This window comes from Cucumis melo, chromosome 3 (genome assembly GCF_025177605.1).
Source record: "Cucumis melo cultivar AY chromosome 3, USDA_Cmelo_AY_1.0, whole genome shotgun sequence".
NCBI classification, from domain to species: domain Eukaryota; kingdom Viridiplantae; phylum Streptophyta; class Magnoliopsida; order Cucurbitales; family Cucurbitaceae; genus Cucumis; species Cucumis melo.
This window is the reverse complement of record NC_066859.1, coordinates 12,589,286-12,661,374: the sequence shown is the minus strand read 5'-3', so window position 1 is coordinate 12,661,374 and position 72,089 is coordinate 12,589,286. Positions and strand designations below refer to the sequence as shown.

Genomic DNA, 72,089 nt, shown 5'->3' with positions numbered 1-72,089 from the left:
CCCTTCAATTGGTATCAGAGCCATCTCAATTTTAATTGAGAATTTTAAAATATTTGCATTGGTTAGGTGGGATCTCTACATTATGAATGTGGTTTTTGCAATTGAATGTTGCTGTAATTTTGGCCATAGATTTACTGTTTTGATAAGATCAAAATGTAAAGGCCCCGCATTTTTGGGTATTTTAATTTGTAAATCTGTAATTTAGAGTCCAATTTTTTGATTTAGGGTGTTTTTTCTTAGTTTTTTGATACCAAATTTTCCCAAAACGGACAATCGGAAGGCCAGCAACGGGGAGTTTTTTGATTATGTACGAAAAAAAAGAAAAAAAACCGCGTTTAGAGGTTGAAGAAGGACTGGCGTCATGATGACGTCATCGTGATATCATCATAACGTCAGCATGACGCCAAGGTTGCTTCAACAGACACTGTTGGGATCGGCTCGACGTGACTCGATTGCTTTGCGGCTTGGCTCGGCGGCTAGGCTCGGCGCGATTCAGTGGCAGTCATCTTTGGTTGGCTCGATTCGGCTCTAGTCTGTGTCGATTCTTCATCTAGCATCGGTTCAGGCTGATTTTGAGCCGGTTCTTCATCTTTGGCCGGTTCAAGCATTTTTTTGGTCGGTTTGGAGCGGTTTTTTACTGGTTCAAGGTTTTTGGGCTCGATTTGAAACTTTTTGAAGGTTTTGAGATCGGTTTTGGACCTTTAGAAGCAGTTTTAGGATAAATTTAAGGCTTTATTATTGTAATTTTTGCTTTATTTTATCATAGGGGCCAATTTTACAGGTTCAATTGTTATTTAAATGCTTTATGGATGTCATTTAGATAAATCTCACGTTAGGTTAAGCATGTTCATGCATTTTTATATATTATAAATGTTATAATGTATGGTTTTAATGCATGATTGTGAATTTCATGAGTAATTTAAAATATGTTGATATTTTAAATATATGAAATTGGATAAGCATGATGTATGACATTACTTAGTTAAATATAATTTGTTATATTTAAATTAATGTCTTGTGTATGCTTGATTGATTTTCATATTTTTTTAATATAATTGTTATATTAATAAAAGACGAAAATTAATTTGCATTGTGCATATTACATCCATAATTTAATATAATTGTTATATTAATGTAATGTATTTATGTAATATGGTTTTATTTAATTATAATTTAATTTTAATTACTTAAACCATAGTATGCATGATTATAGGGCTAATTAACTAATTTTATAATAGTTATAAAATTTAATAACTAGAAACCGTCAACCTATAATAAAGAGTTGCATGCAAACATAAGATCTTAGGATTAATTTGGTTTAATTTTAAATTGTTTAAAATTAAATAAACCTAAGATCACATTAATTCTAATAGGATTAGAATTAAGTCTTATTTTAGTTTAATGAAACTAAGTAGGACAAATAGGATTTAAGATTATAAGGGAACTACACTGGTAAAGTTCTGTCTAAGGCTGGGGGTACTTAAGTTGACGATTTACGGAACACTTCCTACCTGGAAACTGACCCGAAACCGGCGTTGAATTAACCTTATTCCTATTAGCATAAAATGTCACTAGGTAAATTAAATGGTTTAATACACCTAGAAACTTTAGTGTAAAGTTTTATTATAAGTGCTATAATAAGGATAGACTTAGTTAGATTCATTTAGCCAGAATTTAGCTAAGTACAACTAAACCCTAAATTAATAGAACATTTTAGTGGGAGAAAAATGGTATATATGATATATAAATTTTGAGCTCTCACGTCCCTAAGAGTTCACACATGAGATCCATACTCAGCTTTGTGTCGCCCTGGGTGCGACCTCCCTTCGGAAAGTGTTTGTATGGGTCAATAACAAGGTGAATAGGAAAAACGTTCATAGTAAGTGGGAGAAGGACGCGTGTCAACGTATCCTACGGTCTCCTCCATTAGATTGCACTGTGAGATTTCTAGGATCCGCCTGCGTGTCATCTTGGACCAACCACCCCTTCAGAGGGCTTGATCATATAAGTCGGAACATCACAAACTCCAGAAATGGATAGGATTTCTTAGGTTAATCTTCAACAGTTGTCTTTCCTAACGATAGCCTGTTGAACCATACCTCTGGGATCTGAAAATGGTAGGGTCACACTTACGGGATGAATTATGTTAGCTAATGAATCCTTGACCGAACAACAATAGCGAAGAACTATAGGAATAAGAGTTATTCTGGTATTAGTAATTACCTGAGATTGTCTCAATTCAGAAGAGAAGTGGTTGATTACCCTTTGGTGACTGTTGCTCTAAACTTCTGAAGTATTGTTGCAAAAACTAAATCATTAGTTTTATTAGGGTTCTTTGACTGTTTCTTTTTGCTAAATTGATTGGATTGTTTTATGCAATGGGTTAAGACAAAGATAACTAATCCGTCAATTGTTTACTATTTCAGCATGTCTTCCTCAATTATTACATTGCTTAAAAAAGATTAATTAACTGGTGAAAATTATGCGACGTGGAAATCGAAATTGAATATGGTTCTAGTTATCACTGATCTACGCTTATTCTTAATGGAGGAATGTCCTCCTTTCCCCACTAAAAATGCATCCCAAAGTGTTAGGGATGTATATGACCGCTGGACAAAGGCCAATGACAAGGCTCACTTCTACGTTTTGGCTAGTATGTCTGACATACTAAGCAAGAAACATGAGATCATGCTCACTGCACGTCAGATCATGGACTCTCTTAGAGAGATGTTTGGACAACCGTCTATTCAGATCAAACAAGAGGCTATTAAATACGTTTGTCATGCACGTATGAAAGAGGGCCAATCTGTTAGAGAACATGTTCTCAACATGATAGTCAACTCCAACGTAGCACGAAAGAACGGAGCGGTCTTTGATGAGAAAAGTCAAGTGTCCTATATCTTGAAATCTCTTCCGAAGAGCTTTCTTCAATTTCGCAACAATGTGGAAACGAACAAGATAGAGACAACATGACTACCCTTCTAAAAGAGTTGCAAATTTTTTTCAGTCTCTTAAGGGACAGAAAGAAGGAGAGGCAAATGTTGCTCTTTCCAGGAGGTTTGCATCTTCATCTTCTGGATCTAAGAAAATTCAGAAGAAGAAAGGAGGGAAGGGGAAAGGTCCTACTGTTGTTGCTGAGGGTAAAGGGAAGGCTAAGGTAGTCATCAAGAGAAATGTTTCCACTGCAATGTTGATGGACATTGGAAAAGAAACTGCCCCAAGTACCTTGCTAAGAAGAAAGAAAAGAAAGTTAAATATGATTTACTTGTTAGAAACATGCTTAGTAGAAAATGACCAAAATGCCTGGATTCTTGATTTAGGGGCCACCAACCATGTTTGTTCTTCTTTACAAGAAACTAGTTCCTTCAAGCAGCTTGAGGAGGATGAGATGACACTCAAGGTTGGAATGGGAGATGTTATTTCAACTCGCGCAGTGGGAGATGCTAAGTTGTTTTTCGAAAATAGATTCATGTTTTTGGAAAACTTGTACATAGTTCCTAAAATTAAAAGGAACTTAGTTTCCGTTTCTTGTCTTATTGAACATATGTACCCAATTAATTTTTCTATGAATAAAGCGTTCATTCTAAGAATTGTGTACATATTTGTTCGACTAAGCTCGAAAACAACTTGTATATATTAAGACCTAATGAAGCAGAAGCAGTTTTAAATCATGAGATGTTTAGAACTGCTAACACTCAAAATAAAAGGCAAAGAATTTCTCCAAATAACAATACCTATCTTTGGTATTTAAGATTAGGTCACATAAATCTCGATTAGATTGGGAGATTGGTAAAGAATGGACTTCTAAATGAGTTAGAAGATCATTCATTACCTCTATGTGAATCTTGTCTTGAAGGAAAAATGACAAAAAGATCTTTTACTGGAAAAGGTTATACAGCCAAAGAGCCTTTAGAACTTATACATTCAGACCTCTGTCGTCCGGTTAATGTAAAAGCTAAAGGTGGTTTTGAATACTTCATCTCTTTCATAGATGACTATTCAAGGTATGGTTATTTATACTTAATGGAGCATAAGTCTGAAGCTCTTGAAAAGTTAAAGGAGTATAAGGTTGAAGTTGAAAATATATTAAGTAAAAAGATTTAAAATACTTCGATCTGATCGAGGTGGAGAGTACATGGATTTGAGATTCTAGGACTATATGATAGAACATGGAATTCAATCCAAGCTCTCAGCACCTGGTACACCTAAAAAAAATGGTGTATCAGAAAGGAGAAATAAAACCTTGTTAGACATGGTTCGTTCAATGGTGATTTATGCTCAATTGCCTAGCTCGTTTTAGGGGTATGCAGTAGAGACTACAGTTCATATCTTGAACAATGTTCCCTCGAAGAGTGTTTCTGAAACACCTTTCGAGTTATGGAGAGGACGTAAACCTAGTTTAAGTCACTTCAGAATCTGGGGTTGTCCAACACACGTGTTAGTGACAAATCCCATGAACTTGAAACCTCGTTCAAGGTTATGCCAATTTGTTGGTTACCCAAAAGAGACGAGAAAATAGAGTGTTTGTATCGACAAATGCTACTTTCTTGGAAGAAAACCACATGAGAGATCAAAAACCACGAAGCAAATTAGTATTAAATGAAGCTACTGATGAATCAATAAGGGTTGTTGATGAAATTGGTCTCTCATCAAGAGTTGATGAAACCACCACATCAGGTCAGTATCATCCTTCTCAATCGTTGAGAATGCCTCGACGTAGTGGGAGGATTGTATCACTACCTAACCGTTACTTGGGTTTAACTAAAACTCAGGTTGTCATACCAGATGATGGTTGAGGATCCATTGTCCTATAAACAGGCAATGAATGATGTAGATAAAGACCAATGGGTCAAAGCCATGGACCTTCAAATGGAGTCTATGTACTTTAATTCAGTGTGGGAGCTTGTTGATCTACCTGAAGGGGTAAAACCTATAGGGTGTAAGTGGATCTATAAGAGAAAGAGAGATTCAACTGGGAAGGTACAGGCCTTCAAAGCTAGACTTGTAGCAAAAGGCTAAACCCAAAGGGAAGAGGTTGACTATGATGGAACAAAAATAAAGAAAGCATGCACAACGAAAGACTAGGATCATGCTTTACTCTATATGTATCTAAACGATTTAGAATTAACATGCTGTAACTAAATGACAGAGCTAAACGAATAATAGAGAAGGTAAAATAGAGAAGGTAAACAATGAGCTTACCTTTGTAGTTCTTAACTTCTTTTTCATTCCAAAACTTCTTCTTGCCTGAAGATCACGAACAAAGGACAACCACTATGTTGACCTATTAATCTCATGACTAAGAACCGAGTTGAGGGACTCATTTTTATGAAGGAGAACTTAGAGAGATGGATGGAGGAAGGTGTATCGTTTAGAGATTTTTCATGAAATTTTTGTCATCATCTTCTCATTTTGTAAATGGAAGTTTATAACAAAAATTACATGCAAAATGCATGCAATTTACTTCATGAAATCTCAAAACACCTAATTAATCCATTAACTATTAATGGAATTAGTGGCTTCTAATTGCATTATAAGCTGCCACATTTCCCACTAACATTTAGTAATAAATATATTAGTCAAAGGACAATTTGGTCATTTGACCAATTAAGTCAAAGTCAAACATTGACTTTTCTTAGTCAAAAGTCAACTTTTTTTACTCTTTGCTATTTTATCCATCTTGACTAATTTCAACCTCTCGAGTATGAATCTGCATTCATTTTTCTGAAATTCAAATCATATTTGAATATAAATTCGATCAAAGTTTTGTTTTTCAAAGTCAAAAGTCAACATGTTGACTTTTACAACTTTGACCGTTTCAAAACTTTCCAAGCTTCTAAATATGAATCCATATTCATATTTAAATCATATTTAAACATAAAGCTTAAAGTTTATACTTACCGACTTATATCATATATACTTGTCGATTTCTCTCTCTTTACCTAATTCGAACAATTCAAGTTATTTCAACATATTGTTTTAAGTTGAATCCATATGAGCTAGTAGGGGAACCTAATGGACCTATAGATCATGGGCTCAAACGATTCGAGATTAACTGGTTAAACTATTTTAGACCAATCTTAATCAACATTCGTTAACTAACGAGTCATTCCACTAAAGACTCGTAGTTGCACTCTCCTTACTATAGATATATTTTCGTCCATTTGATATAAACATGATGGGTAAGTTGATCCTTCACAGGTTGTTCGTAATCTTGGCTGGGTCAAAATACCGTTTTACCTCGAGATTACATCTTGCTCCTTAAGACCCACTGATCCATTATTGAACAATTTGTTTAAGGTCAAACCTATAAACCTGAAACCTTCTCAGGCCAAAGAGAAGATGGCGCCCCTTGTTCAAGACTTGCATTCAGTCATTAAGGGAACAACCTATCTACTATCCCAGAAGTGGGTAGGAGTGAATTCCCTCTTGCACCCTATGTCCCTAGTTATCCATTCGGTCTTATCCCTGAAATGAGAGACTTATTGGGCCAGCGATGATGAGCTACCCTCACCTATGCAAATCTAAGGATATTACTGAATGAACAGAAGTTCATAGTTAGTTCAGGATTAAGATCAAGTTACCTAAGTCATCATAATTGAAATAGTCAGTTTATATAGTTTACAACGTTATAACTAAAAGTGACTATTTTGTGGTTCCAGTCTTATGAAAACCATTTACATAGGATGCCCCCACTTCCATGTCTTCACATGAACGATTCAGGATTACATCGTTTGTACTAACTATGAAGCGGGCTGCATTCATTGTGTTTTTCCAGGATAAGGTGCCCAACCTTATTCATACACTATAGACTATTTAAGCTATTAACTTGAACTTAATCCATGTTTATGTCTCTACATAAAGTTCAAGTGTATTGAAAAACTTAGTAAAATAGCCTTGGGACCTTAATTTATTGGGTTTAAGATTATAGCATTCAATAACAAATTTATTGAATCAAATAACAAAGTACGAGTTTTAAGACATAAATTCCAACAAACTTCCACTTGGACTAAAACTCCTAGTAGGATAAACAAATTTAGAATTTTAACAATGAGAGAAGAATATATATGAGTACAATAAACATATATATTAAACTAGGGCACATTCCCAATAAGTCTCGCACTTGTCCTTGTTTACAAACAACGTAGACATACACCATGTAGGTGGCTCTCAAACACTTTAGCCGTGAGAGCTTTTGTAAATGGATCAACCATGTTTTGTTTAGAGGAGATTTTTGTTACTCTAACATCTCCTCGATGTATGATTTCCCTAATAAGATGGTACTTTCGTTCAATGTGCTTTCCTCGTTTATGATTTCTAGATTCTCGTGAATTTGCAACTGCCCTACTATTGTCACAGTATAAGGTGATTGGCAAATGCATATTTGGAACAACTTCCCAATCTGTTAAGAACTTTTTAAGTCATACTGCTTCCTTTGCTACTTCACAGGCTGCTACATATTCAACTTCCATATGGAGTCAGCAATACAGGATTGTTTTATGCTTCTCCATCCTACTGCTCCTACATTCAAAGTGAAAACTGATTCCGAGGTAGACTTTCTAGCATCTTTATCAGATTGAAAATCAGAGTCACTGTATCCAGTAAGGATCAGATCCTTAGAACCATACACAAGCATGTAGTATTTTGTTCTTCTAAGATATTTTATAATATTCTTAACGGCTGTCCAATAGTCACGTTCAGGCTTTGACTGATATTTACTAACCATCCCTACTGAATAGCAAATGTCAGCTCTAGTACATAAAATTGCATACATCAGGCTCCTAACAACAGAAGCATAGGGAATGTTACTCATATCCTCAACTTCTTGAGGTGTCTTTGGACATTGTTCTTTTGATAAATGAATTTCGTATCTGTACGGCAATAGACTCTTTTTGGAATTCTGCATCTTATATCTTGACAACATTTTGTCTATATAAGATGTTTAAGACATAACTAGGGTTATGTTCTTCCGGTTCCGAACTATTTGGATACCTAGAACGTATTGAGCATTTCCCAAATCTTTCATTTGGAATTGCATAGCTAGCCATTTCTTAATATCAGTTAGATGACTTACATCATTCCCAATGAGTAGAATGTCATCTACATACAGAACTAAGAATGCTATAGTGGTATTGATGATCCTTTTGTAAACACAAGGTTCATCAACATTTTGTTCAAAACCATAAAATTTAATCGCAGTATCAAACCTTATATTCCAGGATCTAGATGCTTGTTTTAATCCATATATGGATTTTCGAAGTTTACAAACCTTTTGTTCTTGACCCTTTTGTATAAACCCCTTTGGTTGGACCATATAGGTACTCCCCTCGAGATTTTCATTCAAAAAAGCTGTCTTGACATCCATATGCCAAATTTCATAATCATAAAAAGTGGTGATGGGTAAGAGTATTCTAATTGACTTTAGCATGGCAACAGGAGAGAAAGTTTCTTCATAATCCACTCCCTCCTTTTGTGTATAACCTTTTGCCACTAGTCGAGCTATGAATGTCTATACTTTACCAGCTTGGTCTCATTTTCTCTTGTAGATCCATTTACAACCAATAGGTTTTACATCATTTAGTTGATCTACTAGAGTCTAGACATAATTGGAATACATAGATTCCATTTCGAGGTCCATGGCTTTGACCCATTGGTCACAATCCACATCATTCATTGCCTGTTTATAGGTAAACGGATCCTCTATTCCACTATAGAGTATGACGATTTGAGCTTCACTTAAACCCAAATAGCGATCAGGCTGTCGTACAACCCTCCCTCTACGTCGAGGTTCTCCCAACTCTTGAGAAAGATATTTTTGACCAATATTCCTAGTTTTATCAACTACTTTAGTGGATGAACTAGGTCTATCTGTAGTATTCTTGGAAATTTCTTCTAATACTAGTTTACTGCGAGTTTGATGATTTCTTATGTGGTCTTCCTCTAAAAACATAAAATTTTTCGATATAAATACTTTATTTTCTTAAGGGTCATAAAATAAACCACCTTTAGATTCTTTTGGATAACCTACAAATAGGCATAATTTTGAACGACGTTCCAACTTTTTAGGGTTTTGCACCAATACGTGTGCTGGACATCCCCAAATTCTAAAGTGACATAAACTACCTTTACGCCCTTTTCATAGCTCATAAGGTGTTTCAAAAGCACTTTTAGAGGGAGCGTTGTTTAAAATATAGATAGCTGTTTCTAAAGCGTATCCCCAAAACGAATCTGACAACTGAGCAAAACTCATCATAGAGCGAACCATGTCCAAAAATGTTTGGTTTCTTCTTTTTTATACATCGTTCTGCTGAGGCGTACTAGGTGCAAAGAGTTATGATTGGATTCCATGTTCTATCAAATAGTCTTGGAATCGCAAGTCCATATACTCTCCACCTCGATCTGATCGAAGTGTCTTTATACTTTTACCTTATTCATTTTCAACATCAGCCTTATATTCTTTGAACTTTTCGAAAGAATGATGTCTTTCGAGGTTTGCTAGGTGTTTTTTCGGAGAGAAGGATTCCATAGAGGTTAGTTTAGCATGGGCATACGGTTGGGGGCTTACAGCCATGCCAAGTGAGGTTAGCAACGGATTTTGCTTGTTGTTTGGTACTTAGGCATTTTGAGTAAAGTTGGGCGAGATGGTGAGTCGGTTAAGTGGATTCCATGTGTCTTTTGTATGCATAGGTTAAAGTTCGACAAGTAGGAGGTGTTAAGAAATTTTCATGCAAGGCTCGGTATAAATAGATCACTTCAGATTGAAATTTCTCCCAATTTACTCATATGTTTTTGCTGAAATTTATCCCAATAGATAAAAAATTGAGTCTATTTTGTATGTTCGGGCTGCTGGTTAAATTTGAAGAGAGGAAGATTGAGTTTGAGTTGGTACAATGAAGAAATATCATTTTTCGAGAGATTCTGAGCAATTTTCACTTCCAGGAGGCTACAGAACTCAATATGTGGTGTCTTTAGCTGAAAGATTTAGCAAAGAAAGTTAAGACCTTTTTAGCAACTTAGTAGAACGAAATACTTTCATTTGAGATATGGAATTTTAGATATTAAATTCTAAAATGAGACTTGTGTTGTTTGGATTGGAGGTTGTTAGACAAGTGTTCTGTTATGTTAGGTGAGATATGTGTGGAATTTGGTTAAAAGAGGTTCATAACATGCATTTAGGCTTGTATTGGATGCACAACTATGTGCCGAAACAGCCATACAGAGGCCTTGTCACGTGCTAGCTTTGCTGCCCACCCCTTGCGCGTCACACATGCCAAATGGGTGTTTTCGAGCTATTTTTTGGTATTTTGGGATTTTTAAGTAAAGTTTCGATATTTTTATGACTCAAGGGAATTAAATGGAATTATTTTCCATTGTTTTAGGTCAAGAGGAGATCGAACAAATTTACCAACTAATTGTTTGAGCTACCATCTGTGAGTAATAAAATGAGTTGAAAGTTGATTTCTAAACATGATTTACTAAGAAATGTTTTAAGCATGCTTTGATGTGTGAATATTTACGTATACTGGTTTAGAGAGTGGTTCCAAAGCATGAGATTATAAATATTTTAACAAGCATTTATTTATTGATGAATTTGCTGGTGAGATGTACAAACAAGTATGTTTATGATAACTTTCCAAAGTATTAAAGTTCAAGAATGATTTTAGCATGTTTTAGACCATGCCTAAAATATTTTAAGTTATATATAGAAACCCTTCGGAGGATATTGCATGTGCATAGAGGTTCCTTTGATGGACGTATTTAGCAAATACCTAGTTTTCTATCACTGCGACAGATTCACGAGATGAGGGTTCTACAGATATGATCTTTAGTTTTTTCCATTTCTTAAGATGAAGGTCTGTAAGTTACCCACCTCATTGTAGCTATAACGAGATAGGACACTATTGATGCCTAGATTTCATCTCGTAAATATCATATCAGAGAATAAGGACCCAACAGAGTGTCTTAGATTCCATCATCGTGATTTATGTAGTATAACAATTGAAAGATAGAAAGAGTTTATCAAGAAAAAGGTTTTTAAAGATTTTATGCTCGAAGTGATGTTTTATGATTTATTTTTGCCAAGGAAAAAGTTTAAAGTTAAATTGTTTTAAAAGCATGTTAATTAAAATCGTCACTCACTGACTTTTAGTTCATCATTTTCAAATGTTTTTCCATTTTTCAGGAAGAGATTGTGATCCGAGAGCCTGACTGTTGTCTCCAAGTTTGTTGTGCAAGTTGCAGATAGTTTTGTTGCTATTGGTTAGTTCTAGATTAATCCATGCTATATACATAAGTTCCGTATAGGTTTAAGATAATTAAGATGTTTATCTTTCTTTTGGTTAGTGTTTTGTATGCAAATGTTGGCCTTAGGCTTTGCTTATTTTGAGTTGTGTAATAAAGTTTTTTAACATAAGTTGATCGTCATATTTTGCTGCGTAAGTTTTAATTTATTCAATTTATTTAGCATTGCAAAAGGACCAGTAGTTAGGGTCAACTGGTGTTGGGGTCAGTTCCAGGCCAATCCACGTCATGTACATAAGTATTGCGAGAATTAAAGCTAGTCAAGATGTTTATATCACTTTTGCTTTGTGTTTTGTCCGTAAATGATGGCATTTAGCCTTTGCTTATTTTGAGTTGTTTAATAAAGTCTGTTTAATGTTTGTTTCTTATGTGTTTCGCTGCGTAAGTTTTAATTTACTGAAGTTATTTAGTATTTTAAAAGGACTAGTAGTCAAGGTCAACTGGTGTTGTGAAAAAGAAAAGTGATATCGGTTGGCTTCACGCGACATCTCGGGCCAAGCAAAAAGGTGCTCGAGGTTGGGGTGTGATAGTTTAGTATCTGAGCAAAAGTTTAGTCTGTGGGAAAGAAAAGTCTAAAAGTTCGTTCCTAGGGAACAGAAAAGTAAGTGTCTAACATGAGTTTAATTGGTATGGTGTTAAGTAGATGTCAGTATGAGTATGGTTCCTTGAGTAAGGATGAGAATAGAGTTTAAGTTAAGTGAGTTATAGAAAAGAATAAGAGTTAAGTCTCATGCATTTAAATAGAAGTTATCTATAACATATCTGATGAGTTGATATGTTATAAGTGTCATGGTTTGCACAGCTGGCAGACATCGACGATAGGAAGAGGAAAGGACACGAGTCACTAACTAGAAATAGTTGGAAGGAGAGTGAAGTGCCCTATAAGGACAAGTAGAGAGAGAAGAAAGAATGTTGGCAAGTTTTGCTGAAATGATAACTGAAACTTTAGGATCGACATTAAAAGATATTAAAATGAAGTATGGAATAGAACGACCAAAAGCTCTAAGTGTAACAATGTTGTTTGAAGGTTTAACGGATGCTGTAAATGTTGAGGCATGGTTAAGCTTGATAGAGAAATGTTTCAAAGTGATGGGTTGTCTCAAGGAGAGGCAAGTAAGATTGGATTCATTTTTACTACAGAAAGAAGTTGAAAATTGATGGAAATCCATCGAGATCTGACGATGATACTGATACCATGGATTGGAAAACTTGTAGATATGTCTTTGAAGAGAAGTATTATCCTAAGACTTAGCGTGAGAAGAAACGAGAGGAATGTTTGAAGTTGGTTTAAGGTTCGATGTTAGTAGAGGAATATGAAAGAATGTTTACAAAATTATCAAAGTATTTTGGTTCAACGATAAGAACTGAAAAAGAAAGGTGTAAGAAGTTTGAAAAAGGTTTACATAAGGAGATTCGTACCCTACTAATGGCAGTAGTAGCAAGAGCAAACTTTTCTGAGTTGATTGATACAACTTTACGAGTTGAGCAGGGTCTGAAAGAGAATGAACCAAAGGAGGAGCAAAGGCAGGAAACTTCCTTTAAAAAACAACAGAGACAAGATCATTTGTTCTAGGAATATCAGGAAAGAAAGATTTCAAGACTTGTTATACTAGACCATTATTATAAGAAATAAGTATAGTGAGTGCTTACTCAAAATTAGGACAAAGAAGTTTTAGTCAACCAGCAAGGTCTGCTACAACAACGAGATCAAGACAAGAATATGTGGCAAGAATAAATAGGAGATCTTTATGTCATAGCTATGGGAGATTCCACTGAGGTCAATGTTTAATTGGAGCAGATGTTTGCTATCAATGCATATAACTCGGACATTTTAGAAGAAATTGTCGTCAATTAAACTTTGAAGGGCAAACAGACTCACATGTTTAATCACGGACTATTAATCAACCAAGAGTCACAATTGCTAGAGAAGGAATGAGTGATGTCAAGTAAAAAGGAGTTATGGGTAGTCAACGAAAACAAGGAATGATGTATACCCTAGATCAACAGGAAGTGGAAGTGACACCGGACATCATTACTGGTAAGTTCTTTATTTAATACTATTTATTTAAAGTTAGGTAGAATGATCCAAGCTACAATTTGAAATTTCGAGGGTGAAATTTAGTAAAGGAGAGAGAAATTGTAAACCCCGAACCTTAAGGAACTTAGTTTCTCCAAAGAGATTGAAAGGATGATTTTAAATGAAGTTAAGACGTGAAAGTATGCTTGAGAAGTATGATTGTAAGTGTGTCATTGTAGGTAGAAAGAAGGAAAGCTAACAAGGATTGTTTAAAAGTTAAGGAGATTAGTTTGAAAAGGTCAAAAGTTTGGATATTTGTTATACTTTCCATGGTCAATCTGTTTGATATGTCTAACAAAGAATTGGGTTTTTAATACTTGAAGAATTAGAATGGATGTACTATGAGTTTTGCTAAGTTAAACGTGAATATCTTAACATTGTGCATTCGAGAAAAGAATAGATTGTAATCGCCTAACAAGGGAGAACCAACTTTTAGCTAAGCGAGTGACGAGAAGATTGTAGCAATACAATCTTATCACCAAACTCATCCTTTGCATACATTACCGAGAGGATAATGTATGTGGTGATAGCACCTAACGATCGTCCACCTTAATTGAGGATAAGTTACTAATAGCGCACTTAAGATGATCCGATAAAATCATAGCTTAACTTTGTGTATTTGCATCCCGAAAGGCGAGCAAGTATAGAAAAATCATCGAGAGGTTGTTCAACCTAATTATGAGTGAATATATGCTTTATATCACCTTGAAGTATTAAAGCACAAATTATTGTGTTTAGACAATTAAACTTTTCATTCCTTGCCATATCTATAATGAGTTTATAATCCACTTTTCTATCATGCTATATCCACCTTGCACCACCAAGCACCGTAGTGCAAATAGTTAGAATAATTAGTATACTGTTACAATTATAGCTTATACCGGATAATTTAGTTGTGCGAGGATAAATTAGGAGCTAAAATTCTATGTGTTCGATGTTGGACTTACCAGGAAATCTCTCTTCGCTTACACTTGGGTGGTAGAGAGGAAACTTGCGCGATAATGTATCTCTTGAGGGATTTAGCAACACATGAATAGAAGTGCACCTTTTAACACATAACCCTATTTAGTCACCTATTAGTCGATCAATTAGAGCCCCTCATGACAAATCTATGAGCATAAACCTTGTAAAAATATAACACATAATCAAACAAGTAGCACGCCCCTATCTGGTCGCATGGAGTGACATTTGGGGCACGACGAGACAAGCATGCCAAGTACTCCCATCGTCTTTGTCGTAGTGGGCCGCGTTCGACACTCCCAACACAGCATCATTGTCATGGATTAAACTCAATATCAACAACGAAAATATCTTTGTGTACACATATAATAAACTACACGGGCCCAATATCTTAGTCATGCAACTAGTAAAAATTAGAAACTCATAAAAAACTTTCAAAACATGCTTTGCTATAAATATACGTGTTGAAATCTCAAGCTCAACTTAGCTTATGCTTAAATTCTAGAAATCTTTAGCTCAATGCTATTTAACATAAATCATGCTTGCTTGAATTATATCTCATTCTAAACACTTGATAACATTTCTAAAATGACAAGCAGTTCTCAAAATTCTATGTTAAACTCATGCTTTCAAAGTAATTTTCAAAGATCAGTGTACAAAGTAAACACTTAAATTCAAGGCATGCTTAAAACATTTAGCTATTAAAACAAATTTTGAAAATATCTTTTAAACACATTTTGTCATTTGCTAATTGAAGCTAGAACTCTTGGTTTATAGATTTGTCCAACTCTTCTTAGTCTGAAAATCATCCCACAATTGGGTAGTTAAACATCCTAATCTTCTTATGCAACGCTCCTCCCCAACAATCACTCCATGCGACCAGATAGAGGCGTGCCGCCTAGACATCTATCGCGTACTTCTCCATGAGATGATGTGTCGAACGCCTAGTAAGCGAAACAACTCCTTTCATTTGTCTCTTTGCAAATCTTTTTACTTGAACCTTGGAGACCTTCACAATTCTTTGCAGCGGAAACAATTCTTAAACTTAGCTCTGTCGCCTAATACTTGATACTTAACTCTAATAAACTTTAACTTCTAGGCGATAAGCACAAAAGAAAATGTAGTGGAATAAATAAACTCATTCTCTTTATTAACTTAACACTTTACATAAAGTTCATAAATTACAAATACATTCCTTTTCTTGCAACCATAAAAATAAAACTAGTTTTGATCTACACGCCTTTCTTCCACCAATGTGCTACTCTTTGCGCCAAGGTGTTCAGGAGTATAAGACTCCTTTTCTATCTTTATTGCCAAATGCCTTCTTGAGGTGGGGTACCTAATGGTGTAAAGACTTCATTTCATCCTTCACCTTGGTCGCCCAACAGCCCAACTTCGAAGATAACCTTCAGGGCTTCCTTTTCTTGACTCAGTTCTTTGACCGTCTTGCTCCCAAGCCTTGGCCTCACCGACCTAGGTGTAGCACTCACTTGCCTTCTAAACTGAGCCATCTATGTCAAGGAGCAATGTACTTACCAACCGTCTCCTTGAATGCGATATAAGATGACAACGCTTTCACGTTGCACAAGTTTCCACAACAACCCCCATTCTTCTCACTTACTCGGCTTCCACGGCTAACGTTCATCCTTTACTCGACTTCAGCGCCTGATAAGCAAATGAGAGGAAACTTAAAACGTAAGTCAAAAGGATTTAGTAAGTTTTGTGTTTAAGAAATACCTTTTGAGGAATACACAATTTCAAATACAATAACAAAGGTCAGTTCACAAACATATAGTTCTCATCGCATTAAACCACAATTAAACAAACCACCACCACTACAATTAATCAAACCACCACCACCACAAGCATAATAAGTTTTCGCGATTCACATCATCACGTATTCCAAACTCGTCACAAGGATTTGGGATTCTCCCTTCACCTGTATTTGGGATTCACATTCAACTAGTGTCAGGCAAGTTACCTGGGATTTCCACCGGCTTCTCGTAATGTTCAAAACTTTTCTTAGACCTGGCATTCAAAATCAACTAGCATCTTATACATCATTTATTGCCTAGATCTGGGATTCACATTCACTAGCATCTAATGTTAAGAATACATCCCAACTCATCCAGACATGGGATTCTCCCATCGTTGAGACCTGGGATTAATAATCAACAAGCATCACGCAAGTTACCTAGGATTTTCACTAGTGTCTCGAAATAGATCTCATCATCACACACTACACAATCATTACAGTCAGTAAATAGAAAAGTTAACTTCCTAGCATGCTTTCCTCACATACTATCACAATTGTAATAATATCATGCAATAAGCATCAACAAAAGAATACTTTCAAACAATCATCAATATAATACATCTTTCACTTACCAAGTTCACAAACCTAACATTAACTATTTATGAAAATCATTCATAAAACATTTCTTCCCTTGATGAAATATTCACAAATGTTTTCTTTATGAAAGTTATTCAAAAACAATCATTCGTTACAAAGATCTCTCACAAAAATACTCGTTTGATGTATGAAGAATCACTCATGAAAATACTTAGCTTCAACTTCTTCCTTCTCTGGTTTCAACTTTCTCTTTCCGTCTAGTGGTTCCATCGACCAAGCGTTCAACACTCAGAGCTTTCTATTGTAACCTAACGGAGTGTCACATCTAAGGGTCACTTCTACGTTTTACACATGTCATCTTATTGATTCACCACACCATGCAGCCTACCCAATCTAGACATGTAGGCTAAATGTCAGCAACAATTAGAAGTTCCCTTGAGACGCCAACCTTTTCTCCTTTAAATGCTAAACTCTTTAAGCTTTCTCGATCTCTCTTCTCGAGAAGCAACAAACATTTACTTTCCTCTGCGAATTGTGTAATCATCTCTACATGACACCTACTTCGCCATACTCTCTTAGGCGTAGGTGCTTCTCCCGCATTACTATGCTAAACACCTAGTTCTTAGCACCCAACACATGCTTCTTTCTCGCTAGCTATTCTCATCGCGTAGCTTACCTTAATGCAAAAGAACTTTGACTCAACCATTTCTCTTCTCGTCGCCTTTTCTCTTCTCGTGTCCTTCCTTGCAGGATGTACCATAATTACATTTATTCGAAATATCTATCCAGCAAGGCTCTTCTTCAACAAGACTCCCTTTTTCCAAATCAGGGCCTCACATCTTATTCCACTTTCATGGTAAGAAAATAGTAACATACAAGAGTCATCTTCAACCTCTAGCTTAAGAAAGTTCCTTATTTTGGTTAACTTTTCGATCACATTTCGATTATCCCAACATCTCCTTTCCAGCCAAAATCAAGTTAACCTATGTAAGCCTCTTACCCATAATTAGAATAAGTTTACCTCAAAAATAGGACATCTGAAACACTCTTTAACTCCACAAAGCAAACGAACTTCTCACACATAAAATTTGTGAATTTTAAAGTAACAAGCATTCACCAAAACAGGTTTATCTCTCTCATTCCTTACCCAAATTACCTCAAATTTATTTTATAAATCCTATTAAAAAAAAACCTCTGAACTAGCTAACCTTTTAATTTGGAGCTTTGGAATTTCTTGGATTGATAAAAATCAACCTAAAAAATAGCTTGTTCTGTTTTGCCTAAAATACTATGCAAACTTATATTCCTTATCTTTCTAGCCATTGCGAGCAAGAATTAGCTCTTACATTCTCCATAATCCCAAAAGGTTATCTCTTAACTCCTTTTCTACAGCTCAAACCGCTTCCAACATCAGAGGCTACTCCAGATTTGCGAATGAACCAGCCCACTATATTATAGCTACAATTTCATTTCACTTCCCTTCTTTTCAGCTCAATCATCCTTCATAGAAGCTGTTAGAAATTGAAGTAGCTTTCTAACCTGATCAATTTCAGCTTCTAACTCTTCTTCTACGGTTTAAAATTATTAAAACACCATATTGCTACCGAAGGATACGAAATTCTACTTTGCTTGCTAATTTCTTCAATTTGCTTTAGCTTCCCAAGCCAAATCTTCAAGGTAGCCCAGATTCACTTTCTGCAAGCTATCTTCTCAATATTTCTTGAAGAAATCAAGTTGAAAAATGATGAAGAAGTGTCTCCATCATTTGACAACACCACCTTTTCAACTTTAACATTTAACTTCGAACTCCTACCTTCAGTTTTATTGGCCACCCTCACTTTTCCACTGAAAATTTCAATTTACTTTTCTTGCCAACTTTAAGTTCAATTTAACTTAAATAATTAATCAAAAAATTGACCACTATTTTAAAAGAAAACAAAGCTTGGATTTACAAAAAGAAACCCAACTTACTCAAAGTGCCTTTTTAGTAGGGTTGTTTTAAAGAGTCTAAGATATACAGAGGTAGTAACTATCGCACAAAAGATTATCACAAATGATTGTTACAAGGTATATGCAATAGAGAAAGAGATGATACAAAAGAAATGAACAAATGGATATAGATGGAAATCCCTTAACCAAATTATGAATAGTATCGGGCAAGTTGGAGTCGAATCCCAAGGGAATTCTTGCTAAGCACTTCTATCAAGAAATCAGAAGAGTTAGGGTGGTTGGTTGTGTTAAGAAAAGGAACAAGAAAAAAATTGGAAGTAGTCTCGATCTTTATGAATTAATCAATTTAAATGCAAGTAAGAAGCAATAATTTAAATAAGGTAAAACAATTGTTTCTCTCAAGAATAAAGAATAGGCAATTGGGTGATTTGCTTTAATTATAATCATTAAATTAGAAGGGTATTGGTAATCAAATTGATCCTCAATCAATTGACCTTTTTGGACCATTTGCGCTAATTTAATAAACAATGTAAACGAAAAAAAAATCATAGTAATTCATGGGATTAAGTTTCTACAAAATCACAAAAAATTGCATTAAGATCAAGAGTTTCATATCAAGACTTTTTAAAATGAGTAGCCTCTATCTTTAAAAAAAACAATTCATGGGACAATTTCAAATCAACAATCAAGTGTAAATTCAATAGGATGCTTAGTAATGCTAAAGAATTCAATCCGAGATTATCAACATTCATGCTTTAATAATGAGTTTGGCACTTCTAAGAATTAGGGTTAAATTCTACAATCATAGGGTGATTAAGCCTATGTTTGAAGAACATTTTATAAAAAGAAAGAAAGGAATAAGTCCCAAGTTAATTATGAAAGCAAAATTATACAAAGATTCTCGTAAAATTGAACTAAATGATAGAGATTAAACGAGCAAGGCGGAAGAAAGACTGAAATTCTAACCTAATTGCAATTAATTAACAAAAAACCCTAAACCGAAAAACGATTAAACATAGGGTTTTTTTTAAAAAAAAACAACTTACATTCGAAGCTCCAATGGATGCTTGGACCACCAATAGGATTGACCTACTATCCTCTAAACTCAGAACCGGGTTGTGGGACCCGTTGGATGAAGGAAATCGGGAGAGAAAAAAAAGATGGAAAATATATGGATAAGGGTTTGGATTTTAAAATTTGATTTTTGGAAAACCAAATAGAAAATATGACACCCCAATGTTGTTTTAGAAAAAAAATGCCAAGCCCTTTTCTTGAAGCCCTAGGAGCTCAATTTATAGAGAATTTACATGCAAGGTTGCATGTGCATGCAAACACATGGGTCAACAACACATAACCCACTAACCATTAGTGGGCTTAATATCTTCATAGTTTGCTAACACCTAACCAAGTATAGTTAGTAGGTTTAACCAACAAAATGTTGGATTTTCCCACTAACTTTGGTCAAAGGGTAAAATTGTCATTTGGTCAAAATCAAACTTTGACTTTTCAAACCAAAAAATTCAACATTTTAACTGTAACAACCCAACTTTCCGGACTAAGCTGAGGTCACTACCAAATACCAAAACTCGACCATTCGACATACAATTTAAAACGGACCAGTTACGATTCATTAAAAGCATTAGAAACATTACAAAAAGACAGTTTCGGGCCCTATTTTAAATCAATCATAAAAGTCTCAAATAAAAACTCAAGCTATCAGTTCAAAACCACAAGTCAAATATTCTAACAAAATACATAGCGGAAGCGATAAGAAACCAGACGCGTCCATATGGCCTTCACGCGTCCTTCCTGCCTCTCGCCGGTCTGCCCCTCGCTGTGCCCTTACCTGAAAAGTTAAAGACGAGAAAAGGGTGAGTATAAACATACCCAGTAAGGGACCCACTACTGGGCCCGTTAGGGGACAACAGTTAACTTCCTATTCGGGGGTACCCTACATAACAGTCTAGTGGTTCCGTAGAACGCACATATCAGTCTAGTGCTCCCGAAGGATGCACACATCACTCTAGTGCTCCCGAAGGATGCACAAATCAGTCTAGTGCTCCCGAAGGATGCACACATCAGTCTAGTGCTCCCGAAGGATGCACATATCAGTCTAGTGCTCCCGAAGGATGCACATATCCGTAAGGCACACTACCCCATAGATGAAGCTAACCGTTACCCCTCAGTCCATACTAAACCGTCTACAACAGTCACACCCCAACGACATTCATATTACAATTTCGCCATATGCTTTGTCAGTCAGATAGTATAGGTTTAAACAACTACACCCTCAGTTGTTATACGCATCACCAATTCGCACACCATTAGGGAAAACCCTAGAACCAATCAACTAACCAACCAAAACCGGACTCACTGTCCTTCCCCGTCCAAACTCCATGATCAACATCCAGACCAATGATTACTACATACTGAACCGTAACTTCAAGGTCCATCAACATAAAATTCCAATCTATAATTAGCAGTCACAGTACCTTTACATCAGACAAAATATAATAACAGTGCTTAACAGTCAACACACATACAGTTATTCAGTACAGTCACTAACGTGTAATCCCCTGTGGATTACTACATTTTCAGCCTCGATCCGAGGTCCAGTAGTAGGAAAACCCTTACCTGATACTCGGTTATGCCCTTCGATCGAATCCACGCTCAACGGATCAACCTAAACGAAAACACAAAGGTTTTAGTTGATGACTCTAGTAGAAGTCATTTTAAAAGGTCCGAAACGACACCCGTTGACTTACCCAAGGAAAGGGAAGCTATCTCCAAACAAGCCTGCCGCGGGACCCGAGAACTTAAGCGTCAACTCCTTACTACCTTCAAGGGAGAAAAGTAGGGCCATATCTTATTCCAATATTCAAACTCGAATCGGATGTAGCAACATTAGGGAATTCATCGAAAACAATCCTTACCGAAGACTCACCGTGGCCCGGAGTGAAGGAAGGGAGGCTTAGGTGGCTCAGTGAAACAAGGAGCTCGGCTCGGCTTGGCTCGGCTCGGCTCGGCTCGGCTTGGCTTTGACTCAACTCGGCTCGCGGCTCGGCTCACGGCTCGGTCCTCGGCTCCGCTCGGCTCGGCTTCGACTCAACTCGGCTCGCGGCTCGGCTCGCGGCTCGGTCCTCGGCTCGGCTCGCAGCTCGCGGCTCAGCTCGGATCGCTACTCGGCTCGGCTCGCGCCTCGCAGCTTGGCTCGGATCGCTACTCGGCTCGGCTTGCGGCTTGCCGCTTGGGTTGGTTTGGTTTTCGGCTCGGGTAGCTCGCGGCTCGGCTCGATTTATTTGTGGCTCGGGTCAGGTCAGCTTGGAACCTGGGCGACCACGAACATCGGCCTCCGGCGTCCGACGACGGAAAAGCTTCGCCTCAATGCGACGGAGAGCGACTGGGCGTCGGCGGAAGGTGGGGCGCACGTCGGTGGCTGGCGTTGTGAGTCCGAGAGGAGATCCGAAATAGAGGGAGGCCGCGGCGGACAGCTTCGACGATGTGGAAGAGACGGAGACGTGCGCGACGGAAGGAAAAGGAGAGAACAACGGGCGGCGGCGTTGAACGGAGAGAAGATGGCGAACGGCGGCGCTGAACGGAAAGGAGAGAGAGGGAGAGAGTCGGCTGCGGCACTGGGGGAGGTGAAACGAAGAAGAAGATGGATGGGGGGGGCTCGCGCGGCAGTAGGGTTCCCCTTCTCCTTTTTTTTTTTTAATATGTATATATATATATATATATAAATTAAATTAAGGAATTTAATAATAATAATAACATTTTAAAATAATAATAATAATAAATAAAATATTATTAAATGTATATATATATATATTAACTTTTAATAATTCTAATTAATAATAATAATATACAAAATATTATATATATATATATATATATATATATATATATATGTATGTATTAACTTTTATCTAATTAATTAATAATAATAATAAGATTAATAAAATAAATAAAAGATAATATTAATATTAATTTATATATATAAAGATTATAATAACAATAATAATAATAATATAGTTACTATTATATTATTATCATATAAATTTACAACTATAAACTTCCAGAATTTCAGAAATTAATCCAAAATTTAAAATTCCCTAAAAATTAAATAAGGCGGTAAAAGTTTACCTCGAAAATTTGGGGCGTTACATTCTTCCCTCCTTAGGGAACTTTCGTCCTCGAAAGTTTTATTCCTCGAACAGTTCGGGATAACGGGACCTCATGTCATCTTCACGCTCCCACGTAGCCTCTTCTACCCGGTGATTCCGCCATAAGACTTTAACCAGAGGGATTTTTTATTCCTCAACGTTTTCACCTCTCTAGCAAGCACCTCAACAGGTTGTTCAGTATAGCTCAAGTTTTCATCAATCTCCAGTGGCTCATGATCCACTACATGGGATGGATCTGGCACGTACTTCCTCAATATAGAGACATGAAACACATCGTGAACTGTCGAGAGTGATGGTGGCAACGCCAAGCGATAAGCTACAGGACCAATCCGCTCCAGAATCTCAAACGGCCCAACAAAACGGGGACTCAGCTTTCCCCTCCTCTCAAATCGTAAGACACCTCTCATAGGTGCTACCTTTAAGAACACCTTGTCCCCTACCTCAAATTCGAGATCCTTCCGCCTCACATCTGCATAACTCTTCTGTCTACTCTGAGCGGTATGCATGCGTGATCTAATCTTCTGTATCGCTTCGTTGGTAGACTGAACTAACTCAGGACCCATCAATCTCTGCTCACCCACCTCACCCCAGCAAACCGGGGATCTACAACATTTGTCGTACAAGGCCTCAAATGGTGCCATGCCAATAGTAGCCTGATAACTGGTATTATAAGCAAATTCCATCAAATGCAAATGGGAGTCCCAGCTACTTGGAAATTCCAATGCACACGCCCGCAACATATCCTCTAAAACTTGGTTCAGACGCTCAGTCTGACCGTCAGTCTGTGGATGGAAAGCTGTACTATAGTCTAACCTCGTTCCCATAGCCGTCTGCAAACCCTTCCAGAATTTGGAAGTGAAACGAGCATCTCTATCAGAAACAATCGACACTAGCACTCCATGTAATCTCACTATCTCCGACATGTACAGCTGTGCCCACTTACTAGCAGTATAGGTGGATTTACCCGGAACGAAGTGCGCTGATTTGGTAAGCCTGTCCACCACAACCCAAATCACTGTAAAACCCCTCAGAGTTCTCGGCAGTCCTGTAATGAAATCCATGGATACGTTTTCCCACTTCCATTCCGGTATGCTCAAGGGTTGTAATAAACCCGCTGGTTTCTGCCTTGGTGCCTTAACCTGCTGACACACCAAGCATCTACTAACAAATTCTGCTACCTCCCTCTTCATGTTACGCCACCAATAAACCCGCTTCAGGTCCTGATACATCTTCGTACCACCTGGGTGCATGGAGAATGGGGAACTGTGAGCCTCATATAATAATTCTGTCTTAATCGCACTATCTGACGTCACACAGAGGCGTCTCTCAAAAAAAAGTCCACCATCAGAGGATAACGAGAACTCAACCGCTTGTCCTACCTCTGCTAGGCCACGTTTCCCAACCAGATAAGGATCGTTACTCTGAGCATCAATGATCCTTTGCCTCAAAGTCGGCTGTACCGTCAACTGGGCTAACTGCATAGTGACTGCCCCCACTGACACTGCAATCTCAGCCCGCTCGAGATCCCGATGCAATGGGGCCTGTCGGGTAATAAGTGCTGCCGAATGTGATACCTTTCTACTAAGAGCATCAGCTACCACATTTGCCTTGCCTGGATGATACAGTATCTCACAATCGTAATCCTTCACTAACTCAAGCCACCTTCGCTGTCTCATATTCAATTCTTTCTGAGTAAAGAAGCATTTCAAGCTCTTATGATCCGTGAATATCTGTATCTTTTCACCATATAAATAATGCCTCCATATTTTCAAAGCAAAAACCACTGCTGCCAACTCTAGATCATGTGTAGGGTAGTTCTGCTCATGACTCTTCAACTGACGGGACGCATAAGCGACCACCTTACCCTGCTGCATCAAAACACAACCCAAACCCTTCTTGGAAGCATCACTATAAATCAGAAAACTGCCAGAACCATCAGGTACAGTAAGAACCGGTGCGGTAACTAGCTTCTGTTTAAGGTTCTGGAAACTGTCCTCACATGCCTTGCTCCAAACAAAAGGAGCTCCCTTCCTGGTCAACTGAGTGAGAGGAGTAGCTATACGAGAAAAGTTCTCCACAAACCGTCGATAATAACCTGCTAAACCCAGAAAGCTACGAACCTCACTGACAGTGGAAGGTCGGGTCTAACCGGTGACTGCCTCTATCTTAGCTGGATCCACAGAGACCCAAGCCTTAGAAACCACGTGGCCCAGAAAAGACACCTGCTTCAGCCAAAACTCGCAGTTCGAGAACTTTGCATACAACTTATTATCCCGAAGTGTTTGCAGAACTATACGTAAATGCTCCTCATGTTCGGCCTCCGTCTTGGAATATATCAAGATATCGTCGATAAACACGATCACAAAAGTATCTAGGAACTCCCTAAACACTCTGTTCATCAAGTCCATGAACACTGCCGGAGCATTCGTCAAACCAAAAGACATCACAATAAACTCGTAGTGCCCATATCTGGAACAAAACGCTGTTTTCGGTACATCCCCATCCTTAATCCTCAGCTGATGGTATCCCGACCGAAGATCAATCTTAGAGAACACTGTGGCTCCCTGTAACTGGTCAAATAGATCGTCGATCCTGGGCAAGGGATATCTGTTCTTTACGGTTACCTTGTTCAACTCCCTATAGTCAATGCATAGACGCATCGATCCATCCTTCTTCTTAACAAATAAAACTGGCGCACCCCAAGGTGACACGCTCGGTCGAATGAATCCCTTATCAAGCAATTCTTGCAACTGCACCTTCAGTTCTTTCAGCTCTACGGGGGCCATTCTGTAAGGGGCCCTGGATATAGGAACCGTGCCCGGCTCCAACTCTATGGCAAACTCAACCTCCCTGTGCGGAGGTAACCCTGGAAGTTCCTCAGGAAAGACATCCGGAAAGTCCCTCACTACTGGTTCTGATGACAGGGATACATCGGCCTCTCTAGTATCCACCACGCTCGCTAAGATTCCCCAAGTACCCTGACTGAGCAGTTTACTGGCCCTGATGGCTGAGATTACCTGAGGCAACGACCTTGACCCTTCTCCCTTAAATTTAAAACTGGCCCTCGAGGGAGGGTTAAACGTTACCTCCTTACGGGAACAATCTATGCTGGCGTGGTTAGCGGCTAACCAATCCATACCCAGGATTACATCAAAGTCAAGCATATCCAGAACTAACAGCGTTACCTCAATCACATGGCCTGCTATCTCAATCTGGCATGTTTTCACCTTTTCCTTCGATAACATACACTCCCCGGAAGGAGTAGATACTGATAGAACATGGTGTAAGGGCTCTACCTCTAAGCGGGCATGCAACACAAATGTGGACGAGATAAAAGAATGTGACGAACCCGAGTCAAACAAAACTAAGGCGTAATGCCCCAATACTGGAAGCGTACCTGTCACCACCGTGCCTGCCTTCTCAGCCTCAGTCTTGTTGGTAGCAAAGACTCTACCCTGATGTGGAGCACCTGCTCCCTGATTCTGCGCGTTCCCCGTGAGTCTTAACGGGCATCTATCAGCTGTATGACCCTCTTGCCTGCACTTAAAGCAAGTCCTGGTCCCGAATAAGCAACGGCCCAGATGGTGCTTCCCACAAGTGGTACACAACGGCTTCCCTCTGGCAGCCTCCCCTGCCTCAAAAGGTTTCTGCTGGAAGCGGCGAAACTCACCACCTGATCTGAAATTCCGCTGTGGCACTGGAACAGGCTGCTGCTCAGCCTTCCTCTTTTGTCCCGATGTCGAACCTCTACCAGCGGTCTTAGACGAGTTAGCCCTCTCCTGCAAACTGAGATCCACTGCCAAGCGCAGTGCATCGGCATGAGTAGCGGGTCGGAAAGCTCGGACCAAACCCTGAATGTCCAGTCGGAGGCCTCTAACAAACTTATCAGCTCTGGCCGCCTCGGTCGCTATCATCTCGGGAGCGAAGCGGGATAACATGTCAAACTCCGCATCATACTGCTCCACTGTCATGTCACCCTGCTCTAAGTTCAGGAACTCCTGCCGCTTGGCATCTCTCAAACTAGCAGAGAAGAATTTCGCATAGAAACTCTCCTTAAACTGCTGCCACGTGATATGACTCACATCACCACCTAGCATTCTCTCTGTAGTCTCCCACCATGCAGTACCTCTGTCAGTCAACATAAAAACAGCACACTGAACTTTCTGATCCTCAGGGCATTTCATGTAACGGAATATGGTCTCCAAGGACGATAACCACATCTGAGCCCTGGTGGGGTCCTCCAAAGACCCATCGAACGTCGTGGGATTATACTTCCTGAAATCTCTCAGGTGCTTAGCCTCTGCTGACAACTGATCCGGCACAAACTGGGGCACAACTGGTACTGGAGCCGGAGCTGGAGCAGGAGCTGGTGCTGGAGCTGGCGCCGGAGTTGGCGAGGCAGGCTTCTGCTGCTCCCGCATCTGCATAATCAAATCTCTAAACCTCTGCTCCATGGCGGCTAGGTCCGCATGAGTAACTGGCGCAGCCGGGTCAGGGGCTTGGGCTACAGGCTGCACCTCAGGTTGAACGCGTCCTGCTCCCCTTCCTCGGCCTCCTTGGCCACCCCTACGTGCACCTCTCCTTGACGGCATTTCCCTAACAACCACCAACGATCCCTTTAGTCATAAATGGTAATTGAATTTGCAGTTTAACTTATGTAAGGTAATGCATGTAGAGTTATACATATACTTTCATGGGAGCGTACCTGACGAGCGACAAGGATCGTTTCAGCCATAAGGACACAAAACACAGACTCACATTATAAGCCAGTCTACAGAACCTAAAACTTAGGCTCTGATACCAACTGTAACGACCCAACTTTCCGGACTAAGCTGAGGTCACTACCAAATACCAAAACTCGACCATTCGACATATAATTTAAAACGGACCAGTTACGATTCATTAAAAGCATTAGAAACATTACAAAAAGACAGTTTCGGGCCCTATTTTAAATCAATCATAAAAGTCTCAAATAAAAACTCAAGTTATCAGTTCAAAACCACAAGTCAAATATTCTAACAAAATACATAGCGGAAGCGATAAGAAACCAGACGCGTCCATATGGCCTTCACGCGTCCTTCCTGCCTCTCGCCGGTCTGCCCCTCGCTGTGCCCTTACCTGAAAAGTTAAAGAAGAGAAAAGGGTGAGTATAAACATACCCAGTAAGGGACCCACTACTGGGCCCGTTAGGGGACAACAGTTAACTTCCTATTCGGGGGTACCCTACATAACAGTCTAGTGGTTCCGTAGAACGCACATATCAGTCTAGTGCTCCCGAAGGATGCACATATCAATCTAGTGCTCCCGAAGGATGCACACATCAGTCTAGTGCTCCCGAGGGATGCACACATCAGTCTAGTGCTCCCGAAGGATGCAGATATCAGTCTAGTGCTCCCGAAGGATGCACATATCCGTAAGGCACACTACCCCATAGATGAAGCTAACCGTTACCCCTCAGTCCATACTAAACCGTCTACAACAGTCACACCCCAACGACATTCATATTACAATTCCGCCATAGGCTTTGTCAGTCAGATAGTATAGGTTTAAACAACTACACCCTCAGTTGTTATACGCATCACCAATTCGCACACCATTAGGGAAAACCCTAGACCCAATCAACTAACCAACCAAAACCGGACTCACTGTCCTTCCCCGTCCAAACTCCATGATCAACATCCAGACCAATGATTACTACATACTGAACCGTAACTTCAAGGTCCATCAACATAAAATTCCAATCTACAATTAGCAGTCACAGTACCTTTACATCAGACAAAATATAATAACAGTGCTTAACAGTCAACACACATACAGTTATTCAGTACAGTCACTAACGTGTAATCCCCTGTGGATTACTACGTTTTCAGCCTCGATCCGAGGTCCAGTAGTAGGAAAACCCTTACCTGATACTCGGTTATGCCCTTCGATCGAATCCACGCTCAACGGATCAACCTAAACGAAAACACAAAGGTTTTAGTTGATGACTCTAGTAGAAGTCGTTTTAAAAGGTCCGAAACGACACCCGTTGACTTACCCAAGGAAAGGGAAGCTATCTCCAAACAAGCCTGCCGCGGGACCCGAGAACTTAAGCGTCAACTCCTTACTACCTTCAAGGGAGAAAAGTAGGGTCATATCTTATTCCAATATTCAAACTCGAATCGGATGTAGCAACATTAGGGAATTCATCGAAAACAATCCTTACCGAAGACTCACCGTGGCCCGGAGTGAAGGAAGGGAGGCTTAGGTGGCTCAGTGAAACAAGGAGCTCGGCTCGGCTTGGCTCGGCTCGGCTCGGCTCGGCTTCGGCTCGGCTCGGCTTGGCTTCGACTCAACTCGGCTCGCGGCTCGGCACACGGCTCGGTCCTCGACTCAGCTCGGCTCGCGGCTCGGTCCTCGGCTCGGCTCGCAGCTCGTGGCTCAGCTCAGATCGCTACTCGGCTCGGCTCGCGCCTCGCAGCTTGGCTCTGATCGCTACTCGGCTCGGCTTGCGGCTTGCGGCTTAGGTTGGTTTTGTTTTCGGCTCGGGTAGCTCGCGGCTCGGCTCGATTTGTTTGTTGCTCGGGTGGGGTCAGCTTGGAACCGGGGCGACCACGAACATCGGCCTCCGGCGTCCGACGACGGAAAAGCTTCGCCTCAATGCGACGGAGAGCGACTGGGCGTCGGCGGAAGGTGGGGCGCACGTCGGTGGCTGGCGTCGTGAGTTCGAGAGGAGATCCGAAATAGAGGGAGGCCGCGGCGGACAGCTTCGACGACGTGAAAGAGACGTAGACGTGTGCGACGGAAGGAAAATGAGAGAACAACGGGCGGCGGCGTTGAACGGAGAGAAGATGGCGAACGGCGGCGCTGAACGGAAAGGAGAGAGAGGGAGAGAGTCGGCTGCGGCGCTGGGGGAGGTGAAACGAAGAAGAAGATGGATGGGGGGGGCTCGCGCGGCAGTAGGGTTCCCCTTCTCCTTTTTTTTTTTAATATATATATATATATATATATATATATATTAAATTAAGGAATTTAATAATAATAATAAAATTTTAAAATAATAATAATAATAAATAAAATATTATTAAATGTATATATATATATATTAACTTTTAATAATTCTAATTAATAATAATAATATACAAAATATTATATATATATATATATGTATTAACTTTTATCTAATTAATTAATAATAATAATAAGATTAATAAAATAAATAAAAGATAATATTAATATTAATTTATATATATAAAGATTATAATAACAATAATAATAATAATATAGTTACTATTATATTATTATCATATAAATTTACAACTATAAACTTCCAGAATTTCAGAAATTAATCCAAAATTTAAAATTCCCTAAAAATTAAATAAGGCGGTAAAAGTTTACCTCGAAAATTTGGGGCGTTACATTAACTTTTTACAATTTCGTCCGTCTTGACTAATTTTGACCTTTCGAGCGTGAATCCACATTTATTTTCTCAAGATTCAAATCACATTTGAATATATTGCTGGTCAAAGTTTGACTTTTTAAAAGTCAACAGTCAACATTATGACTTTTTACAACTTTGACTATTTCAATATTTTTCGAGCTTTCGAGTATGAAACTACATTCATATCTTTAATATTTAAATCCTATTTAAGCATAAAGCTCTATTAGTAATCTAAAACCGATGGCTATATCACATATACTTGTCAGTTTCTCTCTCCTCTCCTATTTCAAACAATTCGACTCATTCCATCATATTGTTCTAAGTTTATTCCATATGAGCTAGCAAGGGAACCTAATGGACCTATAGATCATGGACTCCAACAAGCCGTGATTAACAAGCTAAACTCTTTTATACCGAGTTAATCAACATTCGTTAACTAACTTGTCATTTCACTAATGTCTCGTAGTTGCACTCCCTTCACTATAGATATATTTGTGTTTATTTGATATAACCATGATCAGTAAGTTAATTCTTCACAAGTTGTTCGTAAGCTTGGTTGGGTTGAAAAGTACCGTTTTACCCCTAAGACTACATCTTTCTCCTTAAGTCTCACTGATCCACTATTGAACAATTGGTTTTAAGGTACAACCTATAAATTGAATCCCTCTCGGGCCAATGAGAGGGTGGGTCCCCTTTGTTCAAGAAATAGATTCAGTCCTTAAGGGAAAAACATACCTACTATCTTTAAAGCGGGTAGGAGTAAATTCCGTCTTGCACCCTATGTTCCCAACTATCTACCCAATCTTACCCCTGAAATGGGAGGCTTATTAGGCCAATACTAATGTGTTGACCTCACCTATGTAGATCTAAGGATCATCTCGTGTGAACAGGAGTTCACAGTTAGCTCAGATTAAGATTAAGTTACATAAGTCATCAATAATTGAGAAAGTCAGTTTTAAACAGTAAACGACATTATAACGTAAAAATGACTATTTCATGGTTTTGTCTTATGTAAACCTTTTACATAGGATGCCCTCACTTTCGTGTCTCTACATGAACGATTCAGAATTACATCGTTTGTATTAACTACAAAGCAAGTCACATCCATAGTATTTATGAATAAGGCGTCCAACCTTTATTTATATACTATAGACTATTTATGCTATTTACTCGAACTTAATCCATATTTATGTCTCTACATAAAGTTCAAGTTTACTGAAAATAGCCTTGGGATCTTACTTTATTGGATTTAAGATTATAGTACTCAATTTCTCAATAACGACTTTATTAAATAGAATATGATTACAAACTATGAGTTATAGAACATAAATTTCAACAAACTCCCACTTGGACTAAAGCTCCTAGTGGGATGAAAATGTTTGAATTTAACCATAAGAGAAAATAATACATATGAGTACAATAAACATATGAATATAATAAACTAGGTCACATGCTCTATAAGTCTCCCACTTGTCCTAGTTTACAAACATTGTAGACCAAAATTTTGTTGGTGGCCCTCAAACCCTTTAGTTGTGAGGGCTTTTGTAAAAGGATCAATGATGTTTTGCTTGAAAGAAATCTGGGTCACTACAACATCACGACAATGTACAATTTCTCTTATAAGGTGGTACTTGCGTTCGATATTCTTTCAGCATTTATGGCTTCTAGGTTCTCGTAAATTTCCAACTACACCACTGTTGTCAGAGTATAAAGTGATTGGCAGATGCATATTTGAAACAATTTTCGAATCTGTCAAGAATTTTCTTAGTCATACTGCTCTCTTTGCTACTTCGCAAGCTGCTACATATTCAGCTTCCATTGTGGAGTCGGCTATACAAGTTTGTTTTACGATTCTCCATACTATTGCTCCTCCGTTTAGAGTGAATATTGATCCTGATGTAAACTCTCTAGTATCTTTATCATTTGGAAATCATAATCAGTGTATCCAGTAAGGATCAGATCTTTAGTACCATATACGAGCATGTAGTCTTTTGTTCTTCTAAGATATTTTAGAATATCCTTAACGGCTGTCTAGAGATCACGTCTAGAATTGGACTGATACCTACTGACCATCCCTACTAAAAAGCAAAGTTTGCGTACATCAAACTTCTGACAGCGGAAGCATAAGGAATTTTCCTTATATCCTCAACTTCTTGAGGTGTCTTAGGACATTGTTCCTTTGAAAAATGAATTCCATATCTGTACGGCAGCAGATCCTTTTTGGAATTCTGCATTTTATATCTAGACAATATTTCGTCAATATAAGATGTTTGAGACATGGCTAGTGTTCTATTTTTACAGGTCCAAACAATTTTGATTCCAAGAACGTATTATGCATCTTCCAAATATTTCATTTGAAATTGCATAGCTAGCATTTTATTGATATCAGTAAGATAACGTACGACATTCCCAATGAGTAGAATATTATCTACATATAATACTAAGAATTGTACAATGGAATTGATGACCTTTTTGTAAAAACAAGGTTCTTCAACATTTTGTTCAAAGCCATAAAACTTGATTGCAGTATCAAATCTTATATTCCAGGATCTAGATGCTTTCTTCAAACCATAAATGGATTTCTGAAGCTTACAAACCTTTTGTTTTTTACCCTTTTTTATAAACCCCTCTGGTTAAGCCTTATAAATACTCTCCTCAAGATTTCCATTAAAAAAAGTTGTCTAGACATCCATTTGCCAAATTTCATAATCATAAAAAGTGGCGATGGATAAGTGTATTCTAATCGACTTAAGCATGGCAACAGGAGAGAATGTTTCTTCATAGTCTGTAACGCCCCAAAAATTAAGATAATTTTAGAGTTAATTATCTTATTTTTGTTTAATTAGATTTAATTTATTGGGCGTTATTTTGAATTCATTTAATGAGAATTATTTGATTTATGTGGGAATTGAAACTAATTAAATATTTTTTGGATGAATATTTAATTAATTAGAGGTTTTGGCATGTGGTGTTTGTTGAGTTTTTGATTAAATGGAAAGTTAAGAGAATTAAGTAAAGTTGTGGATTTTTAGTGTTGTTGAAGTTGAATTTAATTAAATAATTATGGATGTTATTTAATTAATTTGTGGGGTGGAAAGTTTGTTGAAGATTTGATAATTGTATGTATATGTGAAAATATATATATAATTATTATGTGAAAGGAAAAGATATTTGTTGAAATATAATTATTTGAGGAAAAGATAATTATTTTGGAGAAACATAAATAATAATTAATTATTGTGGAAGATAATTAATTATTTTGAAGAAAGATAAATAATAATTAATAATTGTGGAAGATAATTAATTATTTTAGAGAAAAATAATTCATGTTGGAAGTTATAAGTGATTTATTGGAAAAGATTTGATTGATTAAATTAATTGAGAATTTAAGTTAATTTGAGATTTTGGAGGGAAAAGTTGGTTTGGTGGTGGAATTGGATTTAATTGAGTATATATATATATGATTAATAACTTGGAAAAGTGAAGTTAATTATATGATGAATATAATTATATTTGTTTGGAAAGAATATAATCCATGAGGAGAGAAATGGTTGATTTGATTGGATGAAATATATATATATATATATATATATATATATATATATATATATATATATATATATATTTAAAAGAGAGAATAATGGTTTAAATAAATATATATGTTTATTGTAGATTTTGGTGAAAGAAAAATAATAATAATAAAGAAGTATTATTATTATTATTAATGGTTATAAATGCCTAAGATTTTGTGCATTTAAGGCATTTATTTAGGAAAGATAATGAAAATAAAGATATATGTATATATTTGGTATTATATATATATATATCCTAAAAGAAAAATGAAAGAATAATAATAAATATTATTGTTATTATTTGGGTTTATAAATAGCATTGGAATGCTTAAGTTAAAAAGTAAAGGAAAAAGAAAAAGATTCTTCATCTTCTTCTCTAAGATAACCTTCTGTCGTCGTCGCTTCACCAATTTTAGTTGGTCCCTTTGGCAAAGCTTGAAGAACTGATGAATTTTCTCATCAAGGTTTAGATAATTTTTCAACCTTCATTTGGTCAAGTTTGGTAAGCCAAGGTAATTAAATTAGTAATTTATTAGTTTAATTTTGGATCTAATTGGAATTTCTTTAAAAGTTCAGTTGGTTAAATTTTTAGATTTAATCTTGGATTTTTTCCAATCAAGATTGAATTGGTTTCAACCTTAAATTTTGGATAAGTTAAATTGGAAAGTTTTAGATACTAGCCATTGGTAAATTTTATTAATTAAGTTATTGATTTTCCCATATTGTTTAGGATTTGCTTTAATTGGGAAATTACTGTCAGCAAAGAAATATTTTTAGATAATCTCAAGGTAAGAGATTCTTCTACTAGACCTTCGAATTGAATTTAAGAGACCACTGTAATAATGATTATGCATTGATGGTAGCTAAAATGCATAATTTGATGCTATTGATAATAACTGTCATTGTACTGATATTATATTGATGACTGATGTCATGTTATGACTGGTAGTATGTTGATGATGACTGATATTATGATTGACAATGATGATTGTTATGCTTATGATGTTCATGATATATTAATCACATGAATAAGAACGTTATGATTAATATTCATGTCATGTTATGATGTTTATAATTGTCACACCCCCTCCCGGACTACCTGCTACCTTAGACCGAAAGATGGCGTGAAGCCGACGAACAACGCTTTTCTGTACCTGTATCTGTCGACTCTGCTTAAAACTTTCATGTGATGAACTTGCCAATCTAGTATATAAACTATTGTACATGCCACAAAACACAACGGATCCTAGGCTAGTCAAACACAACTAGTCAAACACATACATGAAGTGTACCTCAAAATTTACCGATTTCACGAGTAAACCTAAAGACACCTTAATCAAAATATAACCAACAAAATTTACACAACTACAGCTCCTAAAGCTTATACAAACTGTGGAGTATCTATAACATACAAGGGTGTGAATACATCACAACACAACAGACTTTATTCCCAACTCAAAACACGTACTGGCAATCGATTCCTGCTCGTTTCCTGCACCACCTCGAACTCCTAGGGTACTAGATTCCCCTACAGATGGACCTTGGGTAGGACCTTGCATCCCGTCCTGATTCTGCCGGCGTCGTCTACAGTACGTGGTGGCATGACTCCTATTTCTCTTATAGAATCGTACCAGTAATAACGTCTGGTGCGTCCTCTGCTTCTTGTTGAGTCATAGCATAGACTTTTCCCTGTTGCCTCGGTCTTCCAACAACTCCCTTTTGCCTTGCACCACTGGTGCCCTCTGTTGGAACCACTGAAACTCTCGATTGCTCAACTGTCTGGGATCCAACTCCCTGATCTCTCTGAACTGTCATGTTCAACTGCGGACAATCTTTCTTGAAATGTCCTGGTTGTCCGGACTGGTAACATACACCGGCACCTACCAAACACTGACCCCGATGGTTCCTGCCACAACTCGTGCATGGTATTCGCCTGACGGTACTAGCAATGGACTCTCGACCTGGTTGCGATCTTAATGTTGATCTAATGGGTTGACTAGGTATTCTCTGGCTCTGTCTCTGAAAAACACTACCATAACTCACGTTCCTCGATGCTTGGCCTCCAGAGCGATTCTTAAATCTTGACAGCTTGAAATATTTATCCCAGGCGTGAACCTCTGCTGCTCACGGCCTCTAAATCCACTAGCTGTTGAAGTCCCACGACTAAGCTCCACTGCCGATTTCTCTTCTGTTATACTCTACTCCACACGAAGGGCAGTCTCCACTAACTGAGAGAAATTCGTCCACTTAGCAATGGCTGTAACTGGGGTACGTATTTCAAAACGCAACCCTCTTTCAAACCTTCGGCACCTGTCACTCTCAGAAGCTATAATAACGTCAGCATACCGTGAAAGCTCGGTATACTTCCTCTCATACTCAGCCACTGAAAGTGATCCTTGTTTCAACCCCAGAAATTCATCCCTCTTGGCTTCGCAGTATGTGCTGGGATAATACTTATCTTCGAATATGCCTCTAAAAGTCTGCCAGTCTAAAGCACGTGCATCACTGCGTCTTGCTAATATAGATTTCCACCATCGTTCAGCCTCTTTTTGCAACAAAAATGTGGCCAATCTAACCTTTCGCTCCTCAGGACAATTCATCACATCAAAACACTTTTCAAGCATATTCAACCAGTTCTCTGCATCAGCTGGATCTGTGGAACCTTCAAACACTGTAGCCCCTAACTTCTTCAGCCGTTCAATTCCGTATGCCTTTTCTGGATCACTAGGCTCTGCTCTATCTGGCCTTCTTATTTCCTGTGTTGTTCTCGCAAACTGCTCGTTTCCTGCACCACCTCGAACTCCTAGGGTACTAGATTCCCCTACAGATGGACCTTGGGTAGGACCTTGCATCCCGTCCTGATTCTGCCGGCGTCGTCTACCAGTACGTGGTGGCATGACTCCTATAATATGTCAACACATTAGACATACTATAAATACTTTACTCAAATGCATGATACTAAATGTCTACTCACGTATTAATAATAATTGGACTCACTTCTACCCTTACCTAGACCATACTCTACTAGTTCCCTTTAAGCTAACTTGACTTTCAATTATTTACTTTCCAGTTTCTTCTTAGAGCTAACCGCTCTACCTTAATTCCCATGGAGCAAACTGCTCTGATACCAAGTTGTCACACCCCCTCCCGGACTACCTGCTACCTTAGACCGAAAGATGGCGTGAAGCCGACGAACAACGCTTTTTTGTGATGAACTTGCCAATCTAGTATATAAACTATTGTACATGCCACAAAACACAGCGGATCCTAGGCTAGTCAAACACATACATGAAGTGTACCTCAAAATTTACCGATTTCACGAGTAAACCTAAAGACACCTTAATCAAAATATAACCAACAAAATTTACACAACTACAGCTCCTAAAGCTTATACAAACTGTGGAGTATCTATAACATACAAGGGTGTGAATACATCACAACACAACAGACTTTATGCCCAACTCAAAACACGTACTGGCAATCGATAATGAAGCTTCCGCAGACTAAGGCAGTCTATCAGGCACCGGGAAGTCGATCTCTACCTGGAAAATGGGTAAAACATTTTGGAAAGGGTGAGCTATGAAGTTCAGTGAGTGACTCAGTTTAAAACTATGAATTTAAAGATAAGAGCACGTGAAAACTTTACACATATAAATCTGTTTATACAAGTCTTAAATTTAAATGTGTAATAGTAAGAATAGCTTCCTTAAATACTCAGCATGTTCATCATTGAAATCTAGCAAGGCATATCAAGTATATCGAAGCATTTTAACTAACATGACGAATCTACGTTGCGTAGGGTACACCTAGTACAACAACGTTTACAAGCACTACGATGTAGTGGGGCCCGCCCAGCACTCCCATCGTCTTTGTCGTAGTGGGGCCCGCCCAGCACTCACGACAGCATCGTTGTTACGGAGTACACTCAACGTCAACAATGAAATCTAACCAGTGTGCACACGGTAATCTCTACCCCAGGCTCAAGATCTCAGTCATGTAGTTAATGAAAATTTCATAAATCATCATAAAATATTAAAACATGCCTGCTTATAAATTTTACACAAAGCTCGAACTTTACTCAGCTCTTTCATGGAAAATTGTAGTTCTTAAAACAAAACTTCATACTAATTCATGCTTTGCTTAAAATATTGTGGTTTAAATACTTTCCAAACATTTAATATCTACGTGCTAGCATAAATTTCTTTAAGAAATCTAGTCTCCAAATGTATACTTGAAAATAGTCATGAAATTCAAATACCTTTCATGGCTTCGTAAATAAACATTTATCGCATTCAATCATAATAACAGTTATGGAAAATATTTCAAAGTTGGTTTTGTCACTCACAGTCTTGGGCTAGATCCTTGGTCTATAAGCTCGGTTTAATTCTTCTCGGCCTGCCAACAACCCAACCGACTATTAAAACCCTAAACATTCTGGTTTCCTAAAGATATACATAACATGTCGCACCAAAGATGACGCTCACGAAAACAAAGCTTAAGAAATAAAATCCCATTTCAACAATTCTCTAAAATTTCCAGATTTCTAACATAAACTTCAAAGGACTATAACTTTCTCAATACTTAACCAAAATGAGTGTTCTGTATATCAAACTCTTTATTTTGAGATCCTCTAAAACTTACCTGAAGACATAAATCTGATTCCCCGTGCATAAACACATATAACCCTCAAAACATAACCACTTCCAAAATCGCGCGCACACGACCTCTTTAACTTGTTCCTACAATTTAACCAATTTTTAGTCGTTTTTGGTTTACAATTTCTTCATGAAAGTTGTAGTAAATTGAATAAGCTTTCCAACCATACCAAATAGAGATTCTAACTTCACTGATACACTCTGAAATATAAGAAACACCGAAGACCTCTTGATTTCGAGTGAAAACCAACTGCCCTGTTTTCTTTATCAAAAAGCACCAAATGAATATCTGAATTTGCTCCAACGTTCTTCATAAAGTTTGTTTAAAAATGAGTTAACTTTCAGTAAATGTAAATATCACCTCTTAATTCCTTTTGAAGAGCTCAAACCGAATTAAAAACCAGTAATGTGCAGAATGAACTAAAATTCAGCCATTGATACACTTTGCTTGAGTTCTCCTCCTCTTCTTCAACCTAAAAATTCTAGTAAAATTTCTCTTCTTATTCCAAACTCTCTCTTAGAAGTTCTCTGAAAATTGAAGAAGGAAAAAGAAAAAAAATAAAGGGAACTTGGATGTCTTCAAATTCTTGGCGGTGAAGAGAAGAGAAGAAGAAGAAGAAAAGAGAAAATGAAATTTTCTTCTCCTTTTCTTCTTTTTGTCCTTTCTTTTCTTTCTTTTCTTTAATTAATTTAATAAAACTATTTAATATATAAATATATATATTTATATTTACACTTAATTTCCATTTTTTTTTCTTTTTTTTTCCACATTTAAAGAAATTAAACCAAGAAAATATCGGGTTGACAAAAAACTTGCTTGATGATTTTGAAATGTCATGAACAATAGTTTTCTTGATGGTTTTAAAATGTTATAAACGACATTCTTGACGGCTAATAAATGTCATGAAAAAGTGTACTCTTGACGGTTTGAAAATGTCATAAATATTCGTATTCTTGACGGTTTCTGTCATGCATACTCACATTCTTGACGGTTCTAAACTGTCATTAATACTTATACTCTTGACGGTTCTAAACTGTCATGAAAAATTGAATACTTAACGGTCATAAACTTTCAACGTTCACTATTCTTGACGTTTTTACCAACCTTCAAGAACTTTGTCTTTCTTGACACTGGATTCAACGACGATTTTAAAACTGTCAAGAATAATCATTCTTGACAGTTTAAAACTGTAAAAAAAAGTCTGTTTTTGTAGTAGTGCTTTAAGCGTGCATTTGAAGGAGGGAAAGACTTATGGTAGAAAAGGATTATAATAATACTAGAATAGAATTATTATAATCCTAGTATTATGATAATATGTATTTAGAGTAAGGAATATAAAAGGTAGTATTATGATAGTAGTGTTATAATAATACGTGTTTGAGGGAAGAGTTATGATTGTATAAAATTTAAAAACTATAATAGAATTTGGATTGGGTTATTTGGGTAGAGTAATGTAGGGTTGTACGAAAGAAAAAATAGAGGGTAAGATAGGGTTATTTGGGGATTAGGATAACTCTAATTTCCATTTATTATAACATTTGGGCCAAACACGGTTTGACCCATTTTCCTAACCCTTTTCCCCCTAAAACCCCATCCCAAACATACCCTAAAGGATTTATATTCTATTTCTTGCATGATTTAGTATCACTAATTCTTTTTGTGCAATTCTATCAATTCTTGCATTCTTTTTTTAATAAATGACCCTTACCTTGAAAACTCCCATCACCAACTTCATAGTTTAGGGGTGGTTTACCTAACTTTCCCTTTCTTTATTCAAAAAAGAATTAAAACATATCTAAATGTTAAAAGGCATAAAATATATAAAATGAAATAATTCTTATCCTTATTTATTTATCACTAATTTGAATTGGATATTAATAGATATAATAGTAATCATGTAAAAAATTATAATATACACAGGTATATAACATTTTTATGGATAATAATCAAGTTAAAAAAAAAAATTTAAAAAGTCACCAATAGAAAGAAAGATAATTAAGGTGTCGAATTTCAAACAAATTCGGACCAATGGTTCCTAATTTAATTAACTAATTTTGCAAGAGAAACTCTCTCATTCTCTCATTTGCATCATTTTAGCCTCATCTAACATGTCTAACCTCCGATTCTAAAGCTCTTTCTGTTATTTCAATTCTACATTACAAAATCCAGTCCCAAAAAACATAAAGAAAATAAAACAATACAAAAAAAGAAGAAGAAGAAGAAGAAATGGCAGACTCAGATGGAAAAATGGAATGCGAGCGAATCTTTAAGCGGTTCGATATCAACGGCGACGGAAAGATCTCGCTGTCGGAGCTTGAGACCGCTCTGCACGCCCTTGGCTCCTCCGCGCCGGAAGAGGTTGGACGACGAATGTCGGAGATCGACAAGGACGGAAACGGTTTCATTTCGCTTGAGGAACTCTGCGATTTTCAGAGGGCTAATCCTGATTTGATGAAGGAGGTTTGCAAGAGGCTTTAGTTTCGTTGAATTGGAATTCAGAATGTGATTGTAAAATTTTCTCCATTGTGCCCTAATTCTTTGTCTGTGTTGTGTTTCATTATATTCTTTTTCTTTTCTGTTTTTAATTACTTTCTGTACCTTTGATCTAATTGTTTAATTAATTCATATTCGATCCATTTACCAAATTGGGAATTCTTATGAATTTTGTAACTAGTCGATGGGAAATTTTCTCTTGCTATACTACATACTACTTCGTCTTTATGGGACAAGGAATAAATGATGGTTATGTCAAAAATTAAAAAAAGAATAAATGATGGTAGAATGAAAAATTTTCATATCGATAGTACTAGAAATTTTCTCTTACTCGATAGTGTATTATTCGTATCTTGTTTCTCTATTCTTTTGATATTATTGTAGACCAATAAGAGCTTAGGTCAAATGACATCATTAAGTTCTAAGAATCTAAAGATCTGTAGTGAATTTCTTCTACCACACTTCAAAAAAAAAATTAAATTGTTACGAAGAAAATGTTAATTTTACGATCGAGCTTTTTAAAAAATATTACAAATCGGTAAAACATTTACACTGTATAGAAAAGTTTTTAAAAAGAAAAAAATTCACAGGCACACAATAAAAAATACAAAAAAATTGTCCCAGTCAACATCTGATTAATCTTTTTATGAACGATCGTGTACTATAGTCATGATACCCAATCGTGTAGTTTTTTAATGATGGGAAAAAAGACTCAAATTTAACGACTGTGTTGATTATGCTAAACGTACGTATCGACCATCACAAGCAATCGTGTTGATCATGGAAAACGATCATGTTGGTTATTATAAGTGATCTTGTATTACAATGTAAATGATCATTAAAAGCTTCAAAATCTAACGATTGTGTTGATCATGCTAAAACATCGTGTTGACTATGGTAAGCGATCGTTTAAATCTTATCAACATGATTGTGTAGTTTTTTTTTTAACAATGGAAAAATGATTTTAAATTTAAACGATTATGTTGATTATGGTAAACGATCGTTTAGATAATGACAATACAACTTTGTAGTTCTTTTTAAAAGATGGAAAAATGATTTCAAATTTAAACAATCAAGTTGACCATGGTAAACGATCGTGTTGACAATGGTAAACTATCTTTTAGATATTATCAAAATGATATTTAACGGATCTTCATATTCTTGAATATGAGAAAGATGAAGTATCTTCAAAGAATGTTGTCAAAAATGGTGAAGATGAAATATGAGATTTAAATAGAATAATAAATCGTTTAAAAGTATAAAAGAGAAAATTTGAAAGAGGAGAAGAAGAAATCTGGAATAATAAATCTTTATGTCTCACCTTGAGGGGTTCACAACCCGAGGTCAGACGCAAAAAGTTTGCAAGCTGAATCGATCCATTTATGGGTTGATACAAGCATCTAGATTTGGAACATAAGGTTTGATACTACGATCAAATCTTGTGGTTTTAACCAAAACGTTGATGAACCTTATGTATACAAGAAAATGAACAAAGGTAAAGTAGCTTTCTTAGTACTTTATGTGGATGATATCCTCCTCATTGGGAATGATGTAGTATACCTAACTGATAGTAAAACTTGGTCAGCAGCCTAATTCCAAATGAAATATTTGGGGGGGCACAATATGTCTTTAGGATCCAAATCATAAGGGATCATAAGAATAAATAGATAGCATTGTCGCAGGCAACCTATATCGACAAAATATTGGTTCGATATTGGATGTAGAACTCTAAGAAGGATTCATTACCTTTCAGGCACGAAGTTCACTTATCTAAGGAACAGTATTCTAAGACACCTCAAGAAGTTGAGGATATGAGACGTATCCCCTATGTCTCAACTGTGGACAACTTAATGTATGTTATGCTTTGCACTAGGCCAGACCTATGTTATGCACTGGAATAGTCAGTCGGTATTAGTCCAACCCGGGGTTAGATCATTGGATGATGGATAATATTATTCTCAAGTATTTTAGGAGAATGAGAGACTACATGCTTGTGTATGGAGCTAAGGATTTGATCCTTATAGGATACACTAACTCTGATTTCCAAACAGATAAGGAATCTAGGAAATCCACGTGGGAATCAATGTTCATCTAAACAACGGAGTTGTGGTATGGTGTAGTATCAAACAAGGATGCATTGTAGACTTTACCATGGAGGCTGAATACGGTGCTGGTTATGAAGCAGCAAAAGAAGCAATTTGGCTCAAAAAGTTTGTACATGGTTTGGAAGTTGTTCCAAACATGAATTTGCTTATCACTCTGTATTGTCATAACAATGGGATAGTAGCCAATTCTAAAGAACTTTGTAGCCATAAACGAGGAAAACACATAGAGACGAAGTATCATCTGATACGCAAAATTAAGCAACGAGGGGATGTGATCGTTACCAAGATCGTTTGAAGCACAATATTGTTGATCCATTTATGAAGACTCTTATGGCTAATGTGTTCGAGGGTCATCCAGAAAGTCTAGGTCTGTGAGATACGTACATTAGGTAATCTAGGGTAAGTGGGAGTTGTGATGGGTATGAGGGTGCCCTATTTTATTACCTTTGTATAGGTTTTATGTAACATAATTGTATATTTTACCATTTCCAATGTTTGAGGATTACTTTATTATGTACATCCCATAAAGACTAGAGTTTCAGTCCAAGTGGGAGCTTGTTGGATTTTGTCCTAAAACTAGTAGATGGTAAATATAATTCATGGACCATTATTAATAAAGTGTTATTATTATAATTTCAATAAGTGTTATAGGTTATATTATTAGTTTTTTCTTAATAACCTAAATCAAATAAACTAACATTCTAAGTTGTTTGATGAGTCTTGAACAATATGTAGAGACATAGAGAGATCAATTTTCGAGATACAACTTAAAGGGATTATAGTATAAGGATAATGTTGGGTACCTTATCCTGGTAACACTATGGATATAGCTCACTTTGTATTTGATATAAACACAATCATCCAACTCGTTCATGTAGGTGACATGCGAGTGAGGGTATCCTATGTAATAAGTTTGCATATGTCACACCTCCTCTCATACTCAGACCGAAAGATGGCGTGAAGTCAACAGACAACGCTTTTTCTTTACCTGTATCTGTCGACTCTGCTTAAAACTTTAATATGATGAACTTGCCAACCTTGTATATAAACAATTATACAAGCACACAATGTAGCGAATCCTAAACTAATCATATACATGCACGAAATGTATTTCGGAAATAACTAATTTCACAAGTAAACCTAGAGCACCTTAACCAAAATATAACCAACAAAGGTTTATACAACCGCAGCTCCTAAAGCTTACACAAACTGTGGAGTATCTATATCATACAAATATATATACATTATAATACAACAGACTCTATGCACAACTCTAACAACATATTGGTAATCGATATCGAAACTTCAATAGACTAAGGCAGTCTATCAGGCACCGGGAACTCGATCTCTACCTGAAAAGTTTGAAACATTTTGGAAGGGTAAACTATAAATCTCAGTGAGTTACTCAGTTTAAAAGTAGAAATTTAAAAGTATGAGCACGTGAAAGCTTACACTAATAAATCTGTTTATACAAGCCGTAAACATAGACGTATAATCGTAAGAATAGCTTCCTTAAATACTCAGTATATACGTCATTGAAATCTAGCAACGCCTATCAAGTATATCAAAATATTTTAACTAACATGACAAATCTACGTTGTGTAGGGTACACCCAGTACAACAACGTTTACAAGCTCTACAATATAGTGGTACCGCCTAGCACTCACGGCAGCATCGTTGTTACAAAGTACACTCAACGTCAACAAGAAAATCTAACCTGTGTGCACACGGTACCATATAGCCTGGGGCTCAACACCTCAGTCATGTAGTTAATAAAAACATCAGCAAAATCGTTTGAAAAATATTAAAACATGTCTGCTATCCTTTTCTTTCGTAAAGCTTAAATTTACTTAGATTATTCGTAAAAAGCTGTAGTTCTTAAAAAAAAAACTTGGTAACTCATACTTTGTTTGAAACACAGTGGTTAAAACAATTTCTAGATATTCAATAATCACATGCTAGCATAAACATTCAGTAAAAATTCAAGTCTCAAAACTCATACTGGAAAATAATCATGGACTTCAAATGATTTTCAATGCTTTGTAAATAAACGTGTAGATTAGTCAATCGTAGTAAATATTTAGGAGAAAGAAAATATTTTTAAAAATTGGTTTTGGTCACTCACAGTCTTGGCATAGTTTCCTGATGTGTAAATCCGACCTATTTCCTTTTGGCATGTCAAACAACCAGAACTGAGTATTAGAAACTTAAAGATTACAAGCTTCAAATTTTATGTTTAACATGTCTCACTAAGGATAATTCTAAAGAAGTCCATCTTAAAAACAATAAACCATCCTCAACACACTTCTCGGAATTTTCCACATTCGTAGCACAAAATTCAAATGATCATAACTCTTCCAATACTTAACCCAAAATGAGATTTCTTTATATCAAAATCTTCATTTTTGGGTCCTCTAAAACTTACCTCAAGATATGTAAATGTGATTCCTTGTGAATAAACTCAGATAACCCTCGAAACAGAACAACTTCAATAATCGCGTGCACACGACCCCTTTAACTTGTTCCTACAATTTAACTTATTTTTAGTCGTTTTTGGTTCATGATTTCTTCATTAAAGTTGTAGTAAATTTAATAATATTTCCAACAATACTAAATAGTGATCCTAACCCCATATGTACTCTCCCAAAACAAGAAAAACAAATGACCTCCTGAAATCGTGTGAAATCCAGCTGCCCTGTTTTCATCATAACAAATCACCCAATGAACATCCAAATTTGCCCAAACTTTCTCCTTAAATTTTGTTTGAAAATGAATTACCTTTCAGTAAATGTAAACTTCACCTCTTAATTATTTTTGTGTAGCTTGCAATCAACAGAACATTAGAGGTGTGCTATGTGAATCAAATTTTGCCAAGGAGGAAGCTTTGCTTGCAATTTCCTTGTCTTTCTTCAACAAAACTTCTTGAACTTCTTCTTCTTCCTTTCTCATCCTTCTTCCCTTTGAAATTCCTCTGAAAGTTGGTATAGAAATGGTGAAGAAAGTGGTGGAAATGGATGGAGAAAACCTTGGTGGTAGAGGGAAGAGAAGAAGAAAAGTAAAATGAAAATTTTCTTCTTGTTTTTCCTTCCTTTTATCCTTTCTTTTTTTTTCTCTTTATTTTACTTAATAAAAACATTAAAATATATATATAATATGTATATATATATTCTTAATTTTCATTTTTCTTTTATTCATTTCACAGAAAAAATAAAATAAAATAAAATAGACCAATAAAATATCGGGTTTACAACTTACCTTCCCCTTAGAAAATTTCATCCTCGAACTTTAGAATGTCATTAACTGAAAAGTACCGGGTATCTCTTCTTCATCTTATCTTCCGGTTCCCAAGTTTCCTTCTCCACTCCGTGATGTCTCCACAAAACTTTTATGAGTGGAATCGTCTTGTTTCTCAAAACTTGTTCCTGTCGAGAATCTGAACTGGTTCTTCAATATAACTCAAATCTTCTTTCAATTCAACTGGTTGCTCTTGTAACACATGTGGTGGATCTGGTATATATTTCCTTAACATGGATGCATGAAAAACATCATGTATTCGTGCCAGTTCTATAGGCAACTCAAGTTTATACGCTGCTTGTCCCACTCGTTCCGTTATCTGATACGACCCAATATATCTAGGACTTAACTTACCTTTCCTTCCAAAACGAATAACACCTTGCCATAGGGATAACTTCAAGAAAACATGGTCTCCAACTTGGAATTCTAAGTTTATTTGTCACTTATCCGCATAACTTTTCTGCCAATCTTGGGTTATCCTCAAGTTTTCTCTGACTAACTTAATAATGTTTGTCGTAATTTGAACCAACTCAGAACCTACTAACTTCTGCTCTCCCACTTCATTCAAGCACATATGAGTTCTTCGTGGTCTGCCGTATAAGGCCTTATACATTGTCATACCGATACTAGACTGATAGCTATTATTATAAGCAAACTCCATCAGTGGCAAGTGGATATCCCAACTTCCTTTAAGTTGAAAGACACATGCTCTCAACATGTCCTCTAAAGTTTGGATGGTCCTCTCAGATTGACCATCTGTTTGGGGATGAAATGATATACTAAACTTTAGCCCTGTCCCCATTGCTTTCTGCAAATTAGGCCAAAATTTAGAAGTAAACCTCGAATCCCTATCTGAAACTATGGACATCGGTACTCCATACTGACTCACAATCTTATCGACATATAATCTAGCTAGCTCGTCTAATATAGATGTCGCTTTAACCGGTATAAATCGTGTCGTCTTGGCGAGTCTGTCTACTATTATCCATATACCATCATGTCCACAGGATGTACGAGGTAATCCAAATAGGAAATCCATAGTAATATACTCTCATTTCCACTCTGGCACTGGCAAAGGATTAAGAAATCCTCCTGGCGTCTATCTCACTGGTTTAACCTGTTTACAAATAAAACATCTATCAACATATTCAGCTATCTCTTGCTTCATTCCAGTCCGCCAATAAGTCTTCTTTAAAGTTTTGTACATCTTGGTGCTACCTGGATGCATAGCGTAAGCTAAACTGTGAGTTTTTTTTAGAATAACATTCTTAAGCTCACTGATATTCGGAACACATAATCTTCCTTGTTTAACAATGGCTCCATCTCTTCTCAGTTCAAACTCCACCTCTAAGCCTTTCTTGGATTTCCTAAGCTTCTTCAGTAAATTACTGTCTTCTTACAATCTCAGCTACTAGAGAAGACCAAACCTGAAATTGAGCTAAGAGACTTCTAGAATCCTCTACAGTTACTAGTGCCTTGGAAACTCTAAACTCACTCAACAAAGCTACTTGAATTCCACACAAGGCACTCTTCGGAAGTCTTGACTTCCTACGTAATGCATCTGCTACAACGTTAGCCTTACCTGGATTGTACTGTGTAGTACAGTCATAATTTTTAATCAATTCTAGCATTCGCCTTTGTCTCAAATTTAGCTCTTTCAGATCAAAAATATACTTCAGGCTCTTATGATCTGTTAAAATATGGCACTTTTCCCCGAACAAATAGTGTCTTTAGTTTTTTAATGCTAAAACAATTGCTGCTAGTTCAGGATCATGGGTAGGGTAATTACACTCATGCTTCTTCAACTGCTTTGAAGCATAAGCTATTACATTTCCATCTTGCATAAGCACACAACTTAATCCTAGCCTTGAAGCGTCACAATAAATTACATAGTCCTTCCCTGTTACAGGAAGTGTCAGAATAGGTGCTGTGACTAGTCTTTTCTTTAATTCCTAAAAACTTTGCTCGCATTTATCTGACGACTCAAACTTAGCATTCTTCCTTGTCAAAGAGATCAAGGGCAATGCCAATCGTGAGAAATCCTCAATAAAATGCCTATAGTATCCTGCCAAACCCAGAAACTATGTACTTCTGCCGCACTGGTTGGTCTTTCCCAATTTACAACTGCTTCCACTTTTTGTGGATCAACACTGACTCGTTTTATTGAAACTACATGCCCCAATAATACTACTTGTTCCAACTAGAACTCACACTTGCTGAACTTAGCGTACAACTGTTTATCATGTAGAGTCTGTAGAACAATCCTCAAATGTTCCTCATGGGCTTCTTTGTCAACCAAGTAAACTAATATATCAACAATGACCACGATCACAAGCTGATCTAAATACCGATGGAAGATCATGTTCATGAAATCCATGAAAACCGCTGGTGCATTTGTTAACCTGAATGGCATAACTCGAAACTCGTAATGCCCACACCTCATTCTGAATGTTGTCTTAGCAATATCTGATTCTCTAACCTTCAACTGGTGGTATCCTGACCTTCAGTCAATCTTAGAGAACAATGTTGCTCCCCTTAGTTGATCAAATAAGTCATCGATGCGTGGTAAAGGATACTTGTTACGTATTGTAAACTTATTTAACTGTTTATAGTCAATACATAATCTGAGGGTACCATCTTTCTTTTTCACAAATAGCACTGGTGCTCCCCAAAGTGATACACTAGGCCCGATGTATCCCTTGTCAACCAGTTCTTGTAACCACATCTTCAATTCTTTAAGCTCGCTTGGAGCCATTCTATACGGTGCCTGTGAAATAGGTGCTGTTTCTGGTAACAATCCAATGGTGAACTCAATCTCTCTATCAGGTGGCAAATCTAACAGATCATCTAGAAATACATCAAGAAACTCTTTCACCAGAGGAACATCTTCTGGCCTCAGGTTTTCTCTTTGCACTACTACGACGTGTGCAAGAAACGCTGTGTGACCTTTCCTCTGCAATTTCTCAGTTTTCAAAATTGAGATTAAACTTCTAGAAATGACCTTCCTCATACCTGTGAAAAACACTTCAACAGAACCTGGTTTTCTAAATACCACTTCCTTCCTATGACAATCCATAGATGCATAGTGAGCAAATAAGAAATCCATTGCCAAAATTACATCTAACCTCTGTAACTCTAGTGGTATTAAGTCCACTAGCATATTGATACCTTCTACTAAAACTTCACAATTATGCAACACCTCATTAACAAGTAAAACGTCACCAATTGAAGTGTATATAGCTAACTCCTCAGATAAAGAATATAGCATCCTATTCAGCTTAGTCAGAAATATATTAGAAACAAAGGAATGCGTAGCACCTGGATCAAATAAAACATATGCAGGTACATTACAAATAAGAATCGTACCAGTATCAACGTCTGGTGCATCCTCCGCTTCTTGTTGAGTCATAGCATAGACCTTTCCTTGTTGTCTAGGTCTTCCAACAACTCCCTTTTGCCTTCCACCACTGGTGCCATCTGTTGAAACCACTGAGACTCTCGATTGCTCAACTGTCTCGAACCCAACTCCCTAATCTCTCTGAACTGTCATGTTCATATGCGGACAATCTTTCTTGAAATGTCCTCACTGTCCACACTGGTAGCACACACCAGCACCCACTAAACATTGACCTCGATGGTTCTTACCGCAACTCGTGCATGGGGTTTGCCTGACAATACTAGCAATAGACTCCTGACCTGGTTGCGATCTTATTGTTGATCTAGTGGGTTGACTAGGTATTCTCTGGCTTTGTCTATGAAAAACACTACCACGACTAAGCTCCATTGCTGATTTCTCTTCTGTTATACTCTGCTCCACCAAAAGGGCATTCTCCACTAATTGAGAAAAATTCATCCACTTAGCAATGGTTGTTACTGAGGTACGTATTTCAAAACGCAACCCTCTTTCAAACCTTTGGCACTTGTTACTCTCAGAAGCCACAATAATGTTAGCATACTGTGAAAGCTCGGTATACTTCGTCTCATACTCAGCCACTGAAAGTAATCCTTGTTTCAATCCCAGAAACTCATCCCTATTGGCCTCGCAGTATGTGCTGGGACAATACTTATTTTCGAATATGCCTCTAAAAGTCTGCCAGTCTAAAATACGTGCATCACTGTGCCTACCTAAAATAGATTTTCACCATCCTTCAGCCTCCTTTTGCAACAAAAATGTGGCCAATGTAACCTTCCGCTCCTCAGGACAATTCATCACATCAAAACACTTTTCAAGCATATTCAACATGTTCTCTCCATCAGCTGGATCTGTGGAACCCTCAAACAGTTTAGCTCTTAACTTCTTCAGCTGTTCAATTATGTATGCCTTTTCTGGATCACTAGGCTCTGCTCTCTCTAGCCTTCCTATCTCATGTACAGTTCTCGCAAACTGCTTGTTTTCTGCTCCACCTCGAACTCTTGGGGTACTAGATTCCCCTACAGACTGACCTTGGGTAGCACCTTGCATCCCGTTCTGATTCTGCCTCCGTCGTCTACTAGTACATAGTGGCATGACTCCTATAATACGTCAACACATTAGACATACTATAGATACTTAACTCAAATGCATGTTACTAAATGTCTACTCACATGTTAATCATAACTGAACTTACTTCTACCATTACCTAGAGCATACTCCACCAGTTCTCTCTAAGCTAACTTGACTTCCAACTATTTACATTCCAGTTTCTTCCTAGAGCTAATCACTTTATCTTAATTCCCATGGAGCAAACTTCTCTGATACCAAATTGTCACACCCCCTCCCGGACTACCTGCTAGCTTAGATTGAAAGATGGGGTGAAGTTGACGGACAACGCTTTTCTTTGCCTATATCTGTCGACTTTGCTTAAAACTTTAATATGATGAACTTGTCAACCTTGTATGTAAACTATTATACATGCACACAACGCCGCGAATCCTAGACTAATCATATACATGCATGAAATGTATGTCGGAAATAACTCATTTCACAAGTAAACCTAGAGACACCTTAACCAAAATATAACCGACAAAGGTTTATACAACCGCAACTCCTAAAGCTTACACAAACTATGGAGTATCTATATCATACAAAGATATATACATTATAAAACAACAGACTCTATGCACAACTCTAACCACGTACTGGTAATCGATATCGAAACTTCAGCAGACTAAGGCAGTCTATCAGGCTCCGGAAACTCAATCTCTAACTAGAAAGTGTGTAAAACATTTTGGAAGGGTAAGCTATAAAGCTCAGTGAGTGACTCAGTTTAAAGCTAGAAATTTAAAAGTAAGAGCACGTGAAAGGTTACACTTATAAATATGTTCATACAAGTCGTAAACATAGAAGTATAATCGTAAAAATAGCTTCTTTAAATACTCAGTATATACGTCATTGAAATCTAACAAGGTCTATCAAGTATATCAAAATATTTTAACTAACATGACAAATCTACGTTGTGTAGGCTACTCCCAGTACAACAACGTTTACAAGCTCTACGATGTAGTGGGCCTCGCCCAGCACTCTCATCGTCTTTGTCATATTGGTGCCCGCTCAGCACTCTCATCGACTTCAAATGATTTTCAATGCTTTGTAAATAAACGTGTAGATCAGTCAACCATATTAAATATTTAGGAGAAACAAAATATTTTTAAAAACTGGTTTTGGTCTCTAACAATCTTGGACTAGTTTTCTGATGTGTAAATCCGACCTATTTCCTCTTGAACTATCAAACAACCAGAACCGAGTATTAGAAACCTAAATATTACGATCTTCAAATTTTATGTTTAACATGGCTCACTAAGGATAATGCTAAAGAAGTCCATCTTAAAAATAATAAACCATACTCAACACACTTGTCAGAATTTTCCACATTCGTAGCACGAAATTCAAATGATCATAACTCTTCCAATACTTAACCCAAAATGAGTTTCTTTATATCAAAATCTTCATTTTGAGTTACTCTGAAACTTACCTCAAGACACGTAAATCTGATTCCATGTAAATAAACTCAGATAACCCTCGAAATAGAACAACTTCAATAATCGCGTGCACACAACCCCTTTAACTTGTTTCTACGATTTAACTTATATTTAGTCCTTTTTGATTCATGATTTCTGCATAACATTTGTAGTAAATTGAATAAGCATTCCAAGCATACCAAATAGAGATCCTAACCCCATCAGTACTCTAAAAAAAAAAAAAAGAAACATTAGAGACCTCTTGAAATCTTGTGAAAATTAGCTTCCCTGTTTTCATCATAAAAAATCACTTAATGAACATCCGAATTTGCCCAAACTTTCTTCTTACATTTTGTTTGAAAATTAATTAGCTTTCAATAAATGTAAACCTCACCTCTTAATTTTTTTTGTGTAGCTTGGAATCAACAGAACATTAGAGGTGTGCTGTGTGAATCAATTTCTGCCAAGGATGAAGATTTGCTTGCAATTCCCTTGTCTTTCTTCAACAAAACTTCTTGAACTTCTTCTTCTTCCTTTCTCAGCCTTCTTCCCTTTGAAATTCCTCTGAAAGTTGGTGCAGAAATGGTGAAGAAAGTGGTGGAAATGGATGGAGAAAACCTTGCCAGTGGAGGGAAGAGAAGAAGAAAAGTAAAATGAAAATTTTCTTCTTCTTTTTCCTTCCTTTTATCCTTTCTTTTCTTTTCTCTTTATTTTACTTAATAAAATAATTAAATATATATATATATATATACATATATACATACATATATATATTCTTAGTTTCTATTTTTCTTTTATTCGTTTAACATAAATAAAATAAAATAGACCAAGAAAATATTGAGTTTACAGCATAAGATCGAACCATGAAATAGTAACCACTAGGTGTAACACCGTTAACTAGTTAGGTTTCTTTTTCATTAGGATGACCTTGGTAACTTAGTCTTAATCATGAGTATATTGTGAGCGCTTGTTCGCAAGGGATTGTCCTTTGATTTGTACTGGTGAGAGTTGCTAGATTTCTGACTCAATATACTTATCATTTTAAGGACAAGACCGAGAGAAAAGCTGGAAACTTAATCACACAAGATGCAATTCACTCATTCTCAAGTTTAGGGTAAGTAGATGAGTGTTCCCTTAAATTATGTCTTCAGAACTTGAACAAAGGACGCTACCCTCTCTATGGCACGAGAGGAGTTTTGTTTATTGGTTAGACCATAAACAGGTTGTTCATTAAAGGAGCACTGGTATTAAAGAACTAGAAGTAACCCAAGGGTAAAACGGTAATTTGACCCACCTAGTTTATGAACATTTGTGAAGTACTAATTTACTGGTATAGGTCTATATTCGTTGATATAGAAATATATCTATAGTGAGAAGAGTTCAACTGTGAGTCTTTAGTGGAGTGTATACACAGTTAACAAATATTGATTAATGTGGATAATGAGCTTAGCCAATTAATTACATATCGTTGTAGCTTTTGATCTGTAGGTTCATAAAGACCCCTTCCTAGCTCATAAAAGGTATTGAAATTTATTTGTATTGCTTGTAATTTGAAATATTGAAATTTACTATGGGAATGAATATAATGTATGGTGATACATTATAATATAAAGTTTATAGTTTAATTACACTTTATTATATAAATTTATGTTGGGACATGATTCAATATTAATTTAATGTGAATTAGATTCATATTAAAACTATAAGTTAATGTTTAATGTGTATATAATACACATTAAAACTATATGTTGTGAGAGAAATTTATATTTGAATATGATTCAAATTTGTATTAAAATAAATATAAGATATTTAATTTAGTAATTAATTAATTGGATAATTAATTAATAGTTTAGTTTAATTTTTTAATTAAATTTGATTTAATTAAATTAATTAAAACTATAGGTTATGTGAGATATATTCATTTAAATATGATTTAAATGAAATATTAGTTAAATATGATTTAATTAAATTTTAATTCAATTTAATTTAAATCATTTTATTTTATTTTAATTTAGTTAAATTAATAACTCCCTTAAAGAGAGTTATTTAGGAAACGTGGGTGGTTTTCCCACGTATCATAGAATCTCTCTAACTCCATATTCTTTAGGATGAAAAGGGAGGTAAGGTAAGGAAGAGAGAAGAGTTTTGGGAAAAAATGCGTACCCTACAATTCTCTTTGTAAAAAAAAACTCTATTTAAGAAGTCCTTTCTAACTTTGGTTTCCACCAACAAAAATCTCGCTGAGAGAATAAGCAGGTTTCCAAGTGGTAGTGTCTCCAAATTTGGTGATTTGTAGATCCAGAATCGTTAACGAATATAAGTCTTCTCTGTAATTCTCTATAATTTAATTTTAGAAGCATGCTTAGCCTAATAAGTAAATTAGTTTTTACCAATGTACTAGTATTTTTAGGTTCCTAAATTAGTTTGAGTTATGGTCTCTGTTATTTATTTCGATGCGTAGGGCTCTCATTCCTTCATATACCAACAATGTTGCAAAGGCCTTGCAATAAGGATAATACAAGAAGAGATTTCTATTAGTAAAACACGTTTTGTGAAAAGACTATGGGATGAAAACACCTTCACACGAAGAGAGTTGCGTGGTGAATAGTTAGGCAAGTTGAGCTACTTAACCTAGAAATAGTGATGTAACCCAGATGTCAGTGGTGTGACTCGACCGCCCAATCTAAATTCAGGATAAGAAGTTGACAGAGGCACGTGGCGATTTAAGATTTTACCATTTCTTGCCGCTGGCAAGGGAAATCATTCTAGCATGTAAAAACTCATTGGAGAGATCTGTAAATAAAGGAATTTGGGCTAGTTGAAGTTGTTTTTACCCTTAATTTATTACGAAAGAACTAGGGAAGTATCCACAGATTCAAAATGTGGAACAAGCTCATTTCAAGCAAGGATTTTGAGAAGTGTAAAGGAGACTTTTGGTCGAGAAATCTAGCTTAAGAGGTAGTCGATGGTGATTGTGATTGGTTATTCTTATTAAAAAGAATTTCTCAAATTTATTCAAATCCATAAAGCTAGTTATAAGAAAAAACCATGATGACATGAAGTTCCTCTTGCTTTCAAATTTTCAACATGCATGAAACGTGAACGAACGGACAAAGAAAAAAAAGAATAAGGAAATAAGACTACTTATGTGGAATAGTGCGCGAACTTCTAACAGAAAGAAAAGTTTTGAAAGCCAATTCCTTTGAACCTTATGTGATAAATGTGTCATAACATGTGATACGTGACCTATGTTATTTATGACGTTGGCATCATTTGGAAGGTGGAAAGAAAGAAAACTAAGTTAGGACGGTTCAAAAGTTATGGATGTTAAGTTGAAAAGTGGAAAATTTACCTAAGTCCACATATAGGCATTTTAGACTCGCTAGGCATTTTGAGGCTTGGTGGGTGGCCAAAAAAATGTAAATAACCTTTAAGAGGTTATTAGGTGAGATGGCATGACTATGCGGTTAAGGCTTGTCTACATAAGTTAGTTAGGCGATGGAGGAGCATCACTAGGTGTTTTGCCTAAAGAGCCATGAGGCTGGTGTGAGATCTTGATCATGTACTACCTATGCGATAAAGTTCATGCGATAAGAATGGATTGTGAAGAAACTGTCATTAAAAAGTAAATTGCATTTTGTCAGAAGATTACACGATGTAAGGTGTTTGATGGAAAGATGTGATGCGACGAACTATTAGGTGATGAGATCACTTGACCGACAAGTAGTGACGCGGCCCTTGTGTCAGTAGGCTGGTGATTGATTCGACCTTATCCCCCAATTTAAATTCAGAATATGGAATCGATAGAGACACGTGGTGTCCTGGGATTTGACCAGTTCTCACCGTCTGCAGAGCTAATCAGTTAGGCATGGATATCCTCGTTGAAAAATTCTATTAATAAGAGGGAAGTCCAATCATTTTGAACTATTGTTGCTTTGCATGAACTAAATTTTTTTTAGAGAGCTCCTAATGCATTATGGAGATTTTTATCAAGTTTGAACAGTTAGCTAAAAAGTACAAAGGAGCTCATAAATAGCAATTGCTATTGTAATTATGAGTAGTTCTTATTATAAAATGTTTCCAAAAGAAAAGGATTTCTAAACTGTGCTTGAATCCTTATATATATATATGTTTTTATTAAGACCACGAACCACATAATTTCCCTTATGCATTCCAAATTCTTAAAATGCGTACAACTTATAAATATATTGAACGTATTATGAACTGAAATGATGATTTCTGAAGAATGAATGAGACTTGATAAAGTTTGAAATGAGGTGATCTTTTGTACCCTATGCAATGTGATGCCTTATCCTAACTATTTGATATGGGATAAGACGCTCTGTTCTTGTTGGGTGTTTTGGAATAGAATGTCGTACTCATGTTGTGTGATCTTGAGTCGGATGCCTCATACTTGCTATTTGATCTAGTATGGGATTCCCTTTCCTTGCCATGTGATCTACCATTGGAAGACGCGTTATGTGTGATGGAATTGATGGAAACTTATTGAAGGTTGTGAGACTACTTCACATTGTTGTAGCTCGATGAAAGAGTGTGGTAAACGCTTCAGATGAGGAAGGGTATAAAGATGTAATTAACTATACATAACGATTTTGCATTATGATGATATGATGAGTTTGATAAAATGTGTTTGATATGTGGTATGAACTTTTATGCATGATTTACAAAGAAATGACGTTCATATGATTTATGAGGGTTTGCTAATGATATTTGAATTTTTTTAAATTGCCCAATGCATTGAAATGATTGGTTTTAGTCTTAATGTTTTACTATTGAAACTCATATTATTTGTATCGCATGATTTGGCGAAATAAAATAATGCGTTAGGGGACTTTTGGCCCACAATCTGTTTATACAAGTCGTAAATATAAACGTATAATAGTAAGAATAAGTTTCTCAAATATTCAGCATGTACGTCATTAAAATCTAGCAAGGTATATCAAGTATATCAAAACATTTGGACTAACATGACAAATCTACGTTGTGTAGGACACGCCCAGTGTCACAATCGTAACTTTCAAACACGATTGTGCGGCACTTGTTCTGCTCAGTCAACAAGTCAGCCGTTCAATATTCGAAACCCACAGACAAACTCGCAGTATAATGTAGCCTCCCTCCACGTTCTTGGGAAAATGTTTTTATAAAATGCGAGAGAGAAAGTAAATAGTTGAAAACATCATAAAGAAAGCATTGATGACTGTTAGTTGTAAAAAGAATAGCTTAGCTTGCAAAGAGTGCGACAAGGCTTGGGCGGGGGTCGGACTACTCATGTACCCCCATATAGTACATATTGAGATTTTTGGCCTTGGCAGGCTTACATATGAAAAAGCCGAAATGTCACACTGTGGCTTGACGACACGAAAACGAAAGAATTAACCTAGACTACTTTCAAGACATAAAGATAAAACAATTTAGGGGTATTCGGGCATACGACCATAGGTAAATAATATCTTGGACAAATATGCCCTTGACACCCAGTACAACCAACGTTTACAAGCTCTACGATGTAGTAGGGTCTACCCAGCACTCCTATCGTCTTTGTTGTAGTGGGACCCGCCCAGCACTAACGACAACATCGTTGTTACAGAGTACACTCAACGTCAACCAGAAATCTAACCTATGTGCACACGGTACCATATAGCCTCACACTCAACATCTCAGTCATGTAGTTAAAGAAAGCATCAGAAAATCATAGAAAATATTAAAACATGCCTGCTATCTTTATCTTTCGTAAAGCTGTAGCTTACTTAGATTGTTCGTGAAAACTGTAGTTCTTAAAACGAACTTGCTAACTCATGCTTTGCTAGAAACACTGTGCTTCAAATACTTTTTAGACATTCGATATTCACGTGCTAGTATAAATTTTCATTAAAAAATCTTGTCTCGAAACTCATACTTGAAAATAGGCATGGAATTCAAATGATTTTCATAGCTTCGTAAATAAACGTGTAAAGCTATCAATCATATATAATAATTATTGAAAATATTTTCAAAATTGGTTTTGTCACTTACTGTCTTGAGCTAGATCCTTGGTCTGTAAGCTCGATTTAATTCTTCTCGACTTGTCAAGAACCAAATCGAGTATTAGAACCCTAAATATTCTGGTTTTCTAAAGATAGACTTAAAATGTCGTACTAAAGATGACCCTCACGAAATCAAAGCTTAAGAAATAAAATCCTATTTGAACAACTCTGTGCATTTTCCAGATTTATAACATAAACTTCAAATCACCATAACACCCTCAATTCTTAACCAAAATGAGGGTTCTTTATGTAAAAATATTTATTTTGATGTCCTCTATAATTTACCTGAAGATATATAACCCAAATTCTCAGTCGAAAAGTTCATAAATACGACAAAACAAAACCACTCCAAAATCGCGCACTCTACAGACCTACAACTTGTCCCTGTAATTTAATATATTTCTAGTCATAATTGGCTCTCCACATATTCATAAACATTATAGGAAATTGAACAAGCTTTCCAACAATATCGATTATAGGTTTTAGCTCAAGATATATACACCAAAAAATTCAAGAAACCAGAGGATATCTAATTTCGCATGGAAAACACCTGCTCTGCCTTCCTTGTCAAATATCACCCAATTAACAACAAATGGACTCAAACATCCTTCACAAAAAGTGTTAAAAAATGAACATTATTTCAGGACATTTAAATCTCACCTCTTAGTTCTTCAGAAGAAGTTCAAACTGAATAAAAAACCATAAGTGTGCAGAGTGGGTTAAAATCTTCCATAATTGAAACTTTCTTTGAGTTTTTTCCCATCTTCTTCAACCTTAGAACTAAGAAATCTTCTTCTTCTTCCTTAGGTTCTCTCCAATGCTTCTCTCAAAAGAAAGCTCTAAAATTTGGATGAAAATGGTGAGGAGTTGCTTGGCGGTGGAGGGAAAGAGAAGAAAAAAAATGGAATTCCCTTTTCTCTTTTCCTCTTTCTTCCATTTTTATCCTTTCTTTTTCTCTTTTTTTTTAATAAAACATTTAATTATATAAAAATATAATACAATTAATTTTCATTTTCATTTATTCCTTTTATATTTTTTAAAAAATCCATAGAGAATCTCGGATTTACAACTTACCTTCCATTAGAAAATTTTATCCTCGAAATTTAGATGTTCTTAACAGATAAGTGTCTGGTATCTCTTCTTCATCTGATCTTTTGGTTCCCAAGTTGCCTCCTCCACTTCATGATGTCTCCACAAAACCTTTACGAAATGCTTCTTTATCATAACTCAAATCTTCTTTCAACTCAACTGGTTGCTCTCGCAACACATGTAATGGATCTAGTATATAATTCCTTAACATGGATACATGAAAAAACATCATGTATTTGAGTAAGTTCTATTGGCAATTTAAGTCTATAAGCTACTTGTCCCACTCGTTCTATTATCTATTAAGGCCTAATATACCTAGGACTTAACTTACCTTTCCTTCCAAAATGAATAACACCTATCCATGGAAGGATGTTGTGTATTCTTCAAATTATACTAACGTTTATGGGACTATTAAGCTTTTAAATAGACATGTCATGAACAACATGAAGGATGTACATGCTTCGCATCCCAATGAACGAGCTAATATTTGAAAGTGACAAGTTTGTTTACGTAGCTTGTGAAGACTTGTTGCATTACTGCGGCATGGTTGAAATCAGCTATATGTGTATACTAGCATACATTACGAAGTATAAGACAACTTTTACTCATCTTTATCTCCAATACCATTGTTGTAGTTATTTTGTTCATATTTTAACTGTGGTTGCTTTTACTTAGATATCTTTGGGATGAATATGACTGTACAAGGAAGTTTTTTGTCATTGACCAATCAAAAATATCGTCACATATCAAGGATCATGATCTTCGATCTAGAAATTTATCCAACTAGTTAGAAGCAGCTAACTTGGAACAAATAGTGCTAATTCCATATAATATCGGGTAAATAAAGAAGAGGAACACATTAATTTTTTTCCATTGAGCTTAAATGTGTACTCACATTGAAGATGATGCTTATTGTAGTTTTCATTGGATGTTGCATGTCATTGATCTTTGAGAAAATTGTGTTGATGTCTTGGACTCTCTTCGGAGTAAAGTCAATTAAGACATTCATGGAGTCATAAATGTGTAAGTGTATTCACTATATTACTTCTTATTTCACTTTATTGTCTTATAATGTTTCAAAATATTTAGAGGCCGATTGAAGACATGCCAAGCGAAACACGATCTACAACGCTATCAATCAACTCTAAAATGGAGACCTGTAAAGGTAATTTGCATTTACACATAGTTATTTTCTATGAAACATAAGATTAATTTGTATTCAATTTATTTACATGCAGTGTCCTCGTCAATTGGATTCTGTAGGGTATGGGTACTATGTGCAAAAGTACATACATGAGATGTGCACAATCTAGTACTTCTATTACTAGCCTTGTAAGTTTCTACTTTCACATTTTATATATTACAATTTATGATCTAAACTAATAATTTCCATATCTTTCTCTCTATGTGTAGTTCAATACCAAAAGTGCATATAGGCAAGAGGAGATTGACGAGATTCGAACCAAATGGGCAGGTTTTGTTGGCATATTTGTGTAAGCTTTCAAATGTTTTTTTTTTGGTTGAGTTATGTTAGTAGTTGATTTTTGTAAATGCTTCAGTTTTGGGTTTTTCTGCTTAAAGTTTCTAATTAAGTTTTTGTAGGGACAGGCAGTCCTATAGTTTTAGGAAAGGCAGGCGATCCTGTAGTAATAGTTGTTTGTTAGATAGTTTGTATATATACTTTAGTTAGTGGAGGAAAGTTCTGTTGTACGTATACATTTGTTATTAATCATGATCTTATATATTTTTAGATTTTGAGCTTTCACTTACAGTTGTTGTATATAGTGTGTTTATTCAAATATATTTTTATATATGGGTGTTGGATGATTGTATTTGTTGTAGTACTATATGGAAGTGTGGAAAGGTATACTGGTATTTTAGCTGTTGGATGATCGTATTTGTTGTACTACTATATGGAAGTGTGGAAAAGTGTGCTGGTATTTTAGGTGTTGGATCTTATGCATTTTAGGTGTTTTGTCACACCCCCTCCCAGACTACCTGCTAGCTTAAATCGAAAGACAACGTGAAGCCGATCAACAATGCTTTTTTCTATCGATATTTGTGGACTATGCCGTATTCTTTAACATGATAAACTTGTTAATCTAGTATATAAAATATTATACATGCAACACAACACAGCGAAACTTAGACTAATCATATACATACATGAAGTGTAGCCCCAAAATAACTGATTTCGCAAGTAAACCTAGAGACACCTTAACCAAAATATAACCAACAAAGGTTTACACAACAGCAGCTCCTAAAGCTTACACAAACTGTAAAGTATCTATATCATATAAAGTTATATACATCATAACACAATAGACTCTATGCACAACTCTAACCACATACTGGCAATCATTATTGGAGCTTCAGCAGACTAAGGCAGTCTATCAAGCACCGGAAACTCGATCTCTACCTGAAAAGTGGGTAAAACATTTTGGAAGGGTAAGCTATAAAGCCCAGTGAGTGACAATACTTTAAAACTGTAAATCAGAACTCATGATAATCTTTGAAAACTTATAATATAAAAAGCAAAGAGTTAACTGTAAATATTTTTTAAAAATGGCTCCTTCAAACATTCAATACGTATATCTATAAAATCTAGCAAGACATTTCCTGTTTATAAACTATTTAACTAACATGACTTCGTTACGTTGTGTAGGGCACACTCATTACAACTAACGTTTATTAGTTCTAAGATGTAGTAGGGCTCGCCCAGCACTCCCATCATCTTTGTCGTAGTGGGGCTCGCCGAACACTCATGAAAGCATCGTTGTAACAGAGTACACTCAATGTCAATAACAGAACGTAATATGTGCGCACACAGTATCCTTTAGCCTCAGGCTTAAGATCTCAGTCATGTAGTCAATGGAAATATTATAAAGCATATAAAAACATTAAACATGTATGTTTATTTTAACCTTGCATAAACTCAAAATTACTCAGCTTGTTTGTGAAAAAACCGAAAATCTTAAATTAATTATTGTTTAAACCATGCTTTGCTTAAACAAATGTCATTTCAACTGCTTTTCAAAACTCATCAGTAATGTGCTAACATGTGGATTCCATTATGAAATCTAAGCTCAAAACTCATACTCGAAACCTAAACATAGAAATTATATATCATTTATAAACTCGTAGTCAAGCACGTTAAACATTTACTTATAATAAACCGTTTTTTAAAAAAGAATCGTTTTCAAAACTTGTTTTTGTCACTCACAGTCTTAGACTAGTTCTCCGATGTGTAAACCCGACCTATTTTCTCTTAGCCTTTCAAACAACCAAAACTGAGTATTAGAAACCTAAATATTATGATCTTCAAATGTTATGCTTGACATGACTCACTAAAGATGATGCTTAAGAAGTCTAACTTTTAGAAATAAAACCATATTCCACACATTTCTCAAAAAATTCCAGATTCGCAGCATAAAATTCAAATGATCATAACTCTTCAATACTTAACCAAAATGAGAGTTCTTTATGTCAAAATATTAATATTGGGGTCCTCTATAACTTACGTCAAGACATGTAAATTTGATTCATTGTGTATAATCTCAGACATCACTCGAAACAAACCACTCCAACAATCGCGTACACCACGACCCCTTTAACTTATCCCTACAATTTAACTTATTTTTAGTCATTTCTGGTTCACGATTTCTTCATGAACATTGGAATAAATTGAATAAGCTTTCCAACCATACCAAATAAAGATCCTAACTCCACCAGTACACCCTGCAATACTAACAAAACCAGAGATCTCCTGATTTCGCGTGAAAACAATCTTTCATGTTTTCTTTGTCAAAATTCACCCAACGAACATCAGAATTTGCTCAAGCTTTCTTCATAAAATTTGTTGGAAAATAAATTAGCTTTTATATTCATTGTATATAGCTCGAAATCAATAAAGAACCAAAGATGTGCTTAATGAACTATAGAGAAGTTTGTCTTGCAAACTCCTTGTCTTCTTTAACATACATCTTTTGAACTTCTTCTTCTTCATTTCTCAGCCTTTTACCCTTTAAACGCCCTCTGAAATTTGGTGAAAAAATGGTGAAAAAAATGGGAAAGAACGGAATGAAAGAAGCTTGGCGGTGTAGGGAAAGAGAAGAAGAAAAAGAAAAATGGAATTTCTGTTTTCTCTACTCTTTTTTCTTCTTTTATATCCTTTATTTTCTCTTCTTTTTTTTTTTTTTATAAAAACCATTAATTATATATAAAAAATTATATACTTAATTTCCAGTTTCTTTTATTTCTTTCATATTTATTTTAAAATATCCCAAGAAAATATCGGGTTTACATGTTTATTAATGGTTTGCCATGGAAGGCAATATTCGTTGTTTGATATGTGTGACTATTTATAGGTGGATATATTGGAAGACTTGGAGTAATTGGTCTTATGGTATTGAATATAGTTGTGTTTATTGATATGTGATTATATGTAAGTGTTGGATGATGCGTATTTGTTGTAGTTTTATATGGAAGTGTGGAAAAGTGTATGCTTGAATTTTAGTTGTTGGATCTTGTGCATTGTATGTGTTTATTATTGGTTGCCATGGAGGACAACATGTGTTGTTGATATGTGATTATATATAGGTGGATATATTGGAAGATTTGGAGTACTTGGTCTTATGGTGTTGAATATAGTTATGTTTATTGATATGTGATTATATGCAGGTGTTTGATGATGCGTATTTCTTGTAGTTTTATATGGAAGTGTGGAAAAGTGTATGTTGGAATTTTAGGTGCTGGATCTTGTGCATTGTATGTGTTTATTATTGGTTGCCATGGATGACAACATGCATTGTTTGATATGTGTGATTATATATACCAAGATATATTGGAAGATTTTGAGTAGTTGGCCTTATGGTATTGAATATAGTTGTATTTATTGATATGTGATTATATGTAGGTGTTGGATGATGCGTATTTGTTGTAGTTTTATATGGAAGTGTGGAAAAGTGTACGCTTGAATTTAAGTGTTCGATCTTGTGCATTGTATGTGTTTATTATTGGTTGCCATGGAGGAGAACATGCGTTGTTTGATATGTGATTATGTATAGGTGGATATATTGGAAGATTTGGAGTGGTTGGTCTTATGGTGTTGAATATTGTTGTGTTTATTGATATGTGATTATATGTAGGTGTTGGATGATGTGTATTTGTTGTAGTTCTATATGGAAGTGTCGAAAAGTGGATGCTAGAATTTCAGGTATTCTTGTGTGCATTATAGGTGAAATGGTTATAAGGTTTGTCATTGAGTAGTAGGCATTCTATAGCTAGCGTACAGGCAATTTTTTTATTTTTTACAATATACGATGATGAACATTTACAACCATAATTCAAGACAAAGAATGTCGATTTTGCCGTCATAAAAAATGGACAATAATGAAACAATTTAATAAATGTGAATTAAATTAATTAAAGAAAAGAAAGAAAAGAAAGAAAAGAAAGGACAAAAAGAAGAAAAGGAGAAGAAAATTTCATTTTCTCTTTTCTTCTTCTTCTTCTCTTCCCTTCACCGCCAAGATTTTGAAGACATCCAAGTTCCCTTTATTTTTTTTTTCTTTTTCCTTCTTCAATTTGCAGAGAACTTCTAAGAGAGAGTTTGGAAGAAGAAGAGAAATTTTACTAGAATTTTTAGGTTGAACAAGAGGAGGAGAACTCAAGCAAAGTGTATCAATGGCTGAATTTTAGTTCATTCTGCACATCACTGGTTTTTAATTCGGTTTGAACTCTTCAAAAGCAATTCAGAGGTGAGATTTACATTTACTGAAAGTTAACTCATTTTTAAACAAACTTTATGAAGAACGTTGGAGCAAATTCGGATATTCATTTGGTGCTTTTTGATGAAGAATACAGGGCAGTTGGTTTTCACTCGAAATCAGGAGGTCTCTGGTTTTTCTTGTATTTCAGAGTGTATCGGTGTAGTTAGAATCTCTATTTGGTATGGTTGGAAAGCTTATGCAATTTACTACAACTTTCATGAAGAAATTGTAAACCAAAAACGACTAAAAATTCGTTAAATTGTAGGAACAAGTTAAAGAGGTCGTGTGCACGCGATTCTGGAAGTGGTTCTGTTTTGAGGTTTATATGTGTTTATGCACGGGGAATCAGATTTATATGTCGTCGGGTAAGTTTTAGAGAACCTCAAAATGAAGAGTTTGATATAAAGAACACTCATTTTGGTTAAGTATTGAGTAAGTTATAGTCCTTTGAAGTTTATGTTAGAAATCTGGAAATTTTAGAGAATTGTTGAAATAGGATTTTTTTTCTTAAGCTTTGTTTTCGTGAGCGTCATCTTTGGTGCGACATGTTATGTATATCTTTAGGAAACCAGAATGTTTAGGGTTTTCATACTCGGTTGGGTTGTTTGCAGGCCGAGAAGAATTAAACCGAGCTTATAGACCAAGGATCTAGCCCAAGACTGTGAGTGACAAAACCAACTTTGAAATATTTTCCATAACTGTTATTATGATTGAATGCGATAAATGTTTATTTACGAAGCCATGAAAGGTATTTGAATTTCATGACTATTTTCAAGTATACATTTGGAGACTAGATTTCTTAAAGAAATTTATGCTAGCACGTAGATATTAAATGTTTGGAAAGTATTTAAACCACAATATTTTAAGCAAAGCATGAATTAGTATGAAGTTTTGTTTTAAGAACTACAATTTTCCAGGAAAGAGCTGAGTAAAGTTCGAGCTTTGTGTAAAATTTATAAGCAGGCATGTTTTAATATTTTATGATGATTTATGAAATTTTCATTAACTACATGACTGAGATCTTGAGCCTGAGGCTAGAGATTACCGTGTGCACACTGGTTAGATTTCATTGTTGATGTTGAGTGTACTCCGTAACAACGATGCTGTCGTGAGTGCTGGGCGGGCCCCACTACGACAAAGACGATGGGAGTGCTGGGCGGGCCCCACTACATCGTAGTGCTTGTAAACGTTGTTGTACTAGGTGTACCCTACACAACGTAGATTCGTCATGTTAGTTAAAATGCTTCGATATACTTGATATGCCTTGCTAGATTTCAATTATGAACATGCTGAGTATTTAAGGAAGCTATTCTTACTATTACACATTTACATTTACGACTTGTATAAACAGATTTATATGTGTAAAGTTTTCACGTGCTCTTATCTTTAAATTCATAGTTTTAAATCGAGTCACTCACTGAGCTTCATAGCTCACCCTTTCCAAAATGTTTTACCCATTTTCCAGGTAGAGATCGACTTCCCGGTGCCTGATAGACTGCCTTAGTCTGCGGAAGCTTCATTATCGATTGCCAGTACGTGTGTTGAGTTGGGCATAAAGTCTGTTGTGTTGTGATGTATTCACACCCTTTTATGTTATAAATACTCCACAGTTTGTATAAGCTTTAGGAGCTGTAGTTGTGTAAATTTTGTTGGTTATATTTTGATTAAGGTGTCTTTAGGTTTACTCGTGAAATCGGTAAATTTTGAGGTACACTTCATGTATGTGTTTGACTAGCCTAGGATCCGCTGTGTTTTGTGGCATGTACAATAGTTTATATACTAGATTGACAAGTTCATCACATGAAAGTTTTAAGCAGAGTCGACAGATACAGGTACAGAAAAGCGTTGTTCGTCGGCTTCACGCCATCTTTCGGTCTAAGGTAGCAGGTAGTCCGGGAGGGGGTGTGACATTCTAGCAGTAACAACACGCTCCCCAAGCGACGAAACTCCTAAATGGTCAGGAAACCACAATTTAATAATTTAACCTTCAAAGAATTTAGGTCTAAAAACACACTTGAAGTGACTTACCCAAGATCAAGGCAGGACTCGGTTTGGACTTAGTTGGACAAATCCCCAGCTCGGCTTCCAATTAACTAAGTCAATTTAATCCAACCACCAACTTAGTTAGGGTCCAAATAACCTTAGTTGGATAGATTAAAACCAAAATCGACCTACTGAGGCTTACTGAAAATATGGGTCAAAACAATGCTAAAAGGAAGCTTAGCAGCTCAACCGGCTCGGCTGAAGAGGAGAGAACTGACTGGCGGCTTGGCTGGAGGTGAAACGGCTGGGCTGGGACGCAGGCGCAGCTTGCGGCAAAAGGCGCGCGGCTCGACAGGACGCGCGTGGCTCGGCTACGGTGCAGGTGCAGCACGATGCGACTCGACACGAATGGGTGCGGCTCGGGTCGTGAGCAAGAGGCGCGGGTCGGGTCAACTTCGTGCGGTAGTTGACTCGGAGATGTGCGGGTCACGTGTTCGGGTTCAGGCGACGGTAGAGACGGAGGGCGGTCGCTCGACAACGGCTTTCAGGTGGCGGGAGACGCGGGTTGAGTTTTCGGTTTGCGGAGGACGGACGGCTGGAAGCGCGGTCGACGGGCGTTTCGCTCGGCTGCACGATCTGCTGTGTGGGTTGGGTTTTTGATCTGCGAGGGGTGGTCAGCTGGCGACGCGGATCGGACGAGCAACGGAGACACGGCCAGTGGCGGGCGAAGACGCGACGATCGACGGCGGCGGCAGCCTAGGGTTTTAACAAGAAGATATGTTTTTTCTTTTTCTTTTTTAAAGAAGGTGATGATGGCTTGCACGGGTCCCAATGGTCCTTTTTAAAGAGAATAATAATAATAATAATAATAATAATAATAATAATAATAATAATAAGCTTAATATTATTCTCCTTTTCTCTTTCCTTAATTTAACCAATTAAATCACTTAATGTTTTTCTTGTTTAAGCCCAACAATCTCCATAAAAATATCAAAATCACCCAATCACCTTAATCTTTTCCCAAATAAATATCACCCTTAGATATTTTCTTGATGTTTGAAAATCAAATGTTCATAAATCATTTGATTCAAAACATCCAAAATTAAAATGACTACACTTTCAATAATAAATTAAATTCCAAATTGTTTGGGGTTTACAATCTTCCCTCCTTGAAAAACTTTCGTCCTTGAAAGTTCTAATCCTCGAACAGCTCAGGGTACTGAGCTCTTATGTCCTTTTCTCTCTCCCATGTGGCCTCTTCAACTCCGTGGTTTTACCAAAGAACTTTGACCAGCGAGATTCCTCGATTATGGAGCATCTTGATCTCTCTTGCCAAAATCTCCACTGATTGCTCCTCGTAGCTGAAGTCCTCATTAATTTGCAATAACTCGAAGTTAACTATATGCGTCAGGTCTACGACATACCTCCTCAGCATGGAGACGTGAAACACATCATGCACCCCAGAAAATGATGGGGGCAACGCCAAGCGATAAGCTAAAGCGCCAATCCGCTCCAGTATCTCAAATGGTCCAACAAAACGCGGACTTAGCTTCCCCTTCTTCTCGAACCTTAGAACACCCTTCATAGGTGCTACCTTCAAAAAGACCATGTCTCCCACCTCAAACTCGAGATCCTTATGCCGTCTATCAGCATAACTCTTCTGTCTGCTCTGTGCTGTCAACATACGAGCTCTAATCTTCTGTATGGCTGCGTTGGTGGTCTGAACTAACTCGGGGCCTAGCATTCTCTGCTCACCAACCTTACCCCAACAAACAGGAGATCTACAACATTTACCATATAGAGCCTCAAATGGTGCCATGTCGATGGTAGCCTGGTAGCTGTTATTATAGGCGAATTCCATCAAGTGCAAGTGAGAGTCCTAACTTCCTAAGAACTCCAGAACACAGGCTCACAACATATCTTCCAAAACCTGGTTCAACCTCTCTGTTTGATCGTCAGTTTGAGGATGAAAAGTTGTACTAAAGTCTAACCTCGTGCCCAAGGCTAGCTAAAGTCCTTTTCAGAACTTCGATGTGAAACGAGCATCTCTGTCTGAAATGATGGATACGGGTTATCCATGCAGTCTCACTATCTCCGTCATATATAACTGTCCCCACTTACTAGCAGTGTAAGTGGATTTCTCCGGAACAAAGTGGGCTGACTTCGTGAGTCTTTGAACAACCCATATCACTGTATAGCCCTTTAGAGTTCTGGGAAGTCCCGTACTGAAGTCCATCGATACACTCTCCCATTTCCATTCTGGTACACCTAAGGGTTGCAACAACCCTGCTGGCACACCAAACATTTACTAACGAAGTTTGCCACTTCTCTCTTCATGTTCCTCCACCAATAAGCATGCCTCAAGTCTTGGTACATCTTCGTACTTCGGGGTGCATAGTAAATGGGGAACTGTGAACCTCAGTCAAAAGCTCTGCTTTGACTGCACTGTCTTCTGGCACACACAAACATCCATTGAAAGTAAGTCTGTCATCACAGGATATGGAGAAATCCTCACTTTGCCCTGCCTCTACTAATAGACGCTTCTTGGCCAAATAAGAATCAGTTAGCTGAGTAACAATAATCCTCTTTCTCAAGGTTGGTTGCACAGTAAACTGGGCCAACTGTGAGGTCACTTCCCCTACTGAGACTGCAATCTCAGCTCTCTCGAAATCTCTTAGTAAGAGAGCTTGCTTGGTGATAAGCGCGGCTGAAAGGGCAACCTTCCTACTAAATGCGTCAGCTACTACGTTTTCCTTACCTGGGTGATACAAAATCTCGCAGTCATAGTCTTTCACTAACTCAAGCCACCTCCTCTGCCTCATGTTCAACTCCTTCTGGGTGAAGAAGTACTTTAGGCTCTTATGGTCAGTGAAAATCTGTATCTTCTCACCGTACAGGTAGTGCATCCATATCTTCAGTGCAAAAACCACTGCTGCCAACTCTAGGTCATGGGTAGGGTAGTTCTGGTCATGACTCTTCAACTGATGGGAGGCATAAGCAACTACCTTACCCTGCTGCATCAGAACACAACCCAATCCTTTCTTTGAGGCATCACTGTAGATCACGAAACTTCCAGACCCATCTGGTACTGTTTGGACTGGAGCAGACACAAGCTTCTGCTTGAGCTCCTGGAAACTAGACTCACAAGCCGGGTTTCAAACAAATGGAGTCCCCTTCCTGGTCAACTAAGTGAAGGGACTAGCTATACGAGAAAAATCTTCCACGAACCTCCTATAATAACCTGCTAGACCCAGAAAGCTACGGATCTCACTAACTGTAGACGGTCGAAGCCAACTAGTAACAACTTCAATCTTTGCTTGGTCTACGGAAACTCCCTCACTGAACACCACATGTCCAAGAAAAGATATCTTCTTCAACCAGAACTCACACTTGGAGAACTTGGCATACAACTTATTAGCTCGAAGAGTCCCCAAAACTTAATGCAAGTGATCCTCATGCTTGGCCTCTGTCTTTGAGTAAACTAAGATATCATCAATGAAGACTATAAAAAACGTGTCTAAGAAGTCCTTAAACACTCTGTTCATCAAGTCCATAAATACTGCGGGAGCATTAGTCAAACCAAAGGACATCACAATGAACTTGTAATGCTCGTATCTGGAGCAGAATGCAGTCTTAGGAATATCACTGTCTCTGATCCTCAGCTGGTGGTATCCCAAACGTAAATCTATCTTAGAGAAGACAGTGGCTCCTTGCAGCTGGTCAAACAAGTCGTCAATCCTGGGCAAAGGATAACGGTTTTTTACTATCACCTTATTTAACTCCCTGTAATCAATGCAAAGGCGCATCGATCCATCTTTTTTCTTTACGAACAATACTAGTGCTCTTAAAGGTGACACACTAGGACGTATGAAGCCCTTGTCCAGTAACTCCTATAATTGGACCTTTAGTTCCTTCAGCTCAGTTGGGGCCATTCTATACGGGGCTCTAGATATAGGAATAGTGCCTGGCTCTAGCTCAATGGCAAAGTCAACCTCCTTGAGGGGTGGGAGTCTTGGAAGCTCATCAGGAAAAACGTCGGGGTACTCCCTCACCACCGGCTCAGACGAAAGGGAAACCTCCGGCTCTCTAGTGTCCACCACGCTGGCCAAGATGCCCTAAGTGCCCTGGTTCAGCAGCTTACTGGCCTTCAAGCCTGAAATGATCTTGGGTACACATACGATTCCTGCCCTTTTAAATTTGAAACTAGTCCCAGAGGGAGGGTTAAAGATGACTTCCTTACGGAAACAGTCTATGCTTGCATGGTTAGTAGACAACCAATCCATGCCTAGTATTACATCAAAATCCTGCATGTCTAACACTAATAGTGTCACGTCTAACATATGGTTCGCTACCCCTACCTGACATGCCTTTAATTTTTCTTTAGACAACATGACCGCCCTCGATGGGTAGAAATCGACAGCGTACTACCCAACGGTTCAACTTCTAAACCCATTTATCGAACAAAAACTAAAGATATAAAAGAATGGGATGACCTAGAGTCAAACAGTATAAGTGCATAATGCCTCAGGATTAGGAGTGTACCTGTAACTACAGTACCAACTCGCTCTGCCTCCTGACGAATCGTGGCAAAAACTCTTCCCTGCTGTGAAGCGGGATGCTGGTACGGGATAGTCCTAATGAGTTTCTGAGGATAAACGTCGGCGTTATGTCCCGGTTGCTTGCACCTGAAGCAAACTCTCCCTGCCAAGCAACGACCTCCATGAACTCTTCCACACCTCCCACAAGCAGGTAGCTCTCCCAATGTTCTTCCTGCAGCAGCCAGCTGCTGATGATGCCGCTGGAAAACACCTTCTGACCTTAGGTCTTACTGTGGTGCCAAGGCAAGCTGCCACTCAACCTTCCTCTTCAGACTAATGCCTGGCCCTCTGCTTGCAGCCTT

The 72,089-nt window shown here is 36.9% G+C and overlaps 1 protein-coding gene and 2 long non-coding RNA genes across 4 annotated transcripts; 2 read left to right on the top strand and 1 right to left on the bottom strand.

The window, feature by feature from the left end:
• The first annotated feature begins 40,548 nt into the window (after positions 1-40,548).
• On the top strand, positions 40,549-41,131 carry LOC103488650 (polcalcin Syr v 3-like). The gene has a single exon (XM_008447468.3). It carries the CDS (start codon positions 40,700-40,702, stop codon positions 40,949-40,951), a length of 252 nt encoding a protein of 83 aa, XP_008445690.1. The 5' UTR covers positions 40,549-40,699; the 3' UTR covers positions 40,952-41,131.
• A 3,007-nt stretch (positions 41,132-44,138) lies between these two features.
• Positions 44,139-52,927, bottom strand: LOC107990756 (uncharacterized). Its single transcript, XR_007819666.1, has 3 exons — positions 52,697-52,927; positions 49,732-50,877; positions 44,139-44,423 (listed from the first exon to the last, which is right to left on the bottom strand). It is a non-coding gene; the product is annotated as an uncharacterized LOC107990756 (long non-coding RNA).
• A 12,029-nt stretch (positions 52,928-64,956) lies between these two features.
• On the top strand, positions 64,957-66,663 carry LOC127148572 (uncharacterized). 2 transcript variants are annotated; one of them, XR_007819662.1, is made up of 4 exons: positions 64,957-65,194; positions 65,301-65,385; positions 65,472-65,571; positions 65,818-66,663. It is a non-coding gene; the product is annotated as an uncharacterized LOC127148572 (long non-coding RNA). The 2 variants fall into 2 exon arrangements; XR_007819663.1 differs by having other exon boundaries at positions 65,294-65,385.
• The last annotated feature ends 5,426 nt before the right edge of the window (positions 66,664-72,089 follow it).

Coding starts and splice junctions, on each gene's coding strand:
- LOC103488650 (XM_008447468.3), top strand. CDS start 40,700: ATGGCAGACTCAGATGGAAAAATGGAATGCGAGCGAATCTTTAAGCGG.